Source organism: Juglans regia, chromosome 3, assembly GCF_001411555.2.
Source record: "Juglans regia cultivar Chandler chromosome 3, Walnut 2.0, whole genome shotgun sequence".
Taxonomy (NCBI): domain Eukaryota; kingdom Viridiplantae; phylum Streptophyta; class Magnoliopsida; order Fagales; family Juglandaceae; genus Juglans; species Juglans regia.
This window is the reverse complement of record NC_049903.1, coordinates 10,336,468-10,397,415: the sequence shown is the minus strand read 5'-3', so window position 1 is coordinate 10,397,415 and position 60,948 is coordinate 10,336,468. Positions and strand designations below refer to the sequence as shown.

General features: G+C 35.6%; 6 protein-coding genes and 1 long non-coding RNA gene across 19 annotated transcripts in view; all 7 read right to left on the bottom strand.

The window, feature by feature from the left end:
- Positions 1-1,092: 1,092 nt before the first annotated feature.
- LOC108996565 (calcineurin B-like protein 3) lies at positions 1,093-10,213 on the bottom strand. Of its 5 annotated transcripts, none has more exons than XM_035688294.1 (10): positions 9,904-10,212; positions 8,858-8,915; positions 6,835-6,989; positions 6,033-6,115; positions 5,759-5,818; positions 4,831-4,939; positions 4,453-4,505; positions 3,113-3,193; positions 1,919-2,031; positions 1,093-1,505 (listed from the first exon to the last, which is right to left on the bottom strand). In XM_035688294.1, the coding sequence occupies exons 3-10, from the start codon at positions 6,956-6,958 to the stop codon at positions 1,448-1,450; spliced, it is 681 nt and encodes a 226-aa protein (XP_035544187.1). In that variant the 5' UTR covers positions 6,959-6,989; positions 8,858-8,915; positions 9,904-10,212; the 3' UTR covers positions 1,093-1,447. The 5 variants fall into 5 exon arrangements, with proteins under 5 accessions (XP_035544187.1, XP_035544189.1, XP_018828070.1 ...); XM_035688296.1 differs by having other exon boundaries at positions 10,037-10,190; XM_018972525.2 differs by lacking the exon at positions 8,858-8,915 and having other exon boundaries at positions 9,904-10,213.
- Positions 10,214-10,814: 601 nt separating this feature from the next.
- LOC108996564 (BTB/POZ domain-containing protein At5g47800-like) lies at positions 10,815-18,169 on the bottom strand. Of its 3 annotated transcripts, none has more exons than XM_018972521.2 (7): positions 17,706-18,169; positions 14,787-15,314; positions 13,837-14,001; positions 13,635-13,704; positions 12,534-12,938; positions 11,685-12,425; positions 10,815-11,456 (listed from the first exon to the last, which is right to left on the bottom strand). In XM_018972521.2, exons 3-7 carry the CDS (start codon positions 13,893-13,895, stop codon positions 10,944-10,946), a joined length of 1,788 nt encoding a protein of 595 aa, XP_018828066.1. In that variant the 5' UTR covers positions 13,896-14,001; positions 14,787-15,314; positions 17,706-18,169; the 3' UTR covers positions 10,815-10,943. The 3 variants fall into 3 exon arrangements, with proteins under 3 accessions (XP_018828066.1, XP_018828068.1, XP_018828069.1); XM_018972523.2 differs by lacking the exon at positions 14,787-15,314 and having other exon boundaries at positions 17,706-17,757; positions 17,889-18,168; XM_018972524.2 differs by having other exon boundaries at positions 12,534-12,932; positions 17,706-18,124.
- Positions 18,170-20,095: 1,926 nt separating this feature from the next.
- Positions 20,096-22,174, bottom strand: LOC108996520. 2 transcript variants are annotated; one of them, XR_001997021.2, is made up of 5 exons: positions 22,066-22,174; positions 21,312-21,400; positions 20,573-20,688; positions 20,414-20,459; positions 20,096-20,288 (listed from the first exon to the last, which is right to left on the bottom strand). It is a non-coding gene; the product is annotated as an uncharacterized LOC108996520 (long non-coding RNA). The 2 variants fall into 2 exon arrangements; XR_001997020.2 differs by having other exon boundaries at positions 20,414-20,688.
- Positions 22,175-23,882: 1,708 nt separating this feature from the next.
- LOC108996573 (protein phosphatase 1 regulatory inhibitor subunit PPP1R8 homolog) lies at positions 23,883-26,881 on the bottom strand. Its single transcript, XM_018972545.2, has 2 exons — positions 26,020-26,881; positions 23,883-25,286 (listed from the first exon to the last, which is right to left on the bottom strand). Exons 1-2 carry the CDS (start codon positions 26,442-26,444, stop codon positions 24,476-24,478), a joined length of 1,236 nt encoding a protein of 411 aa, XP_018828090.1. The 5' UTR covers positions 26,445-26,881; the 3' UTR covers positions 23,883-24,475.
- Positions 26,882-27,887: 1,006 nt separating this feature from the next.
- LOC108996551 (C2 and GRAM domain-containing protein At1g03370-like) lies at positions 27,888-35,018 on the bottom strand. The gene is made up of 9 exons (XM_018972494.2): positions 34,141-35,018; positions 32,380-33,630; positions 31,839-32,021; positions 31,389-31,672; positions 31,155-31,271; positions 30,714-30,976; positions 29,295-29,463; positions 28,696-28,968; positions 27,888-28,581 (listed from the first exon to the last, which is right to left on the bottom strand). Exons 1-9 carry the CDS (start codon positions 34,487-34,489, stop codon positions 28,387-28,389), a joined length of 3,084 nt encoding a protein of 1,027 aa, XP_018828039.1. The 5' UTR covers positions 34,490-35,018; the 3' UTR covers positions 27,888-28,386.
- Positions 35,019-41,802: 6,784 nt separating this feature from the next.
- On the bottom strand, positions 41,803-46,106 carry LOC108996552 (farnesyl pyrophosphate synthase 1). The gene is made up of 12 exons (XM_018972495.2): positions 45,905-46,106; positions 45,119-45,143; positions 44,837-44,952; positions 44,624-44,710; positions 44,408-44,524; positions 44,245-44,333; positions 43,708-43,759; positions 43,252-43,347; positions 42,814-42,858; positions 42,631-42,720; positions 42,467-42,538; positions 41,803-42,258 (listed from the first exon to the last, which is right to left on the bottom strand). The coding sequence occupies exons 1-12, from the start codon at positions 46,013-46,015 to the stop codon at positions 42,130-42,132; spliced, it is 1,029 nt and encodes a 342-aa protein (XP_018828040.1). The 5' UTR covers positions 46,016-46,106; the 3' UTR covers positions 41,803-42,129.
- A 13,898-nt stretch (positions 46,107-60,004) lies between these two features.
- Positions 60,005-60,948, bottom strand: part of LOC108996553 (farnesyl pyrophosphate synthase 1-like) — a 3,721-nt gene continuing 2,777 nt past the window's right edge. For 3 of the 6 annotated variants that reach the window (XM_035688399.1, XM_035688396.1, XM_035688394.1), the window contains 3 exons: positions 60,933-60,948; positions 60,740-60,829; positions 60,464-60,652 (listed from right to left, as the gene is read on the bottom strand). The exon at positions 60,933-60,948 is cut by the window's right edge and continues 29 nt beyond it. In XM_035688399.1, coding sequence (XP_035544292.1) covers positions 60,470-60,652; positions 60,740-60,829; positions 60,933-60,948 — 289 coding nt within the window. In that variant the 3' untranslated portion in view covers positions 60,464-60,469. The other 3 variants (XM_035688395.1, XM_035688398.1, XM_035688397.1) reach the window with 3 other exon arrangements.

Below are 60,948 nucleotides of genomic sequence, written 5' to 3'. Positions count from 1 at the left end.
CAACATAAGTATGCTAGTGACCTGGTGGACATAGCTGGCCTACAGGAGGCCACTTCTGTTGATACTCCCTTGGAATTGAATGTCAAGTTTCGCAAAGAGGAGGGTGATTTATTTGCTAATCCCAGTTTATATCGGAAGTTAGTGGGTAGTCTTGTCTATCTCACCATTACTAGACCAGACATTTCCTTTGCAATACAACAAGTCAACCAATTTCTTCAGACCCCTCGTCATTTTCATTTGGCTGCTGTCCGTAGGATCATACGATATGTTCAGGACACTTCTGCTCGTGGCTTATTCTTTCCTGCAGGCAATTCTCCTCGCCTTACTACTTATAGAGACGCTGATTGGGCCGGTTGTGCTGATACACGTCGATCCATCACTGGTTGGTGTGTGTTCTTAGGTAATGCATTGATCTCCTGAAAGAGTAAAAAGCAAGACAGAGTCTCTAAGTCATCTACAGAATCTGAGTACCGAGCAATGTCTCTTGCTTGTTCCGAAGTTATTTGGCTTCAAGATTTGCTTGTTGAGCTAGATTTTTCTGAGACCGATCATACACCTCTACATGCTAATAATACGAGTGTCATTCAAATCACGGCCAATCATGTCTATCATGAGCGCATGAAGTATATTGAAGTCGACTGTCATTCTATCCGTGAAGCATTTGAAGTCGTGTTATCACTTTCCCACATGTTCCCACTAAACTACAAATTGCTGATATCTTCACCAAAGCTCTCACTCGCCATCAACATTGTTTCTTAAGTGGCAAATTAATGCTTGTTGATCAACCCGCATCAATTTGCTGTCCATAATCAATCTTCTTTTCTCCTATGATTCTTTCTTTATTTTATCTTTACTTCCGTTACTTAGGCTTGTACAGTTAGCATATTAACAGAATATATAGTTTCCTTACAAGGCAAAGAATGCTAGAATCACTCGGCAATTAATTTCTTCTCATGTATAGTTCTCTTGTAAAGTTTCTATATAAGATCCAGATCACTCAAAGGCCAATTGATTCGGCCATTCATACTGCGTATTTGACTTATCTTGACATATACTATATGGCTGCTGCTCATATAATGGCCAGAAAACACATCCAAAAAATCTACCATCTCTGATGAAAACCCTTCAATGAAATATCTCACAAGTAAAATGTTTTTAAAAGCTAATATGGCACGTGCCTGCCACATCAGCAGTGTGCCCCGGGGCTGTATATAGATTTATTGGGCACAATAACACAAACCAGCAGTTACCTTTCCCCTCTTATTTCTAGTGAAGCAAACACAATTATACCAACCAAATAACAAATAACAAATAACAAATAATAAATAATCAAGATCCTCTCTGACTATGAAGTATGAACCTTTGCACAGAAAAACGCCACATCGATGGTAAAAGGAAACAAGCTGTTCCAGTTATAGACTATCAACTCCATGTAGGCTTTGAAATTCTAGGTATCATCAACTTGTGAGTGAAAAACAAAACTTGGGAATGTGGTGGTGATGTCTCTGTCCAAGAAGAAATGGATCCATGTCAGTAACAGCCAACAAGAATTTGAGTTTAGGAACTAGTTCGTGATTGAAGATGAAAACAGAGAAAAAAAAACACGATTTTAAATTACAGAATAGCCAATGCTAGTGACATTGCACTGTCTTTAATAGGTCATATTCCACATCTCTGGAGTCATTTAATATATCTCTAATCTCCAGAACGTTCCATCAATATAGCTCAAGATTAGTATATAAAATATATTGAGGGGAAAATACCATGCAACTTATTTCAGCAGGAGACAACATATATCAATTTCCAACAGGAAATAATACTCATTTTATACTCTCGGTAGAACTTCTACCATCCACTAATAAGTGATGCTCCAATCCTCGTATTTCAGGGAAATATATAGCAATAACAGATAACTCACTTAAGATATTGAAGAGTCATATTCTTCAAAAGGGATGAATGCCGCAAAACAAGGCTTCGCCACTCTTCCTTGTCTATCTTTCCATCATGTTTAGTATCAGCTTCCTCAAAGGTCTAAAATAACCAACAAAAAAAAAAACATAACATATGGTGAGAGAATCATAATTGCAATACTTTTACATTCTCCAAGTTTAAAATGTTTATTGTACAGTCTTGAGCCATTTATTATTACTAGATTGACAAAATAAGGGCATAAAAGTTATATGTGCACTGCAGGATTCTTAGATGATCAATCATTGTTCTGAAATTCAACTTCTTCTTAAACTCAGAGACTGAAGAGCACTAATATCAACCTCCTGCAGCTGTCCAATCCCGTTACTTTTTCTTTTTCTTTTTCATTTCATAAGCAGGTGTTCAAATCCTTCTACCGGTGCCATTTAAAACTTGCCTGCCAAATAGTACATCACTGCCGATTTCTGGATAATTTATAAGTTAAATTGGGAGAACAACTTATTTACATTAGAGGGTTGCCCCGTTGCATTTGAAGCATTGATCTTTCACTGCGAAATAAGTTCCCCTAGAGGGTTTGTTATCTCATGCTTTAATGTTGTTTTTAAAGCATTTCCTGGTCAGACATACCCAGAACAAATCCACATTTGCCATGCAATTTTAGGAACACGTAAAAATTATCTTATTCAGCAACTTTTCCTGAAAACTCTACAAGAAAATTGACCTATAATGCACCCGTTTGGGATTGTGACCCGTTCTTCTGTATTGGGAAACAAGTAGCGTACCTTTGATTTACTTTAAATTGTTTTAGGAGATTTACTTTAAATTGTTTTAGGATTGTACCATGTTTGACATGTTTAGTAGGATTGGCTTGTGTTCTGGGGTTTGTATGAAAAGAGTGAAACAGAATTGGTTTGTTGTACATTATACAGTGCACATAACTGTGATAGGAAAAATATATAAAACAGAGAGCACAAATTAGTGAAACAGATGGACTGAATCAAGACAAAATATATATATATATTTTATTGGTAAACAAGATTTTATTGATCATAAGAATAGGCAAGAGCCCACTGAATCAAGACAAAAATATATATATATATATATATTTTATTGGTAAACAAGATTTTATTGTTCATAAGAATAGGCAAGAGCCCAATGGATCAAGACAATAGTAAGAGAGTACCTTGTCAATGATACTTTCTATCACATCATCTGAAAGATTCATACCAGATTCAGCAAGTGTGGCCACTACCATTTGCTTCACCTATGCATTAAAATGTTCAGCAATCAATTTCCTTTGGATCCATGCATCGTTATTTTTTTTTTAAGAGAGTAGCTACAAACTCAAGCTGAGGTCACGTATGAGATACAAAACGAAGTAAAAAGCAGTTTTAACAAAATCATGTGCCACATCCAAAATGTTAAGGTAAAAACAAGTAAAAGCACTGTTAACAAACTCATGTGCCACATCCAAGATTTTGAGGTAAAACCAATTTAGGAGCTCAAAACAGTGAAACAAAAGGTTGTTAGTGGTCTTATCAGCATGATCCATGCAAATGCAGCATGTATACTTCCACTATCATTGTGGTGGGGGACAACCTGCTATATCGACCTAGCTGGCCAGCTCCCCAATGACTCTGCTGCTGCAAGAGGTTTGCCCTCATTTTCTTTTTTGGCATATGTGCTATCAAAGATTAGCGTGTTAAGTCCTCAAAGTTCAAACTGAAAAGCATATGCTAATTCATTGCTCAAGAGGCTTCAGAATTTAGAATCTGCTGATACAGAGGCATCTGGTAAATATAGCAGGTCTTTAAAGGGTAATCTCCTCACTACCTTCTATGATGTATTTAATGTGAAGTATAAGAATGTTCAAGAACTTGGAGCTTCTAATTTGGAAGCTCAAAGGTGCTTTATGAAATTAGATTTATTAACTTCCTTGGGTATTTTGGTCCATGGGTGCCTTTCTGGATTATAACTTTGGTCCTCCAAGACTGATGCTTCATGTATTTTCAGGATGCCCACTGTTTTGTTTTCTATTCATAAAGCTTTTCATTCATTCGAAAAGAAAAAATAAAAATAAAAACGAAAAAAAAGGGGGTTTATATGATCAACAAATGCTGTGATGTCAGATTTTAGGTACTCCAATATCATCTCAAAGAAGAATGGAATGGTGAAAATAGCCTTCTGCTAACAACATTTTAACCTTCCATGCTAATACCCCAGAGCAATAACATGTGCTTAACATCCTAATGAAAATAAAGGCCACGAATACAAGTATAATTTTCCATTTCAAGAAAATAAAATAACAGAAAAAATAGTGATACACAATACAGGTTGCTTAAAATGGCTGTGCAATCGCATTGGGTAACTCAAAAAAGAAGATCTACGATATCGGCAGTTAAGAACACCGAGTGCAAAGATTAATGGGTTCTATATAAATAGTTGAGCAAAGATTAATGACTTCTACAAGGATAGTTAATAAGATATGATATATTCACTCCACTGAACTTAGGACAGTAATACCTCCTGTCTCTCGATGAACCCTTGCTGTTTGAGGTCATACAGTCGGAATGAAACTGCAATAATAAAAAAGTTAGGCAACCCTTTTCTCACCATACATTTGTGTGTGTGTGTGTGTGTGTGTGTACGCTTGTGTAGCTAATCACATTAGCCATCACCATGTGATTAGCAGAGTCAAAGGGCTCTAGCACCATGGAGAAAAAAGCAAACACAGAAGAACCAAGCTGTTACCATAGACAACTAGTCTCTCATCCTATTCAAACCCCCAATAAAATGGTGAAGGTATAAAATAAGAATCATGGACAAGCTACAGCTCCCTTCTCTACTAGATTAAGGCACCTGGATGGATTCTTTAATTTCTAAATATGAGCTGATGCTTACACTCGATCTTTTCATCGATTGGAGCATTGGGGTGAAAGACCGAGAGAGCACGTGCAAACTCTTCAAAGTCTAATATCCCATTGTGCTTTGTATCAAACAAGTCGAATACCTATAAATTTGGAAAACAGATGGTTATAATTAGCAAATGTACTCACTCATGAACATGCATGCATGTGTGTGTGTGTTTGTGGACTTCAAGGTAATTACCAAAATTCATTTAAGCTTAAACCAGTCAGCTAACAAACACAATATAAGAACAAATTAAGCACATGTACAAATCTCATGGCATAACATAGGCTCAAAGCCAGTGAACCTAGGCTAGGTATTTTAACCATATGATATGTCAGCAGATCTATGGTGACACAGAAAGGAACTTAAAAGTTATTTCATTTCTACCAAGTGAAGAATGTGTAGAATGCTTTCTTAAAGGGGTAAAGACCAATGTTTTGAATACCGTACCGGATGGCGTACCGGTCAAGACACTGGAACGAAATATTTCGGTACCGGTACCGTTTCGTGTACCGTTTCGGGATAGTCGATATATGAATAAATTATATATATAAATATATATAACAATTATATTCTAAAATAATAGTTTATATATGAATAAATTATATATAAATACATACATACATATAAATTATAAATAGTCTAATCTAAATTGGGGGTCAAAAAATAAACTTATAGTTTGAAAAAACGAAAAAAAAAAAAACACACAGGCCGAAATATCGGCCGGTACAGGCCGAAATTTAGGCCGGTACGGCCGGTATTTTGGCCGGTACGGTATATATCTAGTACCTGTACCGGCCGGACGGCCGAAACGAAAAATTTCGGCCGTACCGGCCGGTACGGTACGAAATTAAAAACATTGGTAAAGACACGTCAAACCAGACCAACAAAAAACTGAAGATAACATATAAAGAAGTACCCGATCAGCGAATAAGCTCTCCTTTTTGTTTGTCTTGAACAATGCTAGTTGAAATTCTTCCTGAAACATGATATGCACAATGTAAATACAAGTGTGAGATAAGTCACGAAAAACTGTGCATCAATCTCCATGAAATTATTTTTCCTATTCAAAAGGAGAGTAAAATCATTACATAGAAATGGAATAAAATCCAAGTCACTTTCAGATTGGAAGTGCAAGCAATTATGTTAACCTAAAATATGATACCATGATGATTTGTGGTGGAATCTAGTACCTTATGGATCAGCCCGTCGTCTATCACAGCACTGCTAATCTTCTTAAACAGTTCATAAAGCGCTTCTATCTCACTTACACTAACTGCATTTGAAGAAAAATAAAATATCTCAACATGCTTCAGATGTTTATACTAATACATAAAGTGTAAAGATAATTAACAAGAACAGATCAAATATTGGAAAATCAATCCCATGGGGTTGGCTCAAGTGGTAAGGTTTTTGGTCTTGGTGTTATGCTCCCAAGTCTAAGGTCCGAACCACTGGGTGCAAACAATTTCTTGGGGCCATCGGACTAGAGGAATTTCTCATTGAATTACCCTAGGTGCACTTGTGGAAAACTCCTTGCCCAAGGGCCTATGCACAGCCGAGATTAATCGGGACTTTGTCCCCAACACCCGGTGCAAATAAAGAAAATATGATAAAAAATATTGGAAAATCCACTAAGACGATGTCAATAACCACTCTGGATATCAGATAGTACCCACATCATGAGGACCTCTACATGCCTCCGGGCTTTTGTCACAGCACTTCAAAGAGAGAGAAGCAAACTACCTCATTTTTCTAGTTTTAAATGTCCCATTGACAAAGGGAAAAAGAACTTCGTCAGCTAGATACCTATTTAAGAGACCTTAGATGACATTCTTTTCGTGATCAGTTTAGGATTTGGAAGACACGACTGGCTGTTCAATTAACAATATAACTGAAAGGGGCAACAACCCGATGACTCTTCTATCACTTGATGTTCCAAGACATGCTTCCTGTCATCTAGAACCGGAAAGTTCAACAAAGAAGGCAACATACAGACTGTCTCTCTAGCAAGAGCTTCTGGATCTTGAAGACCTTTGGGTTGATTATATAAATCAGTGTCACAGCAATTTATAAAAGCAGCACACAAATGCTTTAATCCGTCTAGGCACTGCACCATGATCTTTTCCTGAATTCAAAATGCTCCATACCTGTGCACAAAGAAAAACTACTTCTTGAAAATGTAACACACCTAACACAAGCCCGCATGCTAAAGCTTTATTCAAAAGGAGCAATCTTTTAATTCTCCAGCTGACCCAGGGTCTAGATAGAATGTGGTCAAGCAAACAAAGTGCAGTTCGAAAAAATTAATGAACTTTCTAGAATGCTGGTTATTTATGACAGATTAACACGTTACCACCCAACCAATGTTGATGAAAGTGACAAAAAAAAAAAAAAAAAAGCAAGCATTATCAATAAATATAATTTCAATTAGCAGTCGTTTGAAATATATTCCATGTTGTTCTGTTTCTGATAAACTTCAATTTTGATTGTCAGAAATAACAATTTTGCTCTCAGTCACGAATCTACATGAGATATGAGGATTAGAATCTCATTTCTTATTCATTTTCCATCATTTTTTAGTCCAAGATTACTTAAGTTCATCTAAACAAAGTTAAACGAAATTTTCTAAGATAAAAACTAGTACAAACAATTACAGAAAAAATTTATTTTAAATCTTCCAAGTTTGACGGTTTTGTAACAAATCTATCATTTTGTCTACTTTTATAAAAAATCTCTTTCACATCAGGCATCCAGCAATATATGAGCACATCGAATAAGCTAACCATAACATTGATCGCATTATGATGACAATAACTGCAACCTTCCTTTTTCTTTCGAAGTGGATCAAAATAAGTGCATACAGATGACATAGCATGCTTGTCAAGACATTATATCAGTCATAAAAAAATTATGAGAACGCAGTTACTCTCGGAATAACTTTAGGAAAGCTCAAAGCTCCAGTTCAACACCTTTAGGTACACAGGATTGAAGCAGACCGAGAATGTGGTGCATGAAAATAAAAATACGCAGGCAATCTTAATGACTGTCTAAAGAACATTGTGAATCATTGGCATGCTGAACTGCTAACATATATAAAATGACTACTTTGAAGTCCAAATTTTTTACAAAAGAATTCAATCACATTTTGTCATCATAAATACTATAATACTTAAATATATAAGAGAATAAAATATCAGAACCTCCCAATTTATTTGAACCTCAGATTTTTATAAGAAACCAAAACCTTTTTTTTTTTTAACTTTTCTCCTTTAATTCTGTCTCCTTGTCAAAAAATAAAGCAGAAGTTTGTAAAATCGAATGTGTACGGTGAAAGATAAAGCAAAACAAAGCGAAACAAAGCAGTCCAATCTATCCTCTTTTGTCACCATACATATCTTAATAGGAAGAGAACATCAGAATCAGAACAACTCTTAACTCCTATAGTTAGAAGAGCCCAACAATTCTCTTTTCTTTTCTTTTTTCCTTCTTTTTTTGCACCATCTTCTCAGCAACAACAAATCATAAATGCAAAATGGAAACCACCAATACAGAAACTATCAAGTGGAAACAATAGATTCAACATAAATAAATAAAAAACATCAGAAACTCTACTTTCTTTCACTCCTCCCTCTTCTCAGAAACAAAGCAAGCACATGTGCAATACGATAAAGGCCACATACAATTGATAGAATAAAGAATCAACAACTAGTTTCACAATGGAAAAATATCTGATCCTTTTGTCACCACATAAATTGAAAAAAGAAAATAGACTCGATCTTACACCATTCATTCTGTGGACTTCAGTAAGAACTTTAACTCTTTCCTTTTACTGCCACCTTGACAGTAATGAAATCATAATGAAACAAGATAAATGCCAGTATGTTATAAATAATTAAGCAGAATTATGTAATGGCGTCAACAATTGGATTGATATTACATTTGAAAGCATGACAACAGAAAACAATATGCTGCTTTGTTGCATGCAAATAAATAAAAAGAAGCATTGGGATCTTACTTCATTCATGCTCTGAACAACTACCAAATATTCCTTTCCATTGTTCCATCCTTCCAGGCTACAAACAAAGCATATGCTATACTAAAAAGCAGACACATGTATATGCATATGGAGAACAGTTTTATTGCAAGAAAATGACAATTACAACCAGCTACAGCCAAACCCCTTAGAACACAATACGGCAGCTGGGCATGAAACTATATGCGCATGCATGTAATCGGCAGCAGGCCAACCATTAATTTCTACAATTATCTAATTTTGTCCACTCTCAATGGTTCGCTGTGATGGTCCATGTCAAAGAACTTTTAGGCTTATACACTGAATGCTTACAACTAATTCAATCTCAAGCGCTTTTATTATTAGAATACAAAAGTTTGTTAAACCAGGGGCATCTTTTCGGGATTCATCTGCATTATTACCCCAAGTTCTTAGATACCATTACATAAAAAAGATAAAGAAACAGATGCCAACTGCAAATTACTAAAAACCGAAACTTAACCTGACACAATTGGGTAATGATACTTTACAATTAGTTTACAATTCATTTTAAATCAACCAATGTAATTGTCACACTTCATTAAAAGATCATTTCAATTTTACTTAACTACCCTTCATTTTAAGTAGAGTAGTAAACTAATTGTAGACTTATCATTTTCCGACACAATTTGCCTTGAAATCAACCTCAAGTTGAACTTAGTCAGTAATAAACGAACGGGAATACTTCAGTATCAGCGTCAATTTTTTTATAATTACATAGTCAACATCATAGTCAATTATGGCAATGCAAGAAACAGAAACATTAGAGAGCCGATTTAAAAAACCTAATGTTTCCGGTCTAGGAACTCCAATGCCACCATTGAAAACCAAAATTGAGACATAATACACGGAAAAATAAGACTCCATAACGGATCAAACAGAAACCACCAAAAAAGATTTGAACTTTTTCATTCAAATCATTTCATACACAAAGGGCAGTATCGATGAATAATAATATGATTAACAGAGAAAGAAGTGCGGAGCCAGTATAAAGGGCAAAAGCGGTTTACCTTTTCAGGAAAACCAAGACGGGGAAAGAAGAGAGAGCCACCAACGTGAGGAGGAGGACGAGTCAGTCATGTCTAACCAATAATTTCTATTCCTTCTCTTCTTTGTTCAAACAACGAAAATAAAAAGCCTTACCAGAATCGTCGTGGTGGAGTTTTAATAAGCAGGTTCATGATTGCGATTGACTAGAAATTAAAAAGAGAATCTGGGTTTTTTTCCTCCGAAAAATCTTGGATTTTTAAGCTGCTGCATTAAGCTATGTATATTTGGAAGGCAAAGGTGGGAAACCACAACCCCATTTCGGGAAGAAGGGTTTTTATTTCCAAACACGTGGCTCTTTATGGTGGTCCAGTGATCACGTGGAGTTGAGACCATTGGAGTTAGGTGGTCCTGAGACTGTGATTCACGATGCCTACATCTGCAGAAAGTCTACGTTGTCCCGTCCATTCAGGAAGTTCATCAGCCGTTCAAGCTTTTTGGCAACGAGAGTACCTCATTATTATTTTTTATTTTATTATTATTTTTTATCTATTTTTTAACTATTTATTATTTTTTATTTATTTTTATTATTATTTAATATTTTATTTTTATTTTTTTTATTTTTTTTTTATTATTATTTATAAACATTCTCAACATTTCTCAACATCCAAACGTACCCTTATAGTCAACCTAGGCGGAAGTGTTTCAATCAGTTGGTCTACGTCATATTCTCAAAGCAAAATGTCTGCAGTGGGTAAAGATCTCCTCCATTAACTTTTATTCTACTCATTGGCTTTCCTATGCAACGTTAGGGGGAGTCGATGTGCACTCGACTTCAGGCTACTTTTGGGATTTGGGTATGTCATCTGTGTGAAAAGGTCCCAACTTTTTTTTTCCAAGTGGATTGTTTGACTTTTAACAGCACATTCCCAACTAGTTAACAATTTTCTCAGGACACAATTGATGCAAATGGCTTATAAATAGTTTAAAAGAAAAACATTTTGGTAACAGAACAAAGGCCAATTACAGTAAGATGAATCAGAAACAGGATGGTCTCTATTTACTATCTGTCTCTGCCTTTGTCACGGCTATGGTCCGATCTGCTTCCCTTTGGTATGATCTTTTTAGGATCCAACTTGCTCCTAGGCGTTACTTCTTCTCTAATCTCCTTCCCCTTCTCTGACTCCACTTCCTCAATTTCTCCAATGGTCAACTTTCTTTCCAATGCTAGGGACAATTTCTCATTTGATCTCTTCATTTTGAGTTGATCTTTTTCAGTGGTTCCAGAAATGGTGGTCCTTCCCGTGCCTTCCCTTCTACCAAACTTTTCATCTGGACCCAGTTTTAGCTTACCCTCATTGTTTACTGTAGTTGGTGTCTGCTTTCCTCTAGGACTCAGCTCCGAGGGTAGTAGCTTGGAACCTCTCTCTTGCTCAAAAAAGAGGACTTGCACCACAGTTCTCAATGGTAGCCGTTCGTTTTTCACAGCATGGGCACGTACCTCTGGAGACAATTTTTGGCAGTCTAGACTCCGGCAGAGGCGCTTTTTGTCCGCTTTACTCAGATCTGCATGCTCCTGTTAACAATTTGAGACACATTGTACAAGTGTGGAAGAAATGAAATTAGTGATTAAAGTAATGCTGCACTTGCTTGCTGCTAATATCAAATTCAAATGCTTTCAGCTAGAAAACAAAACAAGAATCATATTGCCCTGCATCTTACAGCATTAGGACTTTAATAATTTGAAAGCACATTGCAAGTTGCTTTAATCAATCCTTCAACCAGCTTATATTTTGAATGATACCTTTAGATAAATGTTGATTGCCTTGTAAAGATCATCATGTTCTGGCCGCGCAATATCTGGTAATGCCTCAGCAAGAGATATTATTTTAGATACTGGCATGTTGACATCTTTTGCAACCACTTGAAGATAAGAATCAACGAGCTTCCCAACCTTCCTCATGGATCCCAAAAACTGGCTGTTTTCAGCCGCTGTAGGGGACTGTCTTCTCCATAGCACCACTAAGCTTTCTAATACTGCCACAACTAAGTCAACATCGTAAGAGTACTCCTCAGAGGTCGAGTGTAAGGGAAATAGCATGTCACTCACTGTTGCCTCCTCAAATTGCAGGCTAGATCTCCTTACGAGTTCTGTCTTTATCACTGGAGAGGCTCCTACATAATGCGCTATGCTAAGAAGCCTTAGCAAAAATCCAACTGAAACCGATCCTCGATCCCCAGGAATCATGTTCACAATACTTTCAAGAACTCGCCTATATTTGTCCATGAGTTCTTCAGTTTGAGACACTGAATTCCCAAGAGGATTATTTTTTGTAGTATCCGGTAACCAACGACAGGCATAAACATGCAAGGCTTCACCAATTAGCTGTGGTGGCAGGATATATGTCGATCTGATGGCAAGGATCATACAGCGGAACAGGTCTATGTCAAGCTCAGATATATCCTCCGTCCACCAATCCCTCGGGACAGAATGTTGGTGTTTCTTTGAGTAACCTGGTCTAGTATAAGTGTAGGACCATGTCACCTGCAGAGAGTTATCTAAACAAAGAGTTATATCTAAAGAAGAACATAATCTTAAATTCCCATCATCTTAGAATGATGTTACTCTGGTGAATATAAGCAAAATTTTCACCTTTGCTGGGGGTGTGAGGACCTTCTCAACAATGGAATCGATGCAGTTTCTGGTGATTCCATAGGTCTCAGACCACTCAGGTAGATTGGATGTGCTCTGGAGTGTGACAATGGAATCCTTCCAACCTTCTAAAATGCATGAAGTGAAGAAAGCCTCAAGTTTGAGAACCAAGTTTCCCTTCTCTACGGTTTCATTCATTCCAAGGAATTTAGCAGCACAGAGTGCTGGTACAAAGTTGTGAGCACTGACATTAATCGTAATCCCATAGCAAAACTTAGCACACAGTTCAAAAGCATCTTCCCCTCCAGGAAGATCATGAAGCTCGACAGTAACGTTGTTGGAATCGCCAGCCTCTGAGCAGAGGCGTTGTAAGAGGCCACACTTTGGAAGAAGTGGAAACTGCAGCTAAGACCAGCACAATTAACAAGGATCTGATTAAGAGACTCTAATAGAAAAGAAACATAACCCTATAAGCACAAGATTCTGCATATTTCAGGATTTACTTTTGCATGATTTTTTTTGTTGAGGAATAATCCAATGTTGCTCGTGGATAAGGTTGAACCGGTTTTATGAGATAAGTTAGGCCTATGAATTCTTTATAGTATAGCCTGCCACAAGACGAATAGAGACCTACACTACTTACCCTGTGACTAGGATCAAGAAAAATATTGGCTTACACGTGAGGAAGGGTGTTGAGGAATAATCACATATTGCATGTGGACAAGGTCTTGGACATGTTTATAAAGAATGAGCAATCCTTTCTTGTAAAACCGATTTTATGAGATAAGTTATGCCCATAAATTTCTTCATTTTCAAGATCCGGTTAATTTCCCTACTTTACATCATTTTCATACGCTCTCTTTCTAGATTAATTTTCTGCATGTGTTCATAATATATGATATGTAACATCTACTTCTATTTGATCTTGATCAAAGACTCGTGTACTGATCAGTAGTCTTGAGTGGGAAACATACAGGAAGTCATTCATGGATTAACAAAATGAAAGTTCCACCCCTAAAGATTTGAAACAAAAAACCAAACAAAAATTGCATCGCTAAAGAACAGAAATGCAATGATCATATATTCCATATCAGTTCATACCTTATGGAGAAGATAAACGAAATCATTAATTTGTATGACAATATCGCTAGGTAAGTCTGAAATCACCGTCCTATATATGTAGAACACAAACTCCATGAGTATAAGCCCTCAAATACAACACATGATTTCTGACCAAATAATACAAGTTGATGATAGCTGATCACGACGATACATAAGTATGTGTATATATATATATATATACCTGGTGGCTTCTTCTGTGTGAAAGGTGTCCGGCCTCGTACCAATTTTCATGAACTTCATTTTTATATGATGGTTCTCTCTTATGCAAAGATCTTGATCAGTCCTTCATATGCAAAATTGGAACGTGTCCTTTCCAGATGATTTCGAAATGAAATTATCCAAAAATCTAAAAATTGGTCATATTTCATGATGGAGATCAAAAAAGTGTCAAAGAAAGTACATTGGCATGCAATTAATGCATGCACAAAATTAGGTGCGTGGACAAAAGATTCACAAAATAATCTAAGCAGTGATATTATCATAATATCGGAGAATTATCAACTTCTTTGGAAAGAGAAACATAATATTAATTAATGAAAGCTAAATTAATAAATGATATGGAGAAAAATAAAAACAAGAGAGTAAATATCTATAAGCTAAAACTAAAACCTCGCGAGTGATCAAAGTTATATATATATATATAGAGAGAGAGAGAGAGAGAGAGAATAAATTAATTTAAAACTAAAACTAAAAATCAATTGGAAAAGAGGGATCGAATATTAGAGAGTGTTTAATTAGAAGTACTGCGTACTTGCGGCCAATAAATATAGATTTTGACTAAAGGGTGATGATCTAGTACCTGCAAAAGTTGATGATCAGTGAAATATGCTCGAATGAATTGATCAGTCGAACATCGTTTGGCTCACAGATTTGGCAAATCAAACTAAATAAAGCAACAAAATTTGAGGAAAATAAAATAAAAAAATGGGAAGAGAAAATCGAATGGAAATATATGTGTAGAAGGGAAAATAGAGAACATGAAAGACATGCAGGTTTTGGGTTTCATCGTTCTTGAGGATATGCAGATCAATTTCGAAGTATATATCATGCAGGACTTGGAAATTCACTAGCACTAGCAGATTCTGAATATTGGGACCGGAGGACTGAATATCGAGGAGTCCTTAACCTCACCTTGCATCCAACAAATTAAGGCCTCTTAACCGACCTCATGATTTTCAGCATGCAATAAACCCCCCAGCAAGCTGCCTTTCGATTTATAGATCAAGGAATTGTTTCATCTAGAAATAAGAAGAAAGCAACACCGAACCAAACTTGAATATCTTCGATCTTTTTACTGTGATATGCGCTGGAACAGATGATGTTAGCTAGAGGAGGAGTCACAAAAAAAGAGGCAGTACTAAACCATGCAAACCTGTTTCTGCTGATCTTTAGAAGTTACTTTAAAGTCAATCAATTATATATGTGGTTGAAGTTCAACTACTACGTACACATTAGACTCAGGATGTTTTCAGCCTTTTGTGCCAATTCCTGACACATGTAAGATGAAACTGAACACCCTCATGATCAGCATTCAGTTTATATAGATCATGACATAATTTTAACGCCAACCACATACAATAATTCATGATCTTTTGGATGCCCGGAAACAAATTCATGTAAGAGTCCGCCAGATCACTAGCTTTACTCAGTCTCTTTTACCTGTTAATGGTTGTCAACAATTCAGGGGCTCTTAAAATTTATGTATATAACATGATTTAATAATGTTCGAAAAATTTATAAAAATATTAATATATATAAATATTATACAACCCAGTTCATATATATCTACTTCTGATCTTGATCTGGCGCTTTAGTTCTCAAAAGTCGATAGGATTTTACTCCAGCAAACGGTACTCAAGATCATATGATCGGAAAATAATTAGATGAAACTTAATTTGATTATATAAATATGAAGCCTTAAAAGATATCAAGCACGTAGCAAGAGCTAGCATGATGATTGTTGCTGCTTTTTAATAGTCACATGAACATGCGCCAGTACTGCCAGACGCGGTACTGCATCTTTTCTACCTTTCACAATATACTACAAGTTCTTCAGATATCAGAATATAATCATTTCGAAAAAGAAGAGAGAGAGAGAGAGCAGAGAGCAGCTTAGAAAAGAAATTAAAGGGAACAAAATCCTCTTTAAAGTGTCAGCAATATATATTAACAGTGGAGTATTTATACAACCTTAGCCTTTTTCCCTAGGAAATTATTTCGGTCAAAACAAACTTTTCTTTAATTATCTTTTATGTTAATTTGTATCCAAAAAAAAAAAAAAAAACAATGAACAACATGGAACAAGATCATATATACTTTTTCTTTCACAAGTAACCTAACTAGACATATTAATATTAAAAAACATAACCATGATGTTAGCCATGGATATATACTATGTTATTTGAACTCGATCCGAGGCATCAATTCGTTTTATGTTGGCAAATTAATTTCGATTTTCACCAAAAATCTAAGATAAAAAGAGTTCAAAAATACCCAATTATATTTGATTCAATATATATATATATATATATATATAGTTTGCATGCACCTACATATATAATCCGAGGTGCTCGAAATGATGTTTAAGGGCTTGGCCATTGAACTTTTAGTCATGCAGAGATTCCCGCATGACTTCTATAATATTCATGACTTCATGAACTGTCATTAGCAGATAAAAATCCAAGTTGCTATAAACTGTGAGAAAGCTGATCTGACACGTCTCTAGTCACAATATATATCTTCTAAATTAGGAAGTAATATTAGCAGTTAGCTAGAGATATGATGTGGTTAGCTAGGTGGAATGATGAGTCTAGCTAGGTTGGTCTACACTATATTATAAGTATATATGATATGATTTGATGTTAAGTACTCCTAATTGCATGCATTTATGTTTGGTGCCCATTAATGCACTGAGTATACTCTATGGTCTCTTAACCATCCCAGTACTTCCCTAGGAGAAATGAGAAGGGTACTGTACCAGAACTGGAGTCTATCAATCCCTAATCAAGGTTGTATCAGCCCCTAAAACATTGCTTAGAAAAATATATTTTGATTTGTTTGGCATCAAAGTATACTTATAGATTATACTGTTCTCAGACAAGAAAGAGCGCCCATACTTTTAGTTTCTCAGGGAAAAAATGGAAAAAAGAAAAGAAAAAGAAACTTTCCCCAAGTCATCAATAGGAGAAGAGAAAAGGGAAAAAAAAAAAACAAAAGAAGAATCTTCTATTGCTCTATAGTTCCAAAGGAGTAATGGGATGTTGGTCCAGGCGCATTTATCACCACTCGGTTGAAGTCTAACCTAGCTTGGTCTCTGCTTTCGCAGACAAATGGTGGCAAAGAAAGAACCACAGCGTTAATGTGGCACAGCACCCAATACTTATTTTATCAGATCGAGAAAAGCCCTCCAAGTTTTTTCTTCTAAGCAGGAAAATAATGGCAGACTCTCCCCAAGTCCCAAGCGACCTTTTTCAAAAGGCAGCTTTAACAGATCCCAACATCATGAAACATGAACGATCAGAAAATGAATTGCTAGCTTCTGTCAGTACTCTAGCTCAATCGCTTGCATACTCTTATCAGATTGGCCTTCAAAGCTGGATGATTGGATGCCACTCGCTATGGTCTTTAGCCACTTATGTTAACACTCTTTTTGACATTGATAAAGAACTTTCTTTTAAGCCCCCATCCCCCCAAAGGCTTTAAGGGTTTATTTCTTTCTTTTTGTCCATATTCTTTTGGAATTTTTTATTTAACGCCTACAGTATAGTCTCTTTTTTCTACTCATTTTATCTGCTAGCAAAGTATAGCAGAATCTTCATGATCTGTAATCTGTATACTTGAGTGAAAAGGCACCTTGAGCTTTTGGGTTGGGTTTTGGAGTGGGATACAGCAATCACCACAAGATTTCCATTAATCAATATTATCACCACTAAATTATCCTCTACACCACCAGAGTTAGCCCAGCAGTGCGACGACTGAACGAATACTGGAAAATACATTGGAAATTCAGACCACTCAGGTGGGAGGGAGATCACGGGAAGAGAGACGTACCACATATATCTGACTGATGTCGCCTGCTTCCAAGAAAGCATCACGGTTTAATCTACAATTGAAAAGCTGCAAATTTAGCCTTTGAACTCCAACTGACGGCACAAAGTATAGAGGGCAGGTGAAGCTGAGAGACCCCCTTCTGATTCAAACCAGCAACATGGGGGCCTAAAGTCAGGAACAAACCCATATATGCATCGGCGTACATGAACATGAGATGCATAAATGCGGACGTCCAATGGATTTCATGCAAATAATCCTCAGAGAGAGAGAGAGAGAGAGAGAGAGAGAGAGGGAGGGAGGGAGGGCTATGCGTTTGTGTTAAAATCAGCTAGTGAGACACACCAACTAAATAAAAATGAGGCCCCCAGTGTCTCACCAAGAGTATTGGAATGCAGAGAGAGAGAGAGTGGTTGGTTGGTATTAGTCAACATGGTAATATATCAAAAGCATATTATGATAAGCCGCTTGAACAGAATAGAAATGGAATGGAAAAGCGAAGCAGCTGTCTCTTCTCTTTTCTCCAAAGAGCTTGAAATTTGTGCTCTATGATTGAATTCACAAAAAAGCATGCAAGGGCAAGTGGGCAAGCGGCAAGCCTTTCGGGGAGTGCTCCTATCTAAATTAACAAGGCTAGATAGCTTCTCGTGGGTCCAATCTCTCTCTCTCTCTCTCTCTCTCTAGTATTTGAAAGATATACATATATATATATATATATATATATCCTCCCTCAATTGATCTGTTCATCCTTCATCATGCTTCTCCCCACTATCTTTTGGTATATTCTTCCTCCATAGGTCTCCATGATCTGCATGTCGGCCACGTGTCTTGTCCTGTACCGTTTGTTACATCATCTTGATGGGATTTCCCTGGCTTGTGTGTTGGTTGCTTTGGAGGCCAAACACAGACAACTACTTCCTCTTCCTGCCCATCAATGTGTTTTGTAAATTTCATGCGTGTAGCTAGCTAGCTACTGCCAGCTTGCTTGCCGTTTCTTTCTCATGTGTTCGTGTGCATTAGCACGTGTACGAGTCTTTTCTCATTTCATTTAACCTTTTTTGAAGGTATTGTCTTTAATTTTGATCATGTCCCACATGATTTTTTTTATGTAAATTACAAGCAGAAGAAGGCCCACCCCATCCCTTCAATCTCTTCCTTTGAAGGGGATGTGCTAACTGTTGAGAACCTTTTTTTTCCTTTTATGTATCCTAAAGCTTTAAAGCATTATCAGTAGTTCATCATGTATTAGCTTAAAGCAAATTAGCAATAATATAAATTAATTATTCTGCAATCCCACCCTAACCCAATTATGTTATGATCATGATGATCAGGTGCTGATGATCATCATCATCATGACGATCACAATCTTAACCCATCCATCCATCCATCCATCATCACCATCATCATTATTGAAAATTACTTAATTTCAAGTTTCTTAATTAATTAGATTTTGTTTATCATTGTGCAGTATCTAAACTAATCTTCCGGAAAAGCCAATGATCATGTGCCTAATTTGTCTATCCCCTTTTATCTAGTTCTAATTGTTTAATTAATTTGCTACTTTATTGATATTTCATGATTATTTAGCAACTAATATATAAATTAATCATAAAACGAAATACTTGCCGACAAATATTACAAATACTATAGTAAGTTATAAGTATTTATATGCTTTTTTAATTTCATTTTATATACATCTTTTTTGCAAGATAGAGGAGTTTAATTATCATCAAGTTAATACGATCGGTGGCCATTTTAGGATTCGTTGTAAATCTAATAACCTACATCCAATTACAATTACGCAAATCAATAGTTCAAGTGGCAAACGTCAAGTACTCTCGGATGCATGAGATCAGATTATTGTGATTGCATGTCATAAATATGCTAACTCATGTGCAAGAGTAGTCACTGGCTACAACAAATACCTATTTTTCTCGCGATCGATTGCCGTCATGAAATAAAATTGATGACATAAATTATTTTTCTCCATGAAAAGCCCAACTCGTGAGAAATGCCTACATTTTCCTTCTCACAAGATTAGTCGCGGGAAAAAAATTATTTCACCATGAAAAATATGATAGTCTTTGGTAGTAAATCGTGAGAAAAATGCTTGTTTTCACAAAGGAAAATGATATTTCCAACAAAACATTTCATCGGAAATTCTTATTTATGAATAAATCTTATCGTGGGAAATAATTACTTTTAGAAAAAAAAAAGTATGCTCCGCAAGTTATTACTCGCAGCAAATGTTTAAAGATTCAGAAAAAAAAAGTTATAAAAGCAAGAAAATGATAACTGAGAACAAATTATAAAATCGAAAGAAATGGTCTAATAAAAGTTAAAATATATATATATATATATATATATATATATATGTATATGAACCCTGAATATCCAAATTCACACTCATAATAATCTCAAAAAAATATTTAAAATTGTGCTAACATGTTCACAAGAAAAACTTCTAACGAGAACCCAAGAGCTTGAAAATTTAGTGCTCTAGCACTAATGAAAATATTCAAATAGAAACACTTTATAACAAAAACTACTACAACTTAGGGATAACAATAAATCTTCTTTCCTTTCCTGCAATCAGATAATAAGGCACAAAAATTAAACCACATCAATCAAAACTTAAAAATAGAAATGAAATGCAAGACTAACCCAACTAAGAAGGCACAAATAAATGCAGTAGCAGAGAGTAACTCAACTGGAAGTTATCAAGGACCATCACTGCAGCAATAGACTAGCCCAAACCTTTTGAAATAAGATGCTGAATCAGTAGGAGGATATCAATGGCCATCTTCTATTGCTTATTAAATTGACAAAAAGAAAGTTACATCTTCTACCCAACATAAACATGAACTCACTCTGTATACCAAAATCGGACCTCTCCATATACGACTGAACGCATAGCAAATGTACACAAAGTTAAGAACCGTATACAATAAGGTTCAAGTCAAAGCCATGATACCAAAACTTGAGGCTGCAAAGCAAAACAGAATATAATAAACAATTCAACTTTTTTAAATTTCAATTCAATTTTTTTAAATACTAAAATAATAATAATATTACAAAATATTATTTTAAACTTCCATCTAAAACCAAAAACTCTCATCTCACTATCCAAACCTACGTAGGCTACATTTTCACCTCAAGCGAGCTACCATAAGTTGCAGGAGACAAAGGTTGCAGGGCACAATGGAAATAACAAAAGGTTTACAGATATAATTAGATCATAACTCTATCCCACCAAGTGTTCACTAATTCCATCCAACTGATTTAGCTATTTTCTGGGACACTTTGCCTAAGAGTCCTTGAAACTTGAAAGTAAGAAAAATTGATGTATTCCAGTTTACACCAATGTTTCTATCTCCCAATATGCCATGTCCAGGTTCAGCCCCTACCTGGCGTGTGCTTTATCATAACTTTATGTTACTGAGTAAGAAAATATTCTCCAAACCGAATGATAGGATGAAAAGATATGTCCCTTATGAAATGTACATAATACTCTGCAGTCCTCAATATTCATCTAGCAGGAATAAAAAGCTCTGCAGTCCTCGATGTACATAATACTCTGCAGTCCTCCATATTAAAGAAAATATTTACCAAGCTATGCTTCAGGGCACCGACGACAACATCTTCATTGGAATCTAAGGACATTATGGTGTTGCCAAAGTTGGGAGGGCCGATTCAATCTGACAAAAGAAAATGCACATATAGGATTTCATAGGAAAATGCATCCAGAATTCTATTGCAGAACAGTTTATTTTAGAGATATTGCAGAAAGTAAGGTTCTCATAAATTAGAAGTATCAATACCTTCATCGTCTGAGGCTCTTTCCATTTCTCCATTCTAATAAAAATAACTCAATCCTAAACAAAGGAATGCCTTTGAAACTCTTATTAATGCATTTTTCATATAGTCTATTTGCTTATGTGTTAACCACAAATCCATTCAACCTATCCAGTAAGTTCTTCAAGGGGTATATTTTCCTTCATAAAGGAACTTCCGATTTAGTATGTATTGTTTGTGCCAAACAAATAATATTTAGGTAGTGGAAGTTTCTAATTTACATTTACATGCCTGAGGAACCACAGATTCAGAATATGCATAACACCAAAATAGTTGTAATCCGTGGGGAATATAAGAAACAGAACTACGAAAAAGCCCATCAAAAGCAAATATAGCATTTCAACAAGATTCAATGTCTAGACCGGTTTCATTTTCTTGGCATCTTTTTTTAAATAAACCTAGAAAATATAAGTTGATTTCGTACGAAGATTCAAGTACCTATGCTCGATCAAATAACATTACAGGCAGAATTAGAAAATGAATACAGAGAGGATTAAAAAAAACTAACCAAAAATCGCAAAACCCAAATGAGAAACAGATACCCTGCACCTGATGAACTCGCAAGAAGTTTAATAAACCATCAGTCTAATAGTAAGCTCCACCATTTAAAGCTACACAGATCCATCACAAAATCATTAATAGAGGATATATGAAATATGAAAATAAAAAAAATATAAAAAAAATACATATTTTTAAGTGATATGCTAAAATCCAAAACTTATGTTTAAAATTTTTACAAAAAAAAAATCTCTAATTTTTATATCCAACTATTTCTTTTCTTACAAATTTTTGCTCGCCCACGTGATATCATTGCAAAAGGCTCGTCTTTTTTTCACGGATAATTTTTGTGTCCTCAACTAAGTATTTTCCTTGATAGTATATTTTGAAAAAAAAAAAAAAAAACTCATGGAAAAATGTCAAATTTCTTGTAGTGAGTGTTAGATTCATATTGGTTTCTTAAGTACTATATATAACTGGACTTTATAATGGTTTCGATTAATGGTAATTGCGACCTTGATTAGTCATTTTGTAATACATCATGTACTCTAGAATGTGATTAATTAGTTCCTTTGAGATTTACATATAGAACTTCTCTCTCTGGGATCCCATTCTCAATACATGATCATGTTTTGCTAATTCACATGATTAACCTTTTATGATATTATGATCACCATGCACCATATATCAATCTTGCATTAAACTTCACGATTAAGCCTTGATCCTCCATCAAGTCTGGTCTGTAAGAATTTCGAGTACTTTATTTTCCTAAAATTTCTAATTTTATTGTTTACAAAAATAACATCAATAAAAGAAAAAGAAAGGGATAATCATGATGATCATTGAGATCATTAGCACAACATCATTGAAATCATTAGCATAAATCACTTGTTGCTTTCTCTAATATATGAATATAACCGTGCTGTGGCCACCATGCAAAAATGAAGCCATCCTTCGATTCGGAAAAGCCAACCTGCTTGCATCCAACTGCATGCCTCTTCTTTCCTGCACCAACCAATCACCGATGCTGTTGCTTGCATCCTAGTTTTTTTTTTAATCCGGGTGGGGTACTTGTACCTGTTATCACATCAGGCTAGCTCTAGGATATGACAGCTCAAATGCAAAACCAAGGGGCGTGCCCAGATTCTAAGCCAGAGGCTCAAATTCAATTGAATCGGCTCTGTTTCAACTTTTAGGAGCCCATAAAGTTGGTCTTCGGCTGCGGATTTAAGATGTGTCGTGATCATGCAGTAATTGGAATAGATATACTTTTCGTTGATACTCACTTCCAACCTACAAAGAAAACCAAAGGCTACTAATACTTCCCTTGCACCATACCAAGAGAGAGAGAAATTCTAGATCTAGGATTTTCATCCCTTGTCCTGCGGCTGATGTAGAGTAATTTAAGTGATTTTTTTATTTAAAATACATCACATCAATCGATACAATTAAGAATAATAAATTCAACACGAAGAAGAACATCTTTTTTTTTCTGCTAGAAGATTAGAAAATTGATGGTCAACTGTTTAAAAAAAATGATCTAGACAAATCGGATTGCTCACCTAATCACCTTAATCTCATGGCCGACTGGAACCAAAAGAATGTTGGATATGAAGATAGGGAAACAGCGAAACACTTCTAGTAGGTATAGAATACCAAAGCAATTGTATGAGATATAGTCTCTTTTACATAGTCAAGACTCAAGCCCACACAATGTGTTAAGAATCACCTGTCGACCTACTACATAAGGACAACTTAAAGACACTAATCTCGTCACTAACTATCTAACAATTGCAACACACAAAAATTATACACTAATCCCCATAAGGACACAAAAATGAAACAAATGTGACAGTGCATTTGAAGTTTGCAAGAAGTGATCAAAGCACACTAAACCTTGGCATTCCTGTGACATTTTGTTTGGACACCGTGGAAAATATAATACGTGCTAAGCATCTATGAATGATCATTCATGGCAATTCCAGCTGACTTATGTTTTCTGTTTTCACCTTCTGTTATGGTCGAGGGGAAGTACCTTTGGTTGCCCATCATATGCAACCTATCATCATGAGCTTCCTTGTTGTTAGACCAATAAAAGCACATTACTACAGGTTTAAGCATGACCAAAGGAATAAGCAGAAAACAGCAAAAAATACAATTCTTTCTGCCTCTTGGGTAAAATACAAGTTCAGAGTTCCAGCCTTTGGTTATAAACTGTCTTGGAGATTTAAGAACCATTGAGCCTGGATGGCCATGCAGAAAATTTGTCGATGAATTACAACATATTTTCCCATTTTCAAGGGAAGCAAGCAGTTTCACATAATTTCGAGGAAATCCAGCTTCTCAAAACTCGATCACATTATCAAACCCAACAACAGGACAACAACAAAGCCTTCCACATCCGATTCAGCTCACATCAGTTAGTCACCAAATAAATCGTCATCATTGTCATCATCAACATTACCTGAATTCCCACTAGATGCCTTCCCTTGGATGTCTTTAATAGCAGAATCCGGTCTACCACCAGAACTAACAGAGGGATATGCCCAGGAAAAACCTACTTTTCCAGAAAATGATTCCCCATAGAGATCATCATAAATCCCACTTTTTGAAGTGGTTTTGACCTTATTCAAGACTTCCTGTAGCTTATGAGTCACCCCTTTCTGGGAAGTATTGTCCTCCTTCACAGAGGACTGTGGCTTTCCTTTGGGAATTACTGTAGACTGTACAAGGGACTCGTATTTTCCAACAAGACTTCCTTCTTTCATGCCTACTGGACCAGGTTCAGTTTCGACATCTGCACCATCAGAAACCCCAACGACTTCAACCAACTCTCCCCCAACTTGATCCCGGAAAGCCACTCTTAGCTTCTTTTTTCTCTTACTAGGCCTCTCTAATTGCTGCCTGTCATCTCTTCCCGCTTCTGAGCCATCAGATTCAATGGATTTAGACAGTAGGCCAGGCTTGCTCAGACCATAACGATTCAGAAGTGTGTTATAAGCCACTACAGCTTCTTCATCAGATGGATCAGGAGGCGGCGGTAAATTAATCTCTGTAGGCAGAGGAGGCCGAGGAAAAAGAGCCGCTTCATTCTTTCTCAAGATATATGTTCTTGTTGATGCAGCAAACCGCAAAGACTGCCCCACTTCAAGCTCCATAGGACTATCTTTAGTTAAGCGCTCATTTGCAACAAATGTACCGTGAGCAGATCCCAAATCAAGTACATATATGCTGTAGAAAAGATAACAGATAAAATGATGCCACAAATGCATGGAAAGAACTTCCAAACTCCACAACACCGAATCATGTTCAACAACTAACAAGCAATATTCATGTCTGTACAAGTATAAATCTCATGTGCTCCTGCCGTCATAGAGGGTAACAACATATTATTTTACCTCAGAACAACAAATGGACCACTGGAACAACAAGCGAAAACTCAATAAGATTGAACCAGAACCTCATATGATAAACATTGCTTTTATGCTGAGCTAATATTTGTTCTTTCTCAAGCAGATTATGATTTTTTAATTGATGAACTAGTATACAAATGAAACTAAATTGCAGCTGCACCAATTAACTTGCCATCCACCGAATAAGCAAGCCAATCCCACAATCTTTCCAAGCAAATTTTTGCTTGTAATCATCAAATATATCATATAGTATGGTTCAGCTTAAGATTCCCCTTATTACCTAAAATAAATCATCCTAGCCATTATTCTAGATTAAATGGTTCATATTTAATGGTATTTGAATTTATTATCCCATCCTCAGTTTTCAAAAATTCATTATATATCATTCAGTTGAATGCTAAAATGGCAAAAAAGATTTTAAAAACTCTTCTGTGGAGTCTCTAATATTCTATTTTAACATCATTTCAGAGAACATTATTTATCCGAAGAACGGATATAACAAGTACAATAGAAAATCATGTCAAAGTGAGGATTGAGAAAAGATGTCTAACCTTCCATTCTTATGAGGAATGACAGCCGCGTGCTGGCGTGAAACCGACTGGTGATCAAGAACGAAATCACAAGTATGAAACTGCCTACCAAAGATATGCCGCCGCCTATCTAGATTAATCCTATCAAGAACCTCTCCATCCTTCAAAACATCGAGGTAATAGACTCCCGGACGAGGCTCAATGGCCCAGTCGGGTGGTTGCCAAGTCGATTGGCCTCCTCCCACCTGAGTTAGCTGTTGCGTCTGCCCCACCTCTTGAGAAACATGAGGTTGTTGGTGCTGCTGCGCGGTGAGGTTTGAAAGTGAGGCCTTAGGGTTAGGGGCCAAGTGGGTATTGGGTTTGGAAGCGGAACTGTTGAGAGTCACCGAGAATGGTTCCAAGGATTGAGCTTTCTTGAATCGATCAAGACCAGCTCTTCCATACATTTCTTTTTCTTATCTTTTTCCTTAATCAGACACTCGATTAATAATAAAAAAAACAGCATGAAAGCGAGCTCAGCTAAGATGCAATTTTAGAATTAACAGCGAAAACTAACTACAAAACGCAACCCAGAGATCCAGCAGCACCTAATTCACTACGAAACCCAACCCCAAAGCTTCGATTTTGCATATGCTTTGCAAAAACCCTAAGCTTAAAAAACAAAATAAGAAAGCTTAGCATCAACACGATGATGATTGGTGATACGAAAGTCACAGAGGGTAAAGCCAAAATATCGCAAGAAATAAATTTTAAAAAAAAATTAAAAAAAAAATTAGGGTTTCTGCAGCTACGGGCTCCTCTGGACTAGGGAATTAGGAGAGAGAGGGCAGGAGAGAGCAGCAGCGTCATTGGCTCTAATATTTGGAGGGCAAAAACTAAACCCAGTTATTCGGCGACACCTGGTGTTATTTTATGCCACTTTTCGTTAATAATCATCGGATTTGACATGAGAAATCATATTTTTCGTTGCAAGTTTTAATACTTTTTCTTTTTCTTTTTTTAAATTGAATAAATATGATATTTATATATAAAAAAATTTTAATAACTGATTTAATTTTTTAGAGAATACGCATGACTTTTACTTTAAACTATATATGACATTACTATTTCATAATAATAAAGAATAAAAGAGCAAGCGGCCGGGTGCAAACATAAATGTAAGAGATGCATAACAGATCAAGATTAAATAAAAAAAAATGTCCAATAGATTTAATAAATTGGAACCAATCCATGTTTGAATCAATAAAAATAATGAGTAATACTCGATACAATAATATGTTATGCAAATATCGCACACTTATTTTGAAAAAAAAATGATGTCTATTATTTTTTTTTTTTATGTAGATCTCATATTTATTCATTTTTTGAAATATTAATAGACAACGTTTATACATTCTATAACTACAAATATCATATCTCAAGCGATTTGCAAAAAAAATACTTGTATCAAATCACGTTAGTTAGATTTTTTAGAACCCTTTTATTCTTAAAGCATTTCTCTTTTTAAAAGGGGGGGAAAATAGAAGAAGGATAAAGAATCACGTCACTCTATAGTTTATACAACCTTTTGAGTTCTATGTGATTTGCCAAAGATCTGCCCTTCTTTTAGTTTATTTTTTATTCCCTTAAATTTGTACTTGGAAGTATTCCATATATTTTGTTCGACGGTACATTAAGCATGAGAGAGAGAGAGAGAGAGAGAGAGAGGTTAAATTCTAGCTTGCCAAACAGACAGACAGGACTTGTAGAGAGTTAGATAGTTGGGATAACGGATGCTTCTTTCTATCCATTGCCATTTGCCAAAAAGGGGGAAGGGTGGGGTTCAAACTTCAAATCTGACTAGAGCCGTACCAACAGCAAAGCTCTTCAGATTTCCACATGAAACAAACATCAAACATCTATCTAGTATTAATCCACAAGATAATTTCTGCACATTGTTAAAATGGCATCACAGCATGTCAAAGCTTCTACACTACTTCAAAACAACATTTGTATGTACAAGAGGCTTCAAAAAATATTCCTATAACTAGTATGACTACAAATCCCACATGCTACTAATCCCAACCCCTACTTCTTTATTAACAACATTTGGACATCATTTGAAATTCTTCTGCCAATCAGCTTACAAACCGGTTATCTCCAAAGGAGCTTCGGTCAGATATCTACCCTATCAGAGGTCAAATGAAAAATAACCCCAATTAATCCATGTTCTCAAAACTTGCTGCCATCTTCACCCGGTTCCGATAATGAGCATCAATCTCGACGAGAATGGAAGGGATGCAATCAACCCCTGTCCAAATCTTAAAGTTCCATATAAAAGTAAAATTCCATCGGCCCTCTGCAATCAAAACCTATATCTTGAAATACAATATGCAGTTAATCCATACACTATCTTGCTGCAAACTCCTTCTCAACTTCACTGAAGATCACCTTCATGCGATCTTGCAGATTATTCAGGATGTTCTTTGAAATCCTTTTCTGATGTCTAGTGCTTTTCAGCCATGCAATTCCAAAGAACACCCGTACATTACACCCCTCCTTTGTTTTGGAGGGTAAATCCTCAATTTGGTATCTAAGATGAAGCTGAAAGATAAGAAAAGAGACAGGTCAATATCGCCTACCCAAGAATGGAAGGTAAAATTAAGATGAACGGGAGACACTGCAGCAAATTTACATTCAAGCACTCATATGCCATACATTGAAATAGTCACCAAGTGGAACTCCATGGAGTGTCATAACCTCTTCAACAAGCCATCCTTTTTTATCAGAAAGAGGGGACCTTTGCTGAGTACTTGTCACCTCTCCTCTATAACGGGAAATACGTTTATCAAATATGTAATGTATTTGCCTCTCGTAGATATCACCTTTTTCCAATTCCCATGGGGTGTAAGAGTAGTTAAGACAACCAGCCCTCTCCATTACTCTACGGTCCAGAATACCCCCACTGAATACCTCCACAAAGAAACTCGCCTAAAATCACCAACAAACAAACTTGATGGTCAGACATTAAGGGAAGATGTACAGTATTTAAGACTAGATTTTTTAAGAAAAAGAACAAAAAAAAAAAAAGGGATATGCAGGGGTTGGGTTGTGTGCACTCATGCTCCTGCACACATATCTGCTCACACACACAAACACGTAATCTCTAGATGGAAATTGAGGGACCTTCATTTTCTGAGGCGCAGCATGGGCATTAGTGGAAAAGCAAAATAAGAAGAGATTTATTCCTAAGAACCACACATTTGACTGCATCTTTATAAAATATTTACAAACATATAACTAGAGAGAGAGCTTACAGGGACAGATAGAGCAGAAGAATAAACCTCAGACATGCTGACATCATCAAGGCCCAAGAAGGACCCACTCTCTTCAGTTTGGAGGTTTTTGGCTTCAGATTCTTCTTCTACTATTTGCACCTTCTGCTCAGGGCTCAAGGATCTAGCTTTCCATAAAGCCATTATTGTCCTATTGAGTACCATCAAATACTTCAAATCAAAATCAGAGATTGAATCCTTCTAATATTCTTTTTCCTTTTTATCTTCAGACGCTATTCACTTACTAATTAAGCACGCATCAATAAGTTAAGCCTTCTTCAGCATGTCAAGACAATGAAAGGAGATCATCAATACAGTCTAAGCATGACTTGGGCTATGACAGAAAGACGATTCTGAAAAGAGAAAATGGGTGCGGACTGTTTTAAATATACATCTTCTAGTATCTAATTTTAGTGTAGATGTCCAACATTATAAAGTAAGATGTGGTTGCTAAACTAAGCAGATCAAACAATATGCCCATTGAATGCAATGGAATTTATGTCGGCTGAGTATAAGTTGAAGCAAGCTCTAGTAGAGAATTGAAGTACATAAGGACAAGATGGCCATAGAATGAGTCAATTCATGACTAAGGCATTAAACATGAATGGCAAGCAGAAGTGTCAAATTAGTCTGATGTTGAACAGACCATCATGGCCTGACTGAAAAAAAAAAGATCTACATGGATTTAATGAGAGTAATCACAGTTTTTTTTCTTAAAATTAAAAAAAAAAAAATTGCATAATTTTTTTCTTACATTGAAATAACAGTACTTTGTACATGCTCTTCAGCACAAGCTGAAATACCCCACCCAGGAATAAAATCAAAAATAAAATCTATCGAAAAAAGTACCCGTACAAGTAAACTGACAAAGATGGAATGAACTAAAATGTGCTGAAACATACAGGAATATATGAAAAAGAAATCCAAAATAAACTGAAATTATAAAAAAAAAAATTACAAGTACAAGAATGCCCATCTCTGAAGCAATAAAGTTATATTTGCTGCTGGATGATCAAATAAAAAGAAATTTAACAAGACTGCCGCAAAGTTAAAATAAAATAGTGCCATGCCTTTAAGTGAATGAACTTGATAGAAGTTACAGGAAGCACAAAAATGACAACCCTCGAGCATTTTTTATGAACGACAACCATGGGGCATAAAATCATTAAGAATGGTCAAGTCATGCAGGCATGCATCAAGAAGTGCGTGAGTGAAAAACACTTAATAGAAGTCTAGATTAAGGAGCTAGAACACAATACAAAAAAGGCCAAATAGGATAGCAAAATAAATATAATCTAACAAATAAAATGATAGAGCTGAGGAAAAATGTAATTGGAGAACTTCACTTTAGCTTAAAGAAGTGAGCATGTTCCATTATAAGATGCTCTTTTATTTAGTTACCTATGTGCTACATTGAAGGACACAAAGGACTGAAAATGGAACTTCAGCCTGCCTTCTTCATCTTGCGTCTTTGCCCCATGCCTGGCATCCATACCTCTGCCTGGCCGGAGAGTCATGACAACAATTGGACTCCCCATTGATGACAGAGTAGGTGCAACAACTTGGATATCTTCTATATCCTCCCAAAGGAAAAAGAACTTTGTCTTGTGTCCAAATAAATTTGTATGAAACCCAATTATTCTTGCTGATAGAAATAGGCGACCCTGCACAGAAACAACTGCAAGTTGATGAGATATAACTTTGGAAGCCTGCATCAGTTAAACTCAAGAAAGGCAAGATGGCAACATTTAATTTTTCCAGCTACAGCTCAAAGATTAAAATGGTTTAAAAGAAGTGTGTAATCTTAAACTTTTCAGCATGATTCGATCATGGCAACAGCACCTGCAGAGGCATTTTCCGTTTGAGGTGACAGGTAAAGTCATTAATGAGAAACTCCTCTGGTGGAAGCGCAAAGAGTTTTTGAAAGGCTGAATTTGTTTGAGGAGACCGTACATTTATCTACAAAAGTTTCAGTTGAAATTAGTAATAGAAGTAGGCAAGCCAAGTGCAACGCTTAAAAAACACCCAAAATATGCACATAGCAATGTGGATTCCCAAAGCCAAATTGACACGTACCTTCTTCCCCACCTCTTTCTCCATCTTACTTAGGTACTCTTTAACAACATTCACACCTCTAGTATTGTCCAAGAAAATTCTTAAGTGAAGCTTGGACTGGCATGCCTGAGCTAACTTTCCTTGAAGGGGAATCCACACATCAGCTAGAGCTGATATATTAGTTTTCAGAAAGTTTATTTCAGCATTTCCCAGAGATGTAGCTTCGTCAAAAGGTCCATCAAAATCATAAACTTCCACGTCCAGTACAGAAGGAGGCTCATCCATTGCATCAAATTCAAATATTTCTGCAAAAAGCAACAAGGTCACAAGAAGAAAAACAACCAGGTGAAAATTCAGATTCAGAATATATTTAGATAAAGATTATCCAACTACTGTAAGATCCACACTGTAACAGAACATAAGAGCTAACGATATAAACAGAACAATGATGCAGAAGAAAATAATATTCACCATTCCATTGAGGATCAGATTTCTGGAACTTGATTGAGCTGGTTCTAGTTTTCCCATTACAAGTAAACACAACATATGGGTCAGAGGACCCACTTGAATCAACGGCTGCCAAATTATTTCCTTCAATCAAGGCAACAGTTACCAACCAGCCGTCTCCTTGTGCTTTGATTCCATGATCACTGCCTTTAATTTGGATACACAAAGAAAATAAGTCATATTCAAAACAAGAGAGATACAGATTCAAGGCAATAAGGTCTGTAGGCAGTTGAGACATAGAAGAGTCCTCCAAATGCTAAAATGCAAGAAACAGAAAATGCAGAAACAGTGAGAGCAGTAATTGAAAGAGAAAAAAAAATAGAGCGTTCAGCTCTCTGCTTCAAATATTTACTTATGGCATTTTTAGTACCACTGACAATATAGACTGATTATAGACACCTCAGAGACTCAGCTGGAGAGGTGTGATATTCTTTTCTTCATCTTCTTTTTTTTTTTTGCTAGGTTTGTCACTAATAAAAAAGGGCAACTGTCCAGGTGATATTACCTTTTTGCACTCTGGCCCGCATGAAGCGCGAAATCATCCTCAGTAGCCGTTCACCCTGAAGAACCAGGACACCACATACTATGAATTCACCAATCGAATCTGGCAAGTCAAGCCCAACAAACTCGAGCCCTTGAATTGTGCCGGGTGTAGCCAGCCAGATGTGAACAAGCACATACAATCCCATAACAAATGTAGAAAGGACCGTAAAATTAGCAAAGTACCGTACAGCTAACTTCCAATCTGACTGGGGCTCCACCTGTAGTGATGCCAAAGCCTGTTCCTTATTCGACCCAAGTTCCTTAGAGTCGACAGGCTTAACACTCTGAGATAGTAAACCAGCATACTGCTCAAAACTCTCCTTTAAACCTTGACGGGCTCCATTTTCTATCATTCCTTTCATCATGGTGCTTTGTAGAAAATTCATTCGCCACGATATTACCAAATGGGAAGATTGTTCTCCAGATGGCAGCTCAGGCCCCGGTGTAAGGCAGTAGAGCACTTCTACCTTAAAAGTGTTCCCATAAATGACATCAGGAGTGCTCACGCTTGAAAAAACTGCAAAAGAATTCCCATCAGCTTTCAGATACATTTGCTCCTCAGTAGCTTTCACAGCCTTCATTAATTTAGTCGCAGCCTTAATGTAACTAACCACTCTTTTCAATCTATCACCACCATTTTCGAATTTCCAAGGCCCTATTAGCAGTTCTGTAGATCCCTGCAGATCTGCTAATGATTTGAAAAAACTTGAATTAGGTGAAAATAGTAGAGAGTTCAGGTCTGCAGGTGCAATCTGATACAATTGGTCAAGAACCACTCCTCCAGGTAAATTGTTTGGAATTTCAATATCTTGATCCTTTGACTCCATCATCTTCATCAATTCTTCAAATGTATCAGAAGAAGGCTGATCATCGGACTTGTTCTCATAAACCTCAGATCCAGACGTTTCAGATGGCTCCAACATGTCAATGGTTCTACTGGAGGTGGACGAAGAAGCTGCACCTGAATGTTTATTGAACATCTGAGCTATTCGGCCAGCAAAGGTCTTCTGTGCACCAGACTTATCTTCCTTAGAGGATGCAACTTCTTCTAGTCTCACTGAAGAAGGTGAGTCCAGAGGACCACTGAAAGACCTCGAAGGTGAATCAATTGTTTCATCTGCATGCTTTCTCACTTGTGACCCATGATCACCATAACCGTTGTAATCCAAGAATGAATTATTTTGAGAGAAATATATTGTGAGAAGAATTTCTCCTGCAGGAAAATAGCATGACAATTACACTTTCCTCGAATGAGTTAAAGAATACCTAAGAGACTACTTCAACCATGTTAGGATTTGAATCTTAACTCCAGACCATGGAACTAAATTTCATTTTAACAAAAGAATTACCGAAAATTAAGTGGTGCAATCCAATTCTGAACTCAAAACACAGAAGCAGATTATCCTTTTCACAAAAACACTTTGGCCTGGCTATTGTAAATAAGTGATGCAATTAAATTTTTCTCAACCAAAACAGCAAAGTACATAAAGAAAGCTCATAATTCGACAAATACCCAACTGCTGCCTTTAAAACCTAAAAGCATTGCAATTTAAAAGAAAGAGAAAACTTAAGCAGTCAATAGCTACAGAATTAAACAAATATAAAAAACAGCATTACCACAAAGGGCGAATTGCAGACTTGAAACAAGCAGCATAGCAACTTACTTACAAGAAGACATCAAAAACTTAAAGACCGCAATGAACAAAAAGAAATCGAAGATTACCACAGTCCTTGTTCTTTGACTTCTTATTCTTTCGTTGCAGAGAGTACCAAGCAGGACCAAGCGACTGGTCGTCCGAATCAAAGACCCGGGACACCGGCACCTTGAGCTGCCCGACAAAGTCGTCGTTGAAGTACTTGTCCTCGTCCAAAACAGAGACGAGTAGCTCCTCATTCAAGTCGTCGACCCGGAACCCGAATTCCTCGTCCCACTGGGGATCCAAGCTCTTTTTCACCACTTTGGTCCTCGCCTTCTGTTTCCCCAGCTGCAACCTCACGTACGGATCGCTTAACCCGTTCAGATCCGTTGCCGGTAAATTCCGAGCCTCGATAACACGCACCAAAAGCTTCATTCTTTTAATATATGTAAGATCAAAAGGAAATTGTTTAGAATTATTACGGATAAAAGAGAGATTATTTGGGTAAATGTGGGACTTGAGGGTTCTTCATTGACGAACAAAACATTAAAGCAGAGTTCAGGAGAACCGGGAATTTGAATAATCCCCTAAAAATATGAAACTGCAGGAGAAAATGGTAGTATTTTTGCACGTATAATGCTGCGAAAATTGCTGTCTTTAACCATCAAGATTTTTGTCGATTGGAATGTAAACACGAAGAGAATAGAACGACCGAAAATTTCAGAAAGAAAGCACAAAACATTTGAGAAGGAACTTAAATAGGATCGTAAGGAGAGGAAAGAATGGATGAAAATCAGGAAATTGCAGAGCAAGACAAGAAAACAAAACCAAACCCAAAAAGGGAAAAAAAACCAATGAATCAGAGAGACGAATGGATTTATTTAATTCCTGGGAAAAGAAATGGGAAAAGTTGGGGGTTGGACTTGGAAAAGCTTGGCAACTTTTCTCTGTTTTTTCCTCTTCTGCGTTCTGTAATTTCAATCTGTTACTGCGCGTAGGATGTTGGACTTTTTGACTTTGATGGCTTCCTTCATAATACGTCACGTTATGGATCTCTTTTTGGCTTTAGACATATATAAATATATATGGAATTAATTAAAAAAATTCACGTGAATTATTAGTTTATGGGGGTCACGTTTGCTCTTTATTAAATTAATTAGGAAGCAACTTTCACGTTTCCCAAAATCATATTTATTTTCTTAAGATGTTTGTGTAAGATTTATCTTCAAATATAGGTCTATATATAAATAGTTTAATTTTATCTTATTTTATTATTATAATTTTTTAAATTTTTATATAAAATATAATAAATAATTTAATATTTTCAAATTTTAAAATATTAAAAATAATATTTTATTTAATTTTTATCTAAAATTATATCATCTCATCTCACTATTCAAACAGAAAAATAAATTGGGACGAAGTACTTTTGAATTTTTGTTTAAATAATTATGTTTAAATCAAAGAGAAAGTAAAAGATTTACACATGAAAAAAGTTGTAAAGAATATAGTCAGAGGGATATAAAATTTATATGGTTTTAATTTAAATACGGTGAAACTGTAAAAGGTTGAGAGTTTAAACAATGGAGAGTGAATGCAAAACAAATGATTTCTAATTAATTTCTTTCAATAATGCAAGTATTTTGCTGAACCAACCCATTTTATATGATTTTTCTGACCAAATAATTGAGGAGAGAGAATAATTAAATATAATGATTGGTCTATTAGCTATCACATTTAGGCCTGTTCTGGTCCTACTTCGAGTTAGATTTGAAAGTTATGTCTCTAGAACAAGTCAACAACATTTATATGCTTTAGGTGAAAATTTATTTGCATTTTTTTATTTATAAATGAGTAATCGTAATTGTAAATTAGTATATTATTTAATATGATAAATTATAATTTATATAAAAATTTTAAAATTAAATTATTTTCTAAATCAAATCAAGTCAATAATATTTTTATAAAAAATAATCAAAATTAATAAAAAAAAATATAGGTTTTATAAGAGAGATTCCCAAAAGGTAATTTTCAATATATATATTGTCATCTCTTTTTTAAAATGTACAATTTTTTTTTTTAAATAATGAATGTGATGATTGGATAATAAGATTTCTTTCTTCCTTTTATTATTACAAAAATGGGACGCAACTGCAAAGAATACGATCGCTCATTAATTGTCTTATTTATTATTACAGGCAGAGGACGTACTAATTGAACTACTCAATCCTCGTATTTATTGATTATGGCAGGTTTGGATGGGATGAGACATAAAATTTTTATCTTATCTTATTATTATATATTTTTTAAATTTTTATATAAAATATAATAAATAATTTAATTTTTTTAAATCTCAATTCATTTTTTTCAAATCTTAAAATAATAATAATATTAAAACATAATATTTTAAATTCTTAAATAAAATATAAAATTTTCATCTCACCTCTTAAATCTGCCTAGAGCATGGATTATCTGAATCTGCCTCCTCAAATTCACTCACTCCAAATATATCGATAGTGTAATACTATATACAATCGTAAATTGCATAAATATTGTACAGTAACTTTAAAAAAGAGTGAGATCTATTATTAAAAAATTAATTTTTTTATGTAAGTCCCGTATTTATTCAATTTTTTTAAAGTGATTGTACGGCGCTTGTTCACTCACGACTGCAACTATCATTTCTCATATTGAAATGCCTCATCCCTCCTGCTACAACAAATCCTAATGGCCCGTTTAAATAGTGATAGTGTTTCATCTTATTTTATTATTATAATTTTTTTAAATTTTCATACAAAATATAATAAATAACTCAACTTTTTCAAATCTCAAAATAATAATACTATTAAAAAATAATATTCTAACGATATTTTATTTATCTTTCATATAAAACTATATCATCTCATCTTATTATCCAAACTGCACCTTATTGTTGAGAAGTGGGCTGGTCATCAGAACTTTGAGTTGGCAGGGTATAAATAACAATGTTTGTAAACATATCATTCCAAAGAGAATTTCCAAAGGCTTTATCAAGTATTTCTTTCGTGAAAGCTTTATCATGCCTATTATTGCACCATGTAAACTTGTTACCCACGAATCCCAAATCACTCATACCACACTCCTCTACTGCTAGTCTGAATTCCTCCATTTGTTTGTAGGATCTCACTGCTCCCCCATACTTCTAACTATTAAGAAAAACCTCATTGAAGTCCCACACACACATCCATCCCACCTCTCTCTCATATTTGATTGCTTTGAGAAATAACCAACTTTCAAGCCTTTTTGCTCCCAAAGGATTTCCATAAAACCTTGTCAATATGCCGTCATTTTCCTTACATGCATTGTGAACTCTTAATGAGATGTGGTTTTGGTTGTAGGACTCCAGTTTAGCATCAACATCATCATTTCACATAAAAGCAAGACCCCCACTAAGTCCTCTACTGTCCACTACAAAACTATTCTCATAATTCAGCCACTTCTTAATTTGTTCAACTTTGTTCCTCCTGCATTTAGTTTCAATGAAAAAAGTAAAACTTGGGAGCTTATTTTTCACCATAAGGTGGAGATCTCTAATTGTCCGAGGGTTTCCAAACTCCCGACAGTTCCAACTTATGCAATTCGTGGCTATTGGTGAGGCTGTATGACAACCTCCATCAACTCCTCACAATTTGAACCTCTGTCAGCCACAATCTCAACCTTGTATTTTTTAAGAACATTATCAACAGAATATTCTTCTAATGTAACATTATATTCTCTTTTTCTAACACCATCGTAATCCAAGTTCTTACCTATATCATTAGTAAAATCAACAAAGAAGTTGTCGCTTGCTCTCTCATTTTCCAGCTTGCTTGTTTTTTGGACTTTTCCAACAATTGAATTGATAAGACAAAAAAGTATCTAAAGAACTTAATTGGGACAAGAGGGATGATTATGTGTGATAGTTAACAGCTATGCTCTCCCTTTTTTTTTTTTTTTTTTGGTCAGAATCTTTCATATCTTCCGTCAGACCTTCATTCTTCGTAACAATATCGCATTGATTGGGCTTGCCATCCACAACAGCATTATCTGCATGATCGGAGGAGTGAAAAATTGGGGTAACTGTTGCCTTGTAATTTTCCTACACCTTATGGTTTGAAATTTCCATGGGATCCGCTTCCTTCCTTATATGATTCTTACTTTCCTTAATAATAGTGTTTTCCTTCATTGCTTCCTTAATGTGCGCCTGTATTCCTGACTTGCCCTTTTTGTCTTCATCACTATCCCTCTCGCTTGAGTTTCATGGTTGTTTCTCCTCCTGTGGTGGTTAAGCCGTGTCCCCACCATACTTCTTTTCACTATTGCCGCTAGTTTTTATTGGGAGAGCACTTAACCAGGGTCTATACTAGGGTTGGACAGTATTTGAGTTCTTGTTAGTTTTCATGTTGGGACATAACTTCTTAGGATGCTTAATCATACCACATTGAAGATAAAAATTTGAAAGTCTTTCATACTTAACACACTTGCTTCTCTTCAACGGTAAGAAATTAATCTCTAACCAGTGCTTTTGTAATGTCGGTCTCTATTCTCAACCTTAGATACTTACCTCATCCAAAACCTCTACTATTTGCATCAACCTCTAGCACTCATTCCAATACTTTCACCAAGTTGAGATCCTACTTTTTGTGTCATGCATACCAAAGACATGCTATGAACTTGGATCCATAAAACTTCCTTCTTAAAAGGGAGATTATTTGGTGGTATATGACCCTTAAACTCTTGGAGACAAACTAGTCATCAGTCAAAAGACCATGGCCTCCCTGTGATCACCCTCTGCCTGTCTGTTTCAAATTGAAATTCCACCAAATATTTGTTCTCACCAACTTCTTTCTACTGTATCCATCGTTCAGTCTTCCAAATCCTTAACATAGACGTTTTGAAAGTCTATCTATTCCCAATCTTGTCTGCTATTATTAAAGCAAAAAGACAATACCTCCATTTTCTTTCAGCCTTGTCCAGAACTAATGGAGGAAGTACAACCTCCTTCCTTTCCTAGTCAGTGACGCTGTGTCCTTTCCATAGGCTACTCAACTCATCCTCCATGTAAACTCTACAGACTTGAATCGTCCAAGAGACACTCACCTGTCACAAGCAGAGAAAAAAATACCACACCATTCAGAGAAGGAGATGACTCCCTCCAAATTTTGACTTAAGCCTATGAAAAATATTGCATCAACCTCTCTATAAAGTAGGAAAAAAGTTTAGACTATCTACGTGGCAAAAAAAAAAAGACTGCTACAGATACAAAAAAATTACACAAAAGCAAACTCACAAACTGACGTGACTTTATGAGATCTGTTAGATCTATTTTACAATAAAAGTAACTTTACAATCTGACGTACCACATCAAGCCACGTTAATTTATAGATTTATTTTTATGTAATCTTTGTATAGCTAAAGTATTTTCCTAAAAAAACTTGGTTGATTTTATCCAACCTTCAGCCTCCTCTCTCTCCATCATTCTTTATTAATTGTTTTTCCTTGTTTCTAAGTGAAAAAGGGTGTTTTCTTCTTCTCATTTCTCACCTCCTAGGTTTGATTGTTTGGTTTTTGAGTTAGAAACGTCTATGGGTAGTGGTTTAATGGTCAAATACTTATTTTTAGACGCTATATTTGATTGAAGAAGAAACTATATATGTTCCTCATTCAATTATTAGAAAGAAAATTGGTATTGAATTGCTCATTCTAAAGCAGTAGCTAGGGGTGTAATCAGTTTGGTTTTAGATATATTTTAGAACCAAACCGGTATATATCGGTTTTAAGATTTGAAGAACCGGTACCGCACTAGTTACACTCCTAAACCAGTACTTTCGATTTTACCGATTCTGGTCCGGTTTTTCTAATATATTATATAGTATATATAATATAGTATTATAGTACATAATAATATAGTGATAATATATTGTAGTATGTTATAATTGTACTATAGGCTATATAGTGATATATTATAATATATAATATAGTGATATATTATAATATATAATATAGTGATATATTATAATATATAATATAGTGATATATTATAGTATATTATAATATATAGTGATAATATATAGTTATTTATATATGATTTTAAAATTTAAAATTATATTAATTAGTAATTTATCATATAATACAAAATTATTTTATATATAATATATATAAAAAATCATATAAAAATATTGTATACAATATAAAAAATTAATATATATATATATATATGAACCAGTCCGGTCCGGTGTTTGAAAAAAAAATTGAAATCGAACCGATTTTAAAAAAAATTACACCAAACCAAATCCAGTACCAGACCCAACCCATTGGTTCGGTCCAGTTTACTGGTTTTTTTTTTTCACCTCTAGCGGTAGCCAAATTATGAGATATTTCTAATGACTACAATTTGATATATGGATAAGCATTTTGCCACCAAGGATATCCACCAATAAATCTACCGAATTTTTTTTTTTAATTAATGGTTAATGAAATGTTTTTTAATGAGTTTGTAATTTTCTTTTAAATATTTAAGAGGTTAAAAAAATGTTTGAAAAAAAATTACACGTTATGGGGCCATTTATTAGTGGCCGATACAAAATGGAAGGTGAAGAATGACCAAAGTTTTTTATTTGGAAATGGATTTAAACCGTTATGACCAATTTTATAAAAAAAAGTACACTTTGTTCCTCAAACTACTAAGAATTTCACAGCCCCAGACGTTTGGTATTGAGGTGAACTCTTAACCGAAGTGGGAGCACAGGAAGAGAGTTCAGAAAAATTAACTTGTTTTTAGGATTAAGCTGAAAATGGATTATTTTGAACTTTTATTTAAAATAAAGATTTTAAAAAATTGATGGATAATACCTCCTCAGTTTAGTACGGAGAATTTTTCTTTTGATTCAATACACCTTGCGCCGGCCTCATTTGTTTTTAATAAATATCTCATCTCATTTCATCTTAATATTATAATTTTTTTAAATTTTTATATAAAATAAAATAAACAATTGAACTTTTTTAAATTTTAAAATAAAAATAATATTAAAAAATATATTCTAATAATTTTTTATTTAATTTTTTAATTTTAATCTCAACTCATCTCATCTATAAAAATAAATGAGTACAAAATTTCAGTTCCTTGGAGCCGGGGGTTCCATTATTTCTGTAACAGAGCCACGATTCTATGAACGCCAGTCAGTGGTAACTTAGAGAGAGAGTGACAGAGATGGATCATGGGATGGTCCAGCGGTGTGGCCGAGGAAGTTCCTGTTTCATGCAGATGGACCCAATTTTGAGACTGGCATCTTTATTTCTCTCTCTTATGAAGTCACCCGTGTCATTGTCTCTCTCTTATCAAAGTCACTCCTGTTATTGTCCCAGCAACCGTAAGGAATTCTGATTGACATGCATGACGTATCCATTATCCATCGCCTGGAGGTGGGGAGCACGAGATTCCCCTGAAAGCTCGCAACAACGTGTTGAGAAGATGCCTTGAAAGTGATCATGGAGATTCTCAAAGGGTTTTCTGGGCACTCGAGTGGGCCATCTCTCTCTCTCTCTCTCTCTCTGTGTCTTGAGTTTCTATTTTTGAGCAATACATATGCCTGGTAATATTAACTCGGATGGTCATCATGTAGAGGTTAGTGGACTAAACTTGCTGCTTTCCCTTCTCAAGTGGAGCACTGAACTGGTTGGTATTTCCTTAACAATGACAAGCCAATAATTTGAACTGCTGATTCTAAAGCTGGAGCTAGCAAGAACTCTTGGCATGCATATCAATCACCTGGAGGACATTTTACATCGTTTACAATCATCAGAAATTATTCACACATTTCCAGTCTTATATATGTATAGCATTATGATGTACTCACAGATGGCCAACACATATTGGAAGTGAAAAATCACCAGTGTTTATTGGGATTGGAAACCAAACTAACAAAACCAGCAGCTAAAAATGTTTACAAGAACACGATACAACAAAATTATTCCTCTTCCCATGGAAACATAGAAATACATATCAAGATCAAAAGTGGGAAAACTCTTCATCTTCCAACCTTTTCCTGACTGACTCTCTATTTTTGCCTCTTATATATTTTGCCCAAGAATGACTTCAACACTGATTGCACTGCTTTGCTCGGATGAGCTTCAATAGATGCTGTTAACTTCTGATAGCTCTTACTCTCATACTCAGCAAATACGCCCTATGAAATTGGGATCAAAGAAGACATAGATCACAGACTAAAAAATTCAATGGCTGAATACCATAGAATAAATTCGATAACTTTGACTTCCTTGTAGAAGAAAAGCAAACAAAAACACGTTTGTTTTCCTTCAAACTAATATAAGTTGTGGAATTTTATCCTGTACTTGGATATTCAAAGAGTTAACTTTATATGATCAAGTTCAAACCTGAAGATCAAGCTCTTTGTAGAGGGCCTTCACTTTTGTGACATTGGCTGGGTCAGGTTTCCCATAGTTCTCCTGAAAACAAGCATTAAAAATGAGCAAATTAACCCCAATATTGTAAAGGAACCCAAGTCGATAGGCATAAAGAAAGAAAGTTCTACTCTTACATGTAAAACTTTCTTTTGTTCCTCGTTGCTTAGCTCCAATGCTTTTACCACCAACCAGGAGCACTTAAAATCTTCAATGTCTGTTCCTATCTGGTGTCAAGTGAAAACTCGAAATAAATTAAATGGACCAGAAAGTGAGTTTTTCAAAAACTTTATGGATAAAGCCATCATTCTGGTTCTCACCTTGCCAATTGTTTCAGGATCACCAAAGCAATCCAAATAATCATCCTATAAAAAGGAAAGACAAGACAGATTATTGAAATGAATAAGTGATATACACCCAAGGATATAAATAAATGTTACCCACCACTGATTTTTTAATTTTTGAAGTAACTGAATGAGCCCTGATGGATTGATTTAAAATAACATAACAAAAATAAACAAGTAAATGAACGAAAAAAATCATTGAGCTAATAGGGCTTTTCTTATTCATAACTAATGGAGTTCGGAATATTTATAAAACCTCACCCAAAGCAATTATCTGAAATTATTTAGGCTTACTCTGTCCTCAAACCCCAAAAGGTCAGATAAGGTAAATCAAACGGTTTATTATATCAGTTTCTAACATATGCTGTAGAGGGAAACAGAATTTTAATTTTTATCAACTCAGAAACATTTTACCTGTACTTGAAAGTAGACCCCCATCTCAACAAGAATATTCTTCACATCAATATGTTTGTCCAGATTCTCACCCGACATAACCAATGCACATGCAACCTGAGTTGAATCAGAGAATTTGAACAGAAAAAAGTTGACCAAATGAGAATCTTTGAGTGCCAGAAGACCAAATTAACTGGTATGAACATGGTCAGAAGAAATCTCAAATAATGTGAATATTGCTTTAAGCAAAGGTCAGAGATGTCAATACGTAGAGGAACAGGGACCTAATATGTTATCTGGAACACCAGACACCAAGTTTATGGGGCTAAAATAGGGCAATGCCAAAAAGGCACAAAGATGCAAGCTAATATGATGTCTGTCAAGAATACACTACCAAAAAAAAAAAAGATTTCTAAAGATCCAGGTTGAATGCATGCTAAAATTGGAAATTTAACAGTCATAGATGTTTATACCCACCGAAAGGTAAAATGAGTAATAGGCAGTCTTGTACTGAACAATACGGCGGTGACTGCATCAGATGTCAACCAGTTAGCAAGAAGATTACATAAAGAAAAGAGATGAAAACAGCAACGCAAACAGAGTTTAGTGCTGCTTAAATGAATATAAAAATCAGAAAGAGATCTATGTAACTTATTTATTAAGGAGTCCAGAATTCAGGCTGTGTACACTTCCAACTTCCTGTGGTAAGGGAGATGCAGGCATGATTATATTGTCTAAAGCAAGACAGATGGATCTGTCACTATACTGACAAGCATCAGTTCCTAAAATGAATTTCTCAATATCATGCTACATATAACGACCTTCGTCACAGATTCATTTACTATTTTCTTGTGGAAATCTAAACCTGGATTAGTGACTCTCTTGATGATACAGATATCAGTGAGCATTTGCCTGGGTAGTTTAAGAGTTTCATATGGGTTGGGTACTTATCTTGAACACAAAGATGCAAAGACGTTATTCTCATAGCATAGATCATTAATAGGTTTCACTCACAGTGACAATGAGTATTTGGACAGATCTTTTTCTCCTTCAAGAGTAGTAATCAAATCTATCATCTGTCCTGAAGCGGTTTGAAACTCCACCTACAACATAACTAAATTTTTAGCATAAAATCTGAGTGAGAACCAGTAAAGCAAAATATGTAGGAGTCAATTACCTCATTAAACAAATCAAGCAAATCTACATAGTAAGGCTTATTCCTGAAGTGGTTCCTAAGAATCCTAGGGATATGGTTTCGAAGTAGAATCCCATCATTTGCAGCAATCAAACCAACCTAGAAAATAATGATCACCCTAGTTAATCTCTGCACCAAAGATGGCAACCATAAAAAATAACTGAAGTAAACCAGAACATGTTCGGTGTTGTTATAAACCTTTGGCTGTCTGAACCAGCAAGGTTGACCACGCCTTGTGTGAGAGTTATCCATGATGTCATCAAGAACAAGAAAATATGCCTGAAGCTGCAAATTTTGTTACAAAAAATTATTAGTCGGTACGTAAATTAACAACAGAATGAAGATTTTAGTGAAAAAAAAATTATATCCACATAAATAATCTTTGAATTGGAGAGGATTTTATTTTCATACCCATTCAATACACCAACCAAGAGCACTAGCAAGGAAAATTTCATCTTCAGTTAACTCCTTTCCTTCTTTCAACAATTTGTAGCTGTCGATAACGGACAAGCCCCTGTTCAACTTCCCTGCGAGATGAAGTACAATCCATAGCTGTCTTCAAAATATTTTCTTTAATAGGTGCTTCCTTATTTCAAATACAACCCCCCCCCCCCCCCCCCCACAAAAAAAAAAAAAAACCCCATTTCATTTCATTTCATAGAGAATTTTTCAAAAAAACTACTCAATTCTTACCTCCAGGCACATTGTAATCCAGCATCTGAAACGGTGAGAATTAACAAAGTCAGGAAACCAACAATAAGCCCAAAACAGAATTAACAAACCAGCAATCATACTCTGAGAGGGAGAGAGAGAGAGAGAGTCTGATCGTAGATTTATGCACTTATATCTAAGTATAAATCAGAGGCACAGATAAAAGTTTTTACGAAGCCCACAACAGTTTGTAAAAGTGGTTATTAAGATTTGTAAAAGAACAAAGGTAACTCTTTAAATGCTGAGCAGAAATCAATATCTTTTAGCTTTTCACTTTCGTTTATAGGAATTAACTCTTTAAATGTTCGATTTTTATAAGAATTTTCTGGGATGGCATATACTTCATATCTTTTAGCTTTTCACTTTCGTTTCTGGGGTGAGCTGAATTAAAATTAGCTTTGCTACAACTAAACGCAACCTACGCATTTTGAAGTTAAATCTACGATCTTTAACTCTGAGTCAACCGATCTACAATTTTTTTTTTTAAAAGTCTAATTTGTGTTCCTCATATTAGTTATCGGAACCAGAACCATTGTCATTCGAGCTCTTCTTTGTTTCTTGTTTTCAAGCATGAGTGTGAATACCGAATACCATTACAAGGAAAGTTCACACGAACCATTAAAACAATGAAATATCAAAAAGATATTTCAAACACTATCCAATCCGAACCAAAAACAGATATTTTAGACAAATAAGAAAAATCTGGATGAGGAGAAAGCAAAATGATGACAATTAAGTAGGAAGATGAGATGGAAAAAGGCGACGTACCCGCTCGACCCATTGCCGAGATTCATCGGTCCACTCGAAAGCAGGGTCTTCAAGGAGCTCCGATTTCAAGGCGGAGTATACTTTCAGAAAGGTTGACTTCAGATCCGCCATTGACAGCCCACGCAGAGCTTTCCGAGAGAGAGAGAGAGATTTAAGAATAACAGAAACAGCAACCGCGAGTGCTTGTGAGTGCGATAAGATTGAACTCAAAGGACAACCATAAATGGGGCGATATTTTGTATAAATTTCGTACTTTGCCATTATTTATTGAGAATATTACATCTTGAGAATATTCTGTGTACAGCCTTTTTACCTAATTTATTGATGGTGCACCGAAAGCTGCACACATGTAATTAAATAAGCTTCACTTTTTCATGGCTTTCTTTTACCAACCTGCGTATGTTTAGCACATTCCCATGTTTTTTAGATGCCCATTTATTGAGAGTTCTATCTTTTAATTAACATATGGACAAGTTGATAGATGCCCTGTGGTTTTAATTTTGCTAAAATCTTCCTAACTCCGCATTATGTTCGCTTTCCGTAAAAATAATGCTTTAGCCATAAAATTTTTTTTATTAAAGTAAACTCATAAATTAATGTAGTGGTACGTTAGATTGTAAAGTCACTTCTAACGTATTACATCAAGCCATGTCAGATTGTAAGTTTATTTTATTGAAATCTTTTTATGGTTGTAACATTTTTCTTTACACAACATCCCTATCCAATGTCCAAAGGATCAAAAAGCTCCATAACAAAAAGAAGCCTTATATCATGGTCTAATTGATCACTCTTACATGCGTCGACATGACATGATCAATATTGCTTTAGATTCCACAAGACGAGGATGAGAGATGTTAAAAATTCATTGAACTCAAAGCAAAATGAGGATTCAATGTGAAATGATCTTGAAAATGAATAAGGACCTCGACATTCTAATAAAAAAACATTAGCTATAAGGAGATATAAAGGGTAGAACATTCAATGCGATAAGTAGCTCATTTAAAGTTATAGAACCCACAACCCATTTCCACCGTAAACGACCATCACCCAGGCTCAAAGCCTCACCATAGCCACTCCTTTTTCTCACTGTAAGATCTTCCCCTCAATGCAGCCGTGCAACACCCACTGGCCAAGCTCGTAGCGCAACACGGGTTGATTCTCCCCGACGCCGCTGCCCTGCCACCCGAACTCACAAACAACAACTCTGTGCAACAGCGCACCACCTTCCATCTGTTCTCGCCACCCCATCGTCGCCCAGCCGTTGAAGGAGGAACACACGGCATACTCTGTTTTTGCTCCTGAAAACAGAGCATCAACTGCTCAGTGTTATGGGACTTTTAATGTCCTTAATAAGGTTTAAATAGAAGACACTCAAATTGAACACGAAAGAATCATGTTAAGTTACAAACATTCCAAGTCTCAACTAAAAGTTTGAGAGAACAAGAGGACATATCTAATACAATTAGCAAAAGTGTCGACCGACTTACCTCAAGGTCGGGTGTTGACAAGAATGAGAATTCTTAATAGTACCCATTCGACACCTCAAATTGAGGAGACCTATGTCATACGAGCTAATTAAACCTTCTTTGCACTCTTTTTATTTTATTATGATGAACTTACACTATCTTTTTCCAAATACTTGATTATTGGAGCTATTCGTTGCCAAAGATTTCTGAAAACCCTCACCAGTTGTACCTATTGCAAGTTATTTGATCGGGCGTAAAGACGAGTAATAAAGAAAACTCTTGTTTCTTATATAAAGAAAAATTGCTTTGACAATGCATAAATAAATTTAATAAAAAAAATTCTCAGATTGAGGAAGAAAATAGGACATGGGATGGACCATATTTTCAGATTGTGATTACTCAAAAAGAAGTTATATCCACAAATAAATTTATAATATGATTTTATATGATATGTTATATCTATTTTAAAATAAAAGTAACTTTATAATATAACATACCATGCACATAACATATCACATCAAGTAATTTTACAATATAACATACAAGTTAGAGTTCAAACGGTACAAAAGTTGCGTGCCGTTCCACCGCGTTCGAACAGGCAATTCATTATTTGTGTTCGATTATCAATTTGTTTGTTCGAACGTTTCTTCATGTGTATTTGGTTGAATGGATTGGCATCGATCGACCGGCCATGAAGTACCCGTTCGAACATAAATATTGTTCAAACGTTATTTACGCCGTTCAAACGACTTTTCGATACGAATTAAAATCGTCTCAAAACGTGATCGAACGGTCCAGCTTAATTTCGTTTCAAAAGATATTTTTTAGGACAAATTTATGATTTTCATTTCAAAATACCTTTTGAGATAGTTTTATTGGGATGACCTTGAGATATTTTTTTTTCGTGTCAAAAAACTCTAGTCTTTTGAGATGAAATTTTTCGTTCCAAAAGACCTTATTTGTTAAAGTGCATATAACATATCAAATTAAGTAATTTTATAATATAATATACAACATCAAGTTACGGCAGTTTATTAATTTATTTTTATAAAATTTTAGGTGGTTAAAGTATTTTTTTAAAAAAAATAAATTTGAATTCTCACGTGAGTGAGGGCAGTATCGTAGTTTACTGGATGAGTGGAGGCTGAAAGTTATTTAAAAGAAACAAAAAACAGCGGAATATCCGAAGAGGTCGCACTCTGGTAGTTCAACAGATGATTCGGTAAGTGCGTTGAACATACCGACAGCCAAAACACGAGTTTCAACACGTGGCATTAAGTGATTGCATGATTAATATGCATCGTTTTTTTTTTTTTTTTTGATGAAATTAATATGCATCGTTGAGCTGAGTGATTCGCGTGTTTGTCTGTTTGGTCCATTGTCTTCGACGGTGACATCCATGCAACCTGAAATCCAATCTGGTTCTTTGAGAGCCTACATGATACAGAACAATCTCCAATCCCAGCCGTCCAAGTCAAACAATTTCAATCAAGTGATGGCATTCAAGCATCTGATTGCTGGTATGTCTATACAATGCGTGCAATTAGTATAAAATAGGAATAGGGGGAAACAATCTCCGTCAAAGCTAGATAGCCATCAACGTTGAAAAGAGTAAGAAGAATGCATTTTTTTTTATATTTATATTTATTTATTATTGAAGGGTCCTCACGGTTTCTTAATTAATTCAATTACAAACCGGCACATCAAATTGCATATTAACTGTGACATTTTTTTATTGAAAAGAAAAATTTTGAAAGAAGAAAAAATTTTTTATCTCACAAAAATCATTTACGTCTTCAATTCGTATCATTTTATTAAACATATGTCTTACATATCAATATTGGTGCGTACTTTAATGCACAAACTCGCTTATAAAAAGATTTTTCCTAATTAATTTACTTAATTTAAAGGCCAATGGTGATGCACAACGTGGCTTTCATGTGCCACATGCTGACCTTGTATTAAAAATAAAAATTTCCATGTTTTAAAAAATAATTAATTTATATATAAATTGTGTTGTTTGGTTGGTGAGGAACAAAGATCGAAAAAATGGAAAGATGGGCAAGAACTTATTTGCAGTGTTTTTGATACCGTACCATACTCGCCATACCGACCGTATCAGCCATTGGTCTGGTACAGGTAATACATTCGTTTCGTAATGCCCCAAATACCGGGTGTACAACTGGTATTTGCTTTCTTGGTCGAAATAAGTATTTCACCCAGTGCATATTCTTCAGCCTGTTTGGATGGTATTTTCGCAATTTAATTAAACATCTAGGGACTATTTCGGACTTTCACGCTAACATGTATAGCCTTAGGGTTTTGTTTTTACTTTTTTTTCCCAAATTCCCAATTCGATTTCACTCTGGCCGCGGCACCCCAAACCTCCGAAATTTCACCCCTCCGTCAACTCGCGTCGTTCGTCTAGTAGCATGTCGCAGTCGTCTCCGTCGTCTCCATTAGCTCGTCTCGCAGTCACGACTCACGTCTCCAAACTCCAAAGTCCAATCTTCATTGCAGGGAAACATTGGTAATAGATATACCGTATACTATGAATAATATACTCACCAAGGAAATTAAACAGATTTATGTTTTGTATAGGGAGAAAGAATGTTAATTGAAGATGGATGCATGATTGAAACTTTTGAACTCCTTTTCTTGAGCATGATTTTGTTCTTGTAATAGTTAATTTGAGCCTTCGCAGGAAATTGGTAAATATGACGAGTTTCTGACTTTCTGCACCATCATTTATATATACTTTAGTTTCCTTTGGTGCATGCATGATGTCCAGTATCTCTCTTACATATAGTACCTGTTAAGAGGTGGCTTGAATTCAGATGGAACAGTGCATGTGTCATAGGTTCGCTCGAGCGGAGGTTCACTTGGCTCGAGCGAAATCAGACAGAGAGCCTCGCTCGAGATTCAGCTCAAGCAATATGAAGACAGAGAGCTTCGCTCGACATTCGCTCGACACTCAGCTCGAGCGAAATCAGACAGAGAGCCTCGCTCAAGCATCGCTCGAGATTCAGCTCGAGCAATATGAAGACAGAGAGCTTCGCTCGACATTCGCTCGACACTCAGCTCGAGCGAATTCAGATAGAGAGCTTCGCTCAATATCCGCTCGACACCCAGCTCGAGCGAGTTCAGGCAGAGAGCTTCGCTCGACCCTCGCTTGACATGCAGCTCGAGCGATATCCAAGTCAGAGAGCTTCGCTCGACTTCGCTCAACTGTTGGCTTCAGCGAAGTATACAAAACCTACGTTCGCTCGACACTCGCTCGAGTGTTCGCTCGAGCCAATGTTCACAGAAGTGAATTCTCACTGTTCCTATAAATACCAAACGGCGCCTCTCTTCCAAATAGACTTCAGAAAATCACTTTTTTGTCTAGTTTTTTAGTGTTTTCTTGAGAGAGGAGTTTAGAGTGAGTTTGAGAGATAACTTCCTTGTGAAGTTTTGTTTTATTCATCTGTACTCCATCTTTGTTGATAGTGAAATCTCCGATACCGACCCCACTAGTGGACGTAGGCTCATTTTGAGTCGAACCACTTAATTCTTGATGTTCTTTCTGTGTGATTGTCATCAATTTCTTTTGTTTATTTCCGCTACTATACTTCGAGTTACTCTTAAATATACAGTTATTCCCAACAAACTGGTATCAGAGCTTGGCTCAGGGTGATATGGTGGGATGGCTATGGCTAAGTTCAAAGTGGAGAAATTTGACGGTCAGAACAGTTTCAGTTTATGGCGCATCAAGATGAAGGCTTTACTGCGACAACAGAGCTTGTCAAAAGTATTAGAAGTGTCGGTATCTGACGATTCTCTGGCTCCTTCAAAAGAAGAAGAAGAAAAGGTACACAGTACTATTATTTTGTCACTATCTAATGGAGTTTTAAGAGAGGTTGCTGACGAGGAGACTGCAACTGGTCTCTGGTCGGCACTTGAGAATCTGTACATGAAGAGATCTCTCACCAACCGTTTGTATTTGAAACAACTGTTTTACACTCTCAAAATGAAGGAATGTACTCTTATTTCTGAACACCTAGATGAATTTAATAAAATCATTATGGATCTGAGGAATATAGATATTAAGCTTGAAGAAAAAAATCAAACGTTAATTATTTATGTTATTTACCCACATCTTTTGAGAACTTTATGAATTCCATGTTGTATGGTAGAAATTCAATTTCCTTGGTAGATGTAAAATCTGCTTTGAATTCTAAGGAGTTGAGGAATAAATTGAGTGTGAAGAACACTAATGAATACTCTAGTGGCTTGTTAAGGGGTCCTCAAGCAGGGGTAGATCGAATGACAGGGGTTCAGAGAAGAATAAGGGGAAATCCAGGGGCAGCTCACAAACAACGTTTAGTAAGAAAAACGTCAAATGTCATTACTGCCATAAGTTTGGTCACTACAAGAATGAGTGTCCAAAATTGAAGAACAAAGAGGACAGCACTAGTTCCTCTAATGCCGTTAGTGTTGCTGATGATAGGTCTAACGACCTAGATCTTGTTCTAGCAGTAGTCGCTTTAGTGACAAGTGGGTCATGGACTCAGCTTGCACTTTCCATATGTGTCCCAAGAGGGACTGGTTCACTAACTATGAATCAGTCAACGGAGGCTCCGTTCTGTTAGGGAATGTTATGGGTTGTAAAATTACTGGAATTGGTTCAGTCAGAATTAAGATGCTTGATGGAATTGTCAGGACATTGTCTAATGTTCGACACATTCCAGAGTTGAAAAAGAATCTTATTTCTTTGGATACTCTTGATTCTCTGGATTACAAGTACACTGGTAAAGGTGGAGCTATCAGAGTCAGTAAGGGCTCTATGGTTGTGATGAAAGGAGATAAGACAAATGGTCTTTATTTCCTTCAGGGCTCTACAGTGACAGGTGCAGCTGCAGTGTCTGTTTCAGATGATCCAGATTCAGATATCACCTGTTTATGGCATATGCGTTTGGGTCATATGAGTGAGAAGGGGATGTCAATTTTGAGTAACCAAGGTTTGCTATGTAATCAGAAGATAGGGAAACTGGATTTCTGTGAACACTGTGTGTTTGGAAAACAGTGCAGGGTTCAGTTCTCTACAGGGGTTCACAGAACCAAAAGTTCTGTAGACTATATTCATTCTGATCTTTGGGGCCCATCTTCCATCTCGTCAAAAGGTGGAGCTCAGTATTTGCTTACATTTATTGATGATTTCTCACGGAAGGTTTGGGTTTACTTTCTGAAGCAGAAAAGTGATGTATTTGTTAACTTCAAATAGTGGAAAGCTTTGATTGAAAATCAGACGGGCAAGAAAATCAAGCGACTTCGCATTGACAATGGTATGGAGTTTTGCAGAGGTGAGTTTGATGAATTCTGCAGAAATGAAGGTATTGCTAGACATCGTACAGTTAGACATACTCCACAGCAAAATGGGGTAGCTGAACGGATGAACATGACTCTCTTGGAGAGAGCTCGCAGCATGCTTTCTAATGCAGGCTTGGCTAAGGATTTCTGAGCTGAAGTAATCAACACAGTCTGCTTCTTGGTCAATCGTTCTCCAGCCACAGGGATTGGTTTGAAGACTTCGAATGAGGTATGGTCTGATACTCCTGCTGATTATTCAAATTTGAAAATTTTTGGTTGTCTTGCATATTTCCATGTTAATGATGGAAAACTTGAGGCAAGGGCAAAGAAGGGCATATTCATTGGGTATGCCAGTGGGGTGAAGGGATTCAGGTTGTGGTGTACTGATCCTAAATCACCCAAGTTTGTGATCAGTAGGGATGTCACTTTTGATGAAAAATCCATACTTAGTCCGAGAAAGGAAATTACTGTGTCTACAGGACAAGAACAGGATGTTAGAAAGCAGGTGAGGTTTCAGGTGGAAGCACCACAAGGGCTGCCCAGTGGCGCCCAAGATCATGCTATTGCAGATGAGCATGATTCTGATTCGAGTAGCGGCGCACAAGGTGAGCAAGACTACAATATAGCGACTGGTAGACAAAGGAGACAGATTAGACCACCTCAGAGATATGCTCATGTAGATATGGTGATGTATGCTCTTACCACGACAGAGAATATTGTTGGTCAGGAGCCTTCCAGTTATTCAGAAGCTGTCAAGAGCGCAGAATCTGCACAGTGGTGTGCAACTATGACTGAAGAGATTGAGTCTCTTCACAAAAACCAAACATGTGATTTGGTTCTGTTGCCAAAGAAGGTGAAGACTGTTGGCTGCAAATGGGTCTTCAAAAGAAAAAGAGGGAATCCAGAGTGATACAGATGCAAGATACAAGGCACGCTTAGTTGCTAAGGGCTTCAGTCAGAGAGAAGGCATCGACTTCAATGAAGTCTTCTCTCCAGTGGTGAAACACAGTTCGATCAGATTGCTACTTGCTATAGTAGCATTGTATGACTTAGAGCTGCAGCAATTTGATGTTAAAATAGCGTTCCTACATGGTGAGCTTGAAGATACCATTTATATGCATCAGCCATAGGGATTCATTGTTGAAAACAAAGAAGATCATGTGTGCAGATTGAAGAAATCATTATATGGTTTGAAGCAGTCGCCAAGGCAATGGTATCAGCGGTTTGATTCCTTTATGATTGATCATGGTTATTTGAGAAGTAACTATGATAGTTGTGTTTATCATAAGAAATTATCTGATAAGTCTTTCATTTATTTGCTATTATATGTTGATGATATGCTTATTGCTGCTAGAAGCATATCTGACATTTGTTTGTTAAAGACCCAACTCAGAAATGAGTTTGAAATGAAAGACTTAGATGCTGCGAAAAAGATTTTGGGAATGGAAATCTTCAGAGATAAGAAAGCTGGAAAGTTGTACTTGTCCCAGGGAAAGTACATTGAGAAAGTGCTTCAGAGATTTGGAATGTTTGATTCCAAACAGTAAGTACACCACTTGCTACGCACTTTAAGCTTTCTGCTTCCCTATCTCCTCAGACAGATGAAGAGGAACAGTTCATGACTAGTGTTCTTTATTCAAGTGCAGTTGGCAGCATCATGTATGCAATGGTTTGCACCCATCCAGACATTTCACAGGCCGTGAGCGTAGTTAGCAGGTATATGGCTAATTCGGGTAAGACTCATTGGCAGGCTGTGAAATGGATATTCAGGTATTTGAGGGGAACCTTGAACTTTGGCTTAATATTTGATAAAGATGTCGATCTCAGTTCCAAAGTTATTGGTTTTGTTGATTCAGATTATGCTGGAGACTTAGATAAAAGGAGATCATTGACAGATTATGTTTTCACTTTGTGTGGGTCTGCTATTAGTTGGAAAGCAACACTGCAATTCACTGTTGCTTTATCAACTACAGAAGCAGAGTACATGGCAGCAGCAGAGGCTGTTAAGGAGGCCATTTGGTTGAAAGGCTTGATCAATGATTTGGGTTTACAGCAAGATGGGATCTCAGTATTATGTGACAGTCAGAGTGCAATACATTTGACCAAAAATCAAATGTATCATGAGAGAACGAAGCAAATTGATGTCAGGTATCATTTTCTCAGAGAGATTGTTACAGAGGGTGTTATACAGATTCTGAAGATTGCTACTATAGAGAATCCAGCAGATATGATGACTAAGCCAGTTGCAGTATACAAGTTCAAACTTTGTTTGGACTTGATTGGTGTTCGCATTTTGTTATTCCCGTAAGGGATTTGGTGGTGGGGATTGGTTTTGTGGTTAGAGGTTTTTTGTATTGAAATTGGCAGAGTTCAAGCCAAGGTGGAGATTTGTTAAGAGGTGGTTTGAATTCAAATGGAACAGTGCATGTGTCGTAGGTTCGCTCGAGCGGAGGTTCACTCGGCTCGAGTGAAATCAGACAGAGAGCCTCGCTCAAGCATCGCTCGAGATTCAGCTCGAGCAATATGAAGACAGAGAGCTTCGCTCAACACTCAGCTCGAGCGAATTCAGACAGAGAGCTTCGCTCAATATCCGCTCGACACCCAGCTCGAGCGAGTTCAGGTAGAGAGTTTCGCTCGACCCTCGCTCGACATGCAGCTAGAGCGATATCCAAGTCAGAGAGCTTCGCTCGACTTCGCTCAACTGTTGGCTTGAGCGAAGTATACAAAACCTACGTTCGCTTGACACTCGCTCGAGTGTTCACTCGAGCCAATGTTCACAGAAGTGAATTCTCACTGTTCCTATAAATACCAAACGGCACCTCTCTTCCAAATAGACTTCAGAAAATCACTTTTTGTCTAGTTTTTTAGTGTTTTCTTGAGAGAGAAGTTTAGAGTGAGTTTGAGAGATAACTTCCTTGTGAAGTTTTGTTTTATTCATCTGTACTCTATCTTTGTTGATAGTGAAATCTCCGATACCGACCCCACTAGTGGACGTAGGCTCATTTTGAGTCGAACCACTTAATTCTTAGTGTTCTTTCTGTGTGATTGTCATCAATTTCTTTTGTTTATTTCTGCTACTATACTTTGAGTTAGTCTTAGATATACAGTTATTCCCAACAGTACCTAAATGTGTCATCGTAGTATATGTGCATGTATATATCTTCCTTGACTCACACTCTTGTGCATTTCTAGCATGGTAAAATAATTATAAAAGAATTATAGATATATCATTATTCAAGATTACAAAATACAAAATTAAAAAAAAAATACAAGAAAACAAAAGAATTGTCAGGCAATGAGTAAGAGTAAAATCTAGTGAGACAATTATGTAAAATTTGAAAGACTCCTATAATAAAAACTGTAGTGGTTTTGATCAATTACATATGTTCTCACGATTAAAATTTATTTATTATATTTCATTTGTACCTATCATTTTTGTTAATGTGAGGCATATTATATTTTTATATCTTTCAATAATATTAAATAAAGCCAGTTTTACTAAACATTTAAGTAATTTTTTTATTAATTGATTTTTTCGTTAATCATTGAGATCTTTTAGATTATATTTTTATAGTGTTTGTTTGTTTTTAAGTTCTACATTGTATCTATAGCTTTTGCTTACTTATAAGTATTAATTTTTTATACTTTAATAGTTAAAAATGTCTAGTTGTCAATCAACCGGTGGTATGCGTATAACTTCAACTTCAACACTTGCTCATGTAAGATCAGAAGATCCAGCATGGACCCATTCACATGCAGTGCCAAGGGTAATAAATGATACTGAATGTTTATATTGTAATAAAGTAATTAGAGGTGGCAGGATCACTCGGTTGAAACATCATCTAACTGAGATTCTAGGCAATGTAGAAGCATGTAAAAAGGTCTCTGAATATGTAAAATGACAAATGAAGGAATTGCTTGATGAAATGAAAAAAAGCAAAGAGAAGAAAAGAAAAATAAGCTCAGAGATTGGAGGCGATATAGATTTAACATCTGATGATATTGATGATAGTAATGGTATGGAGGGACAGTCTCAGCTTTCAAAAAGTAAGGGGAAGTCGAAAGAATCTGGAACTGAAAAGTTAGTGGGAGGATTAAGTAGATGTTTTGCTCCAAGAACAACTTCTGGGGCTCAACCTTCAATTAAGAGTTCTATGTATTCGAATGAGATGATTGTAAACACAAAGATGACTGTAGCATGCTGGTGGTATGATGCTAATATGCCTTTCAATACGGCTCAATCCAAATTTTATCAACCAGCTATCGATGTTATGACTGCCATCGGGCCAAGATTCAATGGCCCTTCTTTATATGAGTTGAGAGAAAATTTGTTAAAGATGGCTGTGAATGATATTCAAGATTATTTGCAACAAAATAAGAAAGTTTGGAATGAGATTGGTTGTTCACTAATAGCATATGGTTGGATAAACTAGAAGCAACAATCAATAATCAACTTTCTAGTTTATTATCTGAAATGTACAATGCTCTTGAAGTCTGTTGATACATCTGGCCTTAGAAAATATGCTGAAACATTGTTTAATATCTTTGATGAGGTTGTCCAAGAAATTGGAGTTGAGAATCTTGTGCAGTTCATAATGGACAATGATGCAAGTTTATAGATAAAGAGTATGGCTCTTTTTACTGATCCCCGATGCAGCTCATTACATAGACTTGATGTTGGAGAATTTTTCTTGATCCAAGACATTTTTCCTTTATTGATGATACTATAAAAAAGGTAAAAAACTTAACAAAATTCATCTATAACCATGGTTGGGTTTTGGCATTGATGAGAAAAGACTTCACCAAAAGTCATGATTTATGTCGTCCTACAATTACAAGATTTGCGACAAATTTTTTAAGTATCTAATGTTTGCTCTTGTTTAAAAAAGAATTCAAACAAATGTTTACTTGTGATAAATGAATTGCATCAAGTCATTCTAAGAACAACAAAGGGAAGGAGATAGTTGGAATTGTTTTAAAAGATAAAGAGTTTTAGACTCAATGTCAATTTATTGTTAAAGTTAGTGAGTCTTTGGTTCGTGTTCTACGACTTGTTGACGGGGATGAAAAGCCTGCAATAAGATACTTGTATGATGTAATGGAAAAGGCAAAAGAGAACATAAAAGCAAAATGCAATAACAAAGTTAGTGTATTCAGTCCATTCACCAGAATCATTAATTTTATATGGAATAAGTAGTTTCACAATCCATTACATGCGGCAGATTGTTTTCTTAACCTTGGAATTTACTATAGCACCAGTTTTAAAAATAAAAATGATATTGTAAGAGGCTTCAACAATTGTGTTATGAAGATGTAATTTAATCCCGATAATCAAAACAAGATCATTACAGAACTTGACTTGTATAAGAATGCAGTAAGTGAGTTTGGACATTATTTAGCAATCCGCCAACATGATAAGATTAATCCACGTATTATCATTTATTAATATCATTTGTTAAATAGTATGACTTTGTATTTTAAATTTTATCTTTTTTTATTTTTACTTGCATTTAATTAATAATTTATAATTGCATTATTATTATAGTTGCATGTGGACTCAATTTGGTTGTGAGGTTCCAATGCTTCAAAGGTTTGTTGTTCGAGCACTAACTCAATGTTGTAGTGCAACTGGATGTGAGAGAAACTGGAGCAAATTTGATTTTATTCATTCGAACAAGAGAAATAGATTAGTGCATAAACGTTTGAATGATTTAGTATTTGTTCAATATAACTTAAAGCTACGAGAGAGGTAAATTTTTTTAATACTAATGTTTTTCATTGTTGAAAAATATATAACATTTTCACTTATATTTGATTTTATTTTGACATGTGCATAAAAAATGGAAGAAATGCTTTAGATCCAATCAATCTTGAAAATATTAACTTGATGGAAGAATGGGTGGTGAAAAATTTGAGCTTCTTGATAGAGAAGATTTGAATTGTGCAAGTATTGAGGAGCAATTAGCCTCACTAAATGAGGAAGATGATGATAATGTTGGTGTTGATGTTGATGACGGTGGTAATGTTGATGAAAATATTTTAATTAACATGTCGAATCCTGATTCTTATTGTCTTTTTTATAAGAATGAGTGATTTTTTTAATATAATGTTTGTTGTAACTTAAAACTGAAGAACTTTGTAACTTAAAACTTAGGACTTGTATTGAGAAATATTGAGTTTATGACTTATTTTGTTGTTATTTTGGAATACAATTAATGCTTGTATATATATAATTTATCTAAGAATAAACTATTCCAAAATGGTACATGAAACGGTACCGATACCAAAATATTTCGTTCCAATGCCTTGACCAGTACAACCTCCGATACGGTATTCAAAACTTTGCTTCTTTGTCTATTTGGAAGATCTAATTAAAGAGATCCAAATATAACATTCCTTATTTTTTTAGCAAACTAATATTTAATTGAATAAATAAAAAGTAGATTCGGGCTACTATGCCGCCCAGAATAGCCTGCTCACTTTGACCGATAGTTAGTTTTGCAGTTTTTTTTTTCATTTTTCTTTTCACATTTTTTTAATATATTTAAATATATTTTTTAAAAAAACAAATACACCAATACATTTAAAATCACTAAGTAAAAATAAAAAAAATAATTTTTTTTTCCAGAGCGGTATAACTTGGGTGGCATAATAGTTTTTTTCCTAAAAAGTATATACTAAGACCTCGTTTGGATGTTGAACTGAATTAAGATGAGTTGAGTTTTTTTATAAATAGTAGTGAATTGAGATGGTGGAATGAGTTTTGTGGGACCTACCTAAGATGAGTTTAGATGTGTTTGTATGTTAATATGAGTTTAGATGTATCTATGAGAAGTTGAAAAAAGTTATGTATCCCGCATGGTGTTGAGTTGAAAAAGATTGTTGGTCTCATGCATAAAGAGGGTTTTGAGTTAAGTAATGTTTAATAATTTGAAAGTTTGGTATTTAAATATTAGACTAAATTTAAAATTAGACTAAACTAAGTTGATCTCAATACGTTCCAACATCCAAACGGCCTAAGTGAGAGCAGAGATGAATCTATTAGACCTGCATAAACGTTTCAAAAAAATAATAAAAAATAGAAATCAAGGACTTGAGACTTTTTGAGTAAATGTATTTCAAGTTTTTTAAAAGTAAGTAATTATTTTTATTATTTCATTAAGATTGACTGCAATAGTAATTGAATCAACTTGGCCCTTACATTCAATTTTTAATTATGAACTTGGGTTGGAGTGGAGGACTTAGACAATAAACTACTAATTAGGACCATACCATGTCAGTCAAAATATTAGAAAACAGAATTTGGTTTAATGGGTTCCCAACACACAAACCAAAAGATGAGTTGTGAATAATACAACTAAACAAATGTAAAACTTCTTAAGCAATCTCCATATCTCTCTCTGTCTTAAAAAATAATATGTATTGAAGTAACGACTCCATATATGAATACCTCTTACTATCGTTGTTAGGTTAATTTTTTTCAGAACTCTTAGGTTCGGCTCAAGTGGTTAAGCGTTTGGTTTTGGTAGTATACTCAATCCAGGTCTACGTCTAACTTGTGTTCTGAATCTTCCACCTTTGTCTACGTCTGTTCTCATCTGATTTTCTATTTTTTCCCCTTGTGTATTCTACCTAAGAATGCCTTCCACATGCTTGCACTGCTTTGCTTGGATGAGCTTCAACAGTAGTTGTCAACTTCTTGTAGGTCTCGCTCTCATACTCTACAAATAAACCCCTATCAAAATTGGGATTAGAGAATATATAGATAGTAGACCCATAATAATTCAGTGGCTAAACACCATGGATTAACGATGACAAAGGCAATGTCTAAGTTCAACATTAAACCATTTGTTTTCAAAAAGTAATGAAATTTGATGCTGTGGTTGTAAATTACATTTGCCACATTGGCTGGGTCTGGTTTCCCATAGTTATCCTGAAAACAGAAATTATAGAGAAGCAAATAAATCCCAATCTTGAAATGAAACAAAGAAGACAGTTATAAAGAAAGTTCCACTCTTACACATAGCACTTTCTTTTGTTCCTCATTGCTTAGCTCCAATGCTTTTACCAACAACGAAGAGCACTTGAAGTCTTTGATGTCTGTTCCTATCTGATAGCAGAAAGGACTCAATCAAACACTCAAATTAAACAAATGGACCAGAAATTTATTTCTTCCATATATTTGGGGATAAATCCATCATGTTGGATCTCACCATGCCGGTTGTTTCA

Bases quoted from the DNA above. Each gene is read 5' to 3' on its own strand.
- LOC108996565 (XM_018972525.2), bottom strand. From the start codon at position 6,958: ATGGTGCAGTGCCTAGACGGATTAAAGCATTTGTGTGCTGCTTTTATA. The intron at 6,116-6,834 runs GTATGTTGCCTT...CTTCAAATGCAG, and splicing joins TCTTGCTAGAGAGACAGTCT to TTAGTGTAAGTGAGATAGAA. The intron at 2,032-3,112 runs GTACTCTCTTAC...TGGTTATTTTAG, and splicing joins TAGAAAGTATCATTGACAAG to ACCTTTGAGGAAGCTGATAC.
- LOC108996564 (XM_018972521.2), bottom strand. From the start codon at position 13,895: ATGAAGTTCATGAAAATTGGTACGAGGCCGGACACCTTTCACACAGAA. The intron at 13,705-13,836 runs GTATATATATAT...CTACATATATAG, and splicing joins CACACAGAAGAAGCCACCAG to GACGGTGATTTCAGACTTAC. The intron at 11,457-11,684 runs GTATCATTCAAA...AATTGTTAACAG, and splicing joins CAATCAACATTTATCTAAAG to GAGCATGCAGATCTGAGTAA.
- LOC108996573 (XM_018972545.2), bottom strand. From the start codon at position 26,444: ATGTATGGAAGAGCTGGTCTTGATCGATTCAAGAAAGCTCAATCCTTG. The intron at 25,287-26,019 runs GTTAGACATCTT...TCTTTTCTACAG, and splicing joins ATTCCTCATAAGAATGGAAG to CATATATGTACTTGATTTGG.
- LOC108996551 (XM_018972494.2), bottom strand. From the start codon at position 34,489: ATGAAGCTTTTGGTGCGTGTTATCGAGGCTCGGAATTTACCGGCAACG. The intron at 32,022-32,379 runs GTAATATCACCT...TCCAAATTAAAG, and splicing joins GCGGGCCAGAGTGCAAAAAG to GCAGTGATCATGGAATCAAA. The intron at 28,582-28,695 runs GTATGGCATATG...CTTATCTTTCAG, and splicing joins CACTTGGTGACTATTTCAAT to CTTCATCTTAGATACCAAAT.
- LOC108996552 (XM_018972495.2), bottom strand. From the start codon at position 46,015: ATGGCGGATCTGAAGTCAACCTTTCTGAAAGTATACTCCGCCTTGAAA. The intron at 45,144-45,904 runs GTACGTCGCCTT...TCACCGTTTCAG, and splicing joins CTCGGCAATGGGTCGAGCGG to ATGCTGGATTACAATGTGCC. The intron at 44,711-44,836 runs GTATGAAAATAA...CAAAATTTGCAG, and splicing joins TTGGTTGGTGTATTGAATGG to CTTCAGGCATATTTTCTTGT.